General features: G+C 45.4%; 1 protein-coding gene and 1 non-coding gene across 3 annotated transcripts; both read left to right on the forward strand.

The window, feature by feature from the left end:
• Positions 1-24225: 24225 nt before the first annotated feature.
• Positions 24226-49073, forward strand: SMC2 (structural maintenance of chromosomes 2). 2 transcript variants are annotated; one of them, XM_077345299.1, is made up of 25 exons: positions 24226-24473; positions 26126-26340; positions 27796-27945; positions 28101-28223; positions 29518-29556; positions 29651-29761; positions 30051-30095; positions 30755-30988; positions 31406-31555; positions 33050-33283; positions 34113-34272; positions 34844-34961; positions 35821-35959; positions 36351-36470; positions 37568-37772; positions 38130-38265; positions 39097-39221; positions 40196-40389; positions 41772-41915; positions 43380-43574; positions 44300-44500; positions 45689-45805; positions 46098-46258; positions 46893-47040; positions 48163-49073. In XM_077345299.1, exons 2-25 carry the CDS (start codon positions 26173-26175, stop codon positions 48352-48354), a joined length of 3609 nt encoding a protein of 1202 aa, XP_077201414.1. In that variant the 5' UTR covers positions 24226-24473; positions 26126-26172; the 3' UTR covers positions 48355-49073. The 2 variants fall into 2 exon arrangements, with proteins under 2 accessions (XP_077201414.1, XP_077201415.1); XM_077345300.1 differs by lacking the exons at positions 26126-26340; positions 27796-27945; positions 28101-28223 and having other exon boundaries at positions 24227-24450.
• On the forward strand, positions 26966-27098 carry LOC143842526 (small nucleolar RNA SNORA5). Its single transcript, XR_013233164.1, has one exon. It is a non-coding gene; the product is annotated as a small nucleolar RNA SNORA5 (small nucleolar RNA).
• Positions 49074-51156: the final 2083 nt, after the last annotated feature.

Here is a 51156-nt window from a genome sequence, read left to right on the forward strand (position 1 = left end):
TCCTAGGAAATTAGCACTGCAACTAAGCCATTTACTTTCTGAAATCTCCTTTTTCAGATCCGACCCCCCTGCCATGTCCGGAGCTTTGAGCCTAAATAGCGGCCACAAGCCAGAGAATGATTTTAGGTAAAGGTAAAGGTATCCCCTGTGCAAGCACCGAGTCATGTCTGACCCTTGGGGTGACGCCCTCTAGCGTTTTCATGGCAGACTCAATACGGGGTGGTTTGCCAGTGCCTTCCCCAGTCATAACCGTTTACCCCCCAGCAAGCTGGGTACTCATTTTACCGACCTCGGAAGGATGGAAGGCTGAGTCAACCTTGAGCCGGCTGCTGGGATTGAACTCCCAGCCTTATGGGCAAAGCTTTCAGACGGCTGCCTTACCACTCTGCGCCACAAGAGGCTCTCTGCGCCACAAGAGGCTCAAGAGAATGATTTTACTGGCTCCAATATTCAAGGGATTGGGGACTTGAAAATAATTACCTAAAAATCATACTTTCCTGCTATTGTTTTCTCGTCAGAGATTGCTGGCGAGATACTTGGGAGATCGTGAGAAGTGACGAAATCTCTAGCCAACTCTCGGAAGACAAGATTCCACGTATAGAGTCAGGGACTCTTTGGACCTGTCACGTGAGCTTTGTAGAGTATCTGGATGCACCATAGAGTCTCATCATTTTATCCTTAATGGTTATCCTAACTGCTGACTAGAGCATCCAGGTTATAGAATTTCTTAAGCTTTCTCCCCCTTCTCTACAATTGTAACATTTTGATTAATGTCAGTTAGAATGGGACATTTTACAAAGTCACCAAAAGCGAAAAGTTTAACAGAATCTCTCATCTGAAGCAAAAAAAATGATATGGCCTAAGGAAAAAGAAATAAAAAGGATGGTGAAGAGGAAGAGGGAATAGACACCATGCAAATACTGCATAGTCTAGAAAAGCACAACTCGAGGGGTGGAGGGGAGCGAGAGAGGGAAGGAAGCGTCCTTCCCCCCATCTGAGGCCTGTCCTGGGTCGATCTTCCACCACTGGCTGGAATGGTGCAATAAAGAGCATACGAAAGGGTCTCTTTATTGAAGCGGCTGCTGGGGCAACCCCTTCTAAGGTGCGTCAGGTAGAGGAGGTTGCTGCCACTGCTGCGGGGCCTGCTCCTGTCACTCCCTTTGCTAGTGAGGCATGGGGGCATGAGGAGGACTTGCCTGATCTTTCCCTCGGTGCGAGCGTTGGGGACATGAGTGGCTTGTCCTTCATATCCCCAGGCGTCACCTCAGGGGTACAGATAGCCCTGGAGGAAATGGGTGAGGGACTCCTCCATGATCCAACAGGCTTGAGTTGGGGGGGGGGGAGAGAGGAGCAGACAGGAGAGGTGGTGCAAGAGGGATAGATGGAGGTGGCAACCCTTGCCCCGCAATCTCGACCTCTTCCCCCTCCCTCATCTCCTTCTGGCCCCACCTCAGGACACGGTGTGTCCAGCCCGAGCTCCTCACAGGAGACAGCTCAGGGGACTTCCCAGGCTGCAAGTCAGCCTGTAGGGTCCCGAGCCGCCAAAGTCTGGGTTCACTTCCAGATAGTGGAGGGCACACACTTAGCAGAATGCCCACTCTGCAAACAGAGGACTAGTCATGGAAGACAGGAGCGTCACTACATGACTAGCGACCTCATGAACCACCTGAAGAGGCACCACTAGGCTGTCCTGCTTCTGGGGGAAAGACAGGCTGGCACTGGGGTAGCAGCACAGGCACAACCAACCAGCACGAGGTTGGAGAGTCTCCCCAGGACCTCCATCTCCAGAGCTCTCCCAAAGAGTCCATCTCAGGGGGTGGGTGGAGTGAGAGAGAGGCAAGCAACCATGGTGGAAATGTTTGCCTGGGCTGGCAGTAGCATGCCAAAAGGGGGTGTTGAGGCAGGGTATAGGGCCACAAACCATGACCTAAGTGTGCTCGTGGCTGTGGGAGAGTATCCGTTTCTTCTGGCAGACGATTTTTACTTCCGCCAGATCTGCCGTCACATATGCACCTGGTACACGCCTCCTAGTCAAACCACGATTAGCAAGGAAATGTGGCCCTCTCTTGATAGGGCAGCCAGGCGCCGCGTGGAGGTAGTGATGTCCCAAGCTTCACGTCGGATATATGGATATCATGTCATGCGCAGGATGCATACATCTCACTGACTGCGCATTGGTGGGTCGTAGGCGGGGTGGAGCTTGTTAGGCAGGGTGAGGGCTTCCAGGCTGGCTATCGCTATGCCTTGCTACACATCGAGCCCTTCGATGTGCAGCACACAGCAGACAACATTCAGGGCACCATCCATAGAATGGTAGATGGATGGGTAGGTAGTGGGACAGGGCTCACCAAGGGCTTCTTGGTGACTGATGGTGTCCTAAACATGACCAAGACGGTTAGGGAAAATGGGCCTGAAGAACATCTCCTGTGCTGCCCATCTTCTCCACCTCGTGGTGAAGGATGCCCTTGTGATTGGTTCCAAGGGAACCAGTTCATCCGCCGAAGCCATTGACTTAAGGCATCTCATCGGGAAGTGATGAAAGATCGTGGCACATTTCTCCCACAGCTCGTACGATGTCTCAAGGCTGGGGAGAAAGCAGGTTCTGATGGCCGTGCTGCCTGATCAGATACGTCAGCACGAGCTGGAACTCCACCCGCGCCATGCTTGAGCGCTTGGTGTAGCAGAGAAGAGCCTTGTCCAGGAGACGAGGATGTTTATGCCTGGGGAGTGGCTCACCCACTGAGAGTGGGAGATTATTTCTCAGACCGTGGAAGTTCTTGGGCCCTTCAACACTTTCATGGAGATGCTCTCGTCCGACACGGCGAGTTTGGGTCTGGTCTTGCCCATGGTCCACAAGGCCCATGAGGTAATGGCCCCCCTTGTGGACCCAGCTCGAGGACGTGCAGACATCATTCCGGCCATGCGTGCGCTTGCCCAGGAGGCTCCAGAGACTGCTCAAGAGCCGCTTTGGGCCCCTGTGCCACACAGTGACATACAGGGTTGCAGCCCTGTGTGATCCGTATGTTTAGGGCAGCATAGCGGAGAGGGAGAGGGAGAGGCGCCGTTCTGAATGGCGCAAGTTGCTCATTCAAAGGCTAGTCTGGTGGAGTTCTATGGAGACTGAGATAGCAGGCCAGGCAGGGGAGGAAGGAGCCAGTGTGTCCACTGCTGCCCCCACCCCCCAGCCTCTGCTGCCAGATCGGCTACCGTGGGCCACCCCAGTGAGAAGGCTGAGCAGGACAACTTCTTGCTGGGGTTCTTTCAGCCTACTTCTTCACCTGAGGGCAGCGGGTGCCCAAGGGAGGGCAGTGCCTCTGTTATGGTGAGGGCTTATCTCACGGTGAGCCCCAGGAGTCCCAGAGCTGCTGTCCCTTAAGATACTGGGCCAGGATGGAGGCGGTCTGGCCAGCCCTCTCCCGCCTTGCCCGTGTCTACCTTTCTTGCCTGCCAACGAGCATCAGAGCGAGTGGGCATTTTCTCATGATAGCAGCACCGTCTGCGAGTATCGCTTCGGCCAGCAATTGGTTTTCCTGAAGGTCAACTTGCCGGCTCTTGACTATCCAGAAACATTATTCGAGGAGGACTGAGGTGAGCACTGAATCGCTGTGACTGCATCCCCTCTGAGTTCTGGGTGGTGGGGTTTGAAAAACGCTCTCTCAGGGCTCTATCAGGATGTGGCCTGAGTAGAGCGCTTGAAGTTGTGGTGAAGGCAGTGGACTGTGACAGCTAGGTTGTTTAATTCCCCACCAGTGTTCAATGTGCTGTGTGGACAACTGGGGGGGGGATTTGTCTGTTTCCTGTCAGGGCTGTTCTCCCAGAGCAGCTCTGTCAGGGCTCTCTCAGGATGTGGCCTGAGGAGAGTGCTTGAAGTTGTGGTTGAAGGCGGTGGCCTGAGCAGAGGAAGGAAAAAGTGACTAGAAGCTGCTTTGAGACTCCTTTGGGTTGTGAAACGTGAGTCTTCCTCTTGATAGTTCTGTATTTGTTAGGGGAGGGGAGGCTGGATGGGAGAGCCAGTTGTGACTACAGCATGGATGAAGCACCCAGATTACCCTGAGCTCCTCCATTTGCTCTCTGAGGCTTTCCCAGTGTCGGTGCCATGGACTTTCCCCACTTTTTTAGGTGATCTCCAGGTCTCCCCTGGAGGTTGGCATCCCTGCTCCACTAGTGGTGCAGGGAGATTCCTCCCCCACACACCTTTGCAGGGCCCCCTCTTCTCTCCAGGAGAACCCAGGTGAGTTCTGAGTGTACCTCAGTGGTTCTCCAGTTCTCACCTGGAGGCTGATGCCCAAGCATTGCATGGGCAGTCAGCCACAGATGACCCCTGCAGCTCTGACATGCAGTGTCTCTTTTCCCCAGGTGACGGGAATGGGGGAACTGCTCTCTGAGTGAAGGTAATGAGCAATTCCTGTTTATTTCCATCATCTCCTGCCTGGAGGATGGCATTTGCATGCTAGAGTGAAAGAGTTCCTCCCATTTCTGGGAATTTGGACTGTGGGGACAGGCGTTTAGGTTTCAAACTCCAAACTTTCTGGGTAGCTCTGGGAGGCTCTTCTGTGACTCCCCTCCAGTTTTCCATAACATTAGACCAAGAGGTCCAATTCTAGGGGCTCCCAAACAGAGTGCCCCCATCACTCCATTATATCCAAGGAGAGTCTCACCCATAAGATACAATGGAGAGGATGGGGACACCCTCTTTGGGAGTCTGTGCCGAGGGCTACGGAGTCCCCAAGGAAGTCAGCTGGGAGCCTAGCATTTCACTCACAGATAGAGAAGACTTCCCGTGCAACGTCCGTACAGCAATGTCCAAACCAGCACCTAAGCCAGCCAAACCAGGGCAAGTCAAAGTCTTTAGAACTCTGTTTACATTTGAGGCCAGAACACCAGATCAATTGTATTTTGAAGAAAGTGACATAATCTACATTAGTGATATATATATGAGTGATACAAACTGGTGGAAAGGAACTGTAAAGGCAGAACCAGACACAGTAACCATATGGCTGAACAAGCAGAATCTATTGACAACCCACTGCATGAAGCTGCAAAAACAGAAAACTTGAGCTGGCTGAGAGAATGTTTGAATAACAGAGTTGGTGTCAATGGATTAGACAAAGTTAGAAGCACAGCTTTGTACTTGTATGTAATGGAGAACATAGAGTGGAACCGCTACTGGCAGCCAGACAGAACTAAACCAAAAGAATACCCTAGGACCCATTATACACGGCCGCTGCTACGGAGGGCGAGGGTCGGATGGAAGATGCGGAGGAGGAAGGTGTGTGGGCAAGCCGTGTACAGAGGGCATGGCGGCAATGCCCGGAGTAGCCAGTAGCGATGGCCAAAGAGATGGCAATGCGAAGCAAACAGGATGGGAGCGCAGCGCGGGGCCTCCCAGACCCGGCCCGTCAATCAGGCAGCTGTGCCAGAAACGCCCGGCAGCCGGGCCGGCAAAGATGCACAGACGACACGTATGCCGGTTGTGCTTGGTGCATCCAGACCGCCAGCTACAGAAGGGGGGTGAGCCAGCAGACGCAGAGGGCAAGGGAGGACACAGTGGCCCCCAACACTAGAGGGACCGGAGGCCCCAGGATGGAGTGCAGGACAACCATGGTGGCAGCGGCACAGCTAGGCGCAGCCATCGGCGTACTCGTCAGCAGCGTCCTCATGGAGGCCAGTCTCACGGCAGTCCGGTACCTGCGGAGGCGAAAACAGCTTCGTAGGCGACACAGAGCCGTGGGTTGCTGGATGCCTGGTGTGCATCAGGGCGCCTTCTGTTGCGAGCCCGGCCTGGCCGCTGCGGGGGTGTGGTGGGAAGGGGCATGGACAGGACCTGCCTGTTCACTCACCAACATGCTGAGGTCCTGCAGGGAGCGGCGTGAGGGAACCTGTTGGCAGTGTTGGACGGTGGAGCTGTTTCTGATCCACTGCCTTGCCATAGGGTACTCCTGGCAGCTCATGACAAGCTGCCTACTTAACTGTTGGGACATTTACCAGGGGCATCCACATACTTTGAGGGTGCGGGGTAGTCCCGGATGCCCTGCCAGTGCCGCCTGAACTTCGGCCACCTCTGGGCAGACGAGCCATCGCCGCCGAGAGCCCCTGCCCACGCCGACCTCCTGGACTTCATGTGGGCAGAGGCCGGGGCTCTGACGGGGATGCTGCAGTGTACGGAGGGTGTGGGCTCGGTTAATGGCTGCCAGCTGAACAAGGAAGCACGCCGCCCTCTGTCTCGTTGGCTGTAAAAACCCCTCGTGCTTTGAGTTCTCCCATGGGCCATCCCGTTGGCTGAGTACCCTGATACTTTTGAAAGTTTGGGGGAGAAATGAATAAACGTATCTTTGCAAATATTGTTCTGCAAGATGCCTCTGCCCAGGAAGTTGCCTTTTGGCAGAGGGAAGAGGTGAAGGCCCTCCTTGAGCTGGTGAAGGCTTCCAAGAGCTTGCAGAAGCTCATGGCTAGCACCCACAGCCAGACCAAGGGTAAGCTGCCCATCCGTCCAGACTTCCGCGCGGAAACTCACGCATTTCAGGACACTGCCCCGCGTCCCGCCCGAGTCCTTAAAAGGTCCCACTTCCTCACCGCCGCCTGCCTCTGGCTGCATCCATGGCCCAGCCTCTGCCTGCTTCTGCCAGAGCCCCCTCCCTGCCCCCCGGCCAACAGGATGGCCAGCAGTGGCCCACCCTTGGCCCCCACCTGTCCTGCGCCTACTGCACAGGCAGGAAACCGAGAGGCTCATGACACGCTCGAGGCGACGGTGAGCCCAGTCAGAGGGAGGGAGGTAAGCCACCGCTGCGTCCTGCCTTACCTCCTTCAGTAGACTGCCCTCCTCCATTTCCATCTGGGCACATTCATGGTCCCAGCATAAAATGGCCTCCCCAAAGGATCGTGAGTGCCTCATGTCTTCCTCTGCCTGCTCCAGGAGTCTTTGGCCAACGTTGCTAGCAGGGAGACCCGACTCTGTCTCCTGAGTTCATGCGCCAGTCTCTCCTCCACTGACAGGACCCCTCTCTGGACCAGTTCCTCAGAGTCCCCCTGGGCCTCAGCTGCCCCCTCCCACAGAGTTTACTCCAGAGTAGCAAAAAGGAATAATCAGTTTTGAAACTAAATCTATAAAGAGCGTATTTCAGGGAAAACATTGCGCAGATCCCTTAACTCTTGAAGACCAAGTCCAAGGGCCATTTCGCACAGAGTTCAAAGTGGCTATTTGGTTGCCATTTGTGAAATCGCTACTTTAACTAGCGAAAATTGCCCGTAACGCACAGCTGCGGTTTTTGCGGAATTTGGCACTTTCACTTCTCGTCAGTTTCGTTACCCACAGGCTTCCGGTCTCCGTCTTATCGCCACAAAGGAGGTCCCTTTTTAGCGCTTCTGGCCTCCCGTGGCCGGCAATCAAACTGCAGGGACACCTTTGACCTCCACCTAGAAGCTGAAATAGGTGGGGTTCCCCCCTTTTTTAAAAAAAACCCCGAAAACCCCGTAGCAACGAATCATCGTTAAATCATTGACGCCGTTGGAACGGGTTTTCTATTGTTTTCTATGAACTAGAGGTTGATGCATTGATATGTTTGATTGGTGAATCCCCGCCCACAGTACACGCCCACAGATTACCTGCTTATATGCACCTAGGCAGACACGTGGTCGGCCTCACTCTTGTGTTTGCATAGCCTCCTGGCCGCCGCACAGGTTAACGTTGCAATGGAGAGGATTATTTTTAAATTGTTGGGTCAGATGCTTGCGGTAGTCCAGCGTATCCATACCACCGTGTCGCATAGGAGGTCTGTTATCGAGGACTACCGACAACGTATGGCCAGAAGGATGACCACCAGTAGAAGACGTTCTCTAAGGGCAACCATGGCGGCTAAGAAACGCTGGCAAGCTCTGGCAGAGGTCCGGTTCCCCAGACAGTTCTGGGTGGACGAAAGATCCGCTGACTGGTGGGAAAATTTTGTGTGGTCTCGCTGGGATGATGACCACTGGATTGCCAACTTCAGAATGTCGAGGGGAACATTTTTTGAAATCGTGGAGGCTCTCCGTGGCCGCATGGAAAGGCAAGTAACTGGCATGCGGCGCCCTGTTCCAGTGGAAAAAAGGGTGGCAGCCGCCTTGTGGTACTTGGCCACCCCGCAGTACTTCCGGACAGTAGCCCAGCAATTCGGATTAGGAGTCACAACGGTTGGCGAGATCCTGCTGGAGTTCTGCCTCGCCATGGAGGCTGAATTGTACAGCAAAGTGGTGTGCCTCAGAGACCGGCTTGGAGCGGTGAGTGTCATTCTATCCCCTTTGCCCTTTAATTTTTTTTTCTTGTTTGACAGGTGAGCAACGAATACGCGATGCACCCCACTCTAACATGCCATGGTTTCTATTCTTTTCTTTCCCTTATTTCAGAGTATGGACGGGTTTTCCAGGCTTGGATTTCCGCATTGTTTTGCAGCCGTCGATGGAAGCCACATCCCTATCCGTGCACCCGAGGGAAGCATAAAGGAGTACGGGAACAGGAAGGACTTTTTCAGGGAATCGAACCTCAGGAAAACCATGGACGAAGGGGTCTTTGTTCCTGGAAACCCCACCGCCACCATTGAGGGCGTGCGTGTACCGGCGTTGGTGCTCGGGGATGGAGCCTACCCATTACGCCGCTGGCTCATGACTCCCTATAAGCGGCCAAGGACAAACGTGCAGAGCTACTAGAACCTCAGTCACTCCCGGGCAAGGAATGTAGTGGAGCGTGCCTTTGGCCGTTTGAAGTCTTGATTCCGTTGCTTGATGTCACGACTCCATGTGCATATAGACAATGTGACTCCGTTGGTCATCGCATGTGTCATTTTGCACAACATCTGCGAGGACAAGGGACATAACATCCCCTTCCCTGTGGCTGAACCAGAACCTCTAGTCCTTGAGGATACAGCAGACATCCCTGAAGCCAGGAAAAAAAGGATCTATGCAGAGGGGTGCAAGGTTAGGGACGCTATAGCCAGTCACCTTTACAGAAATAGGAGACGTGTTTGATCGTGTTTTCTACTCCGGTGTTAAATAAAGTTTTATGTTCTTTGTTTAACCTTGTCTTGTGCGGTTTGTCTATTTAGTCAGCAAAAAAACGGGGATTCTCTGGTCCAAAAGCACTTTGACAGACCTAAATGCTAACTCCCCGCTGAAATTGACAAACACAATATGGAAGCGCTGAACAGGGAAAGTTTGGGGAGGCGGGTAGCCAGGAAGTATTGGCGACCCCTGTCAAACTGGAGGATCAAGCCACTTATGTTGCAAGGACTAATTTCATTGGTGGGCACCTTTGATACATTTGAAATTGGGGTGGCCGATCGGAGCAACGCAGATTCGTTGCCCAACCGTCATTCCAACGATGCCGAAGCCACGGAAGGGCTCCTTCTGGCAGCGCGCCGAGGCTGAGGCACTTTTGGAGCTTGTTCTCCAGTCCAAAAGCGTTGGCCGCCTTATGGCCAGCACCCACTGCCACACCAAGGGTGCTTACATGGTGTTGGCAGCGAGGATGAAGGAGAGGGGCTACGTCCGGACCTGGGAGCAGGTCCGGACAAAATTCTAACGTATAAAAAGCTCGACTTCCTGAACAGCATAGAGCAGTGGGGGGGGGGGTCCCGCAGCCCAGTGGAAGAATGGTCTTCCACGATCTGATGGTCCAGATCTGGGAGAAGGCTGGGAAGCCCCCCCTGGAGATGAGGCGACATATGGGTGAGTGCTGCCCTTGTTATGTTTCACCCTAAAGCATGCATTGAATGTCTACATGCCTCTTTCCCCGACTGTTTCCGTTATATTTGAGAAAGCATTAAGATGCTGTCAACTCCTGCTGACATAGCCAGCCAGTACTGTCAAACCACTTTTGCTATGCACTTTGGCTCTGATTGTGGTGTGGCCATCAGCTGTGTATTATGTTTTGTTTGCGTGCTTTTACTTATGAATTCTCTTTTACTTTGCCCAGCCACGCAATCTCCTGTCAAGCTCGCAGTGGCCAAAGCAGCTGAGCGTGAGGGAGAGGAGGAAGAGGGGCCTTCCACCTCAGCACAGGCTGCAGGTGAGAGTTATAATTCTTTAAGGGAGACCCATATGTGTGTACCCCCATGAAGCCATAAGGGAGCCTGCTGTGAAGCTTTTATTAGCAGTGTGATTGAATTCATTTTATTTGACTTCTATAGCAGAAACAATTGAGGCCAGGATGCAAAGCATGGAGGCCAGGCTGGCATCCTTGGAGGGGCTCGTAGAGCAACAACGGAGGGACTGTGAGTACTGCACCTCTGCTTGGGTGTGGGTTGTGTCACTTTAGCCTATATATATGGCTTACCATTTGTTTTTAACCCATTTGCAGGGCAGGCAGAAGTGGCTGAAGTTAGAGGCGAGCTGGAGAGGCAGAGGCAGCAGAGGGAGGAGGAAGAAGGTGGGTTATGTCCCCCACCGCCCAACTCTCCGCATACTGTGGCTAAGGGCACTAAAAAATGTATCCATGTAAACTCCAGATCGAAAAATATCTGTGGCACTAATGTGTACCTGTTTTTCCTCCCCACACAGTGAAGGAGGAGGAGGAAGACCTCTTCAAACGAAAAGTCAGGGGCACAGTGACCCGGTTGGGCAAGAGGCTGAGGGAGATGGCAGAGGGCGGAGGGAAAGGTGCTGGCGAGGGGAGCAGTGGGACTTGAGTTTTGTTTTGTGTGTGTGTGTGGGGGGGGCTCCAAGTTACATTCCCTACTGTTTTTCCCCTGTTAAATACATCTATTTTTAAAAACAAAATTGTATTTCTTGGGGTGGGGGGGGTGGTGGTGGGGCTCCAAGTTACATTCCCAGCTGTTTTTCCCCTGTTAAATATATGTTTTTAAAAACAAAATTGTATTTCTTGGGGTGGGGTGGTGGATCAAGCCACTTATGTTCCAAGGAATAATTTCATTGGTGGGCAGCTTTGATACATTTAAAATTTGGGGGGGCGATGGGAGCAACGCATATTCGTTGCCCAACCGTCATTCCAACGATGCCGAAGCCACGGAAGGGCTCCTTCTGGCAGCGCGCCGAGGCTGAGGCACTTTTGGAGCTGGTGCTCCAGTCAAAAAGCGTTGGCTGCCTTATGGCCAGCACCCACTGCCACACCAAGGGTGCTTACCAGGTGTTGGCATCTAGGATGGAGGAGAGGGGCTACGTCCGGACCTGGGAGCAGGTCCGGACAAAATTCAAGAGGATAAAACTAGACTTCCTCAATAGTATAGAACAGTGGGGGGGGGGGGGTTCCACAGCCCAGTGGAAGAACAGTCTTCCACGATCTCATGGTGAAGATCTGGGAGAAGGCTGGGAAGCCCCCCCTGGAGATGAGGCGACATATGGGTGAGTGCTGCCTTCGTTATGTTTAATCTTTTACCCTAAAGCATGCATTGAATGTCTAGATGCCTCTTTCCCCTACTGTCTCCATTATATTTGAGAAAGCATTAAGATGCTGTCAACTCCTGCTGACATCGCCAGCCAGTACTGTCAAACCACTTTGGCAATGCACTTTGGCTCTGATTGTGGTGTGGCCATCAGCTGTGTATTATCTTTGGTTTGCGTGCTTTGAGTTATGAATTGTTTTTTACTTCGCTCAGCCACACAATCTCCTGCAAAACTAGCAGAGGCCAAAGTCGTTGAGCGTGAGGAAGAGGAGGAAGAGGGGCCTTCCACCTCAGCACAGGCTGCAGGTGAGAGCTATAATTCTTTAAGGGAGACCCATGTGTGTGTACCCCCAGGAAGCCATAAGGGAGCCTGCTGTGATGCTTTTATTAGAAGTGTGATTGAATTCATTTTATTTGATTTCTATAGCAGACACAATGGAGGCCAGGATGCGGAGCATGGAGGCCAGGCTGGCATCCTTGGAGGGGCTCGTAGAGCAACAGCGGAGGGACTGTGAGTACTGCACCTGTGCTTGGGTGTGGGTTGTGTCACTTTAGCCTATATATATGGCTTACCATTTGGTTTTAACCCATTTGCAGGGCAGGCAGAAGTGGCTGACCTTAGAGGGGAGCTGGAGAGGCAGAGGCTGCAGAGGGAGAAGGAAGAACGTAGGTTATGTTCCCCACCGCCCAACTCTCCGCATACTGTGGCTAAGGTCACTAAAAACTGTATCCATGTAAACTCCAGATTTAAAAATATCTGTGGCACTAATGTGTACCTGTTTTTCCTCCCCACACAGTGAAGGAGGAGGAGGAAGACCTCTTCAGGAGGAAAGTCAGGGGCACAGTGACCCGATTGGGCAAAAGACTGAGGGAGATGACAGAGGGTGGAGGGAAAGGTGCTGGTGAGGGGAGCAGTTGATTTGGGTTTTGTTGGTGGGGGGGGGGGCTGTAAGCCGCTTTGAGACTCCTTTGGGTAGGGAAAAGCAGCATATAAGAACCAACTCTTCTTTCTCTTAAGGTAATATTAAACTTAAGGACGGTCAGAATTTTGTATTGGTAAATTTATATGCTCCCAATAATGCACAACATCTGGAAATATTTGGGAATGATGTAGTGATAATTGGGAGATTTTAACGCAGTACAAGATGTCTTCTGGGATAAATCATCAAAAAAAGCTGGTTCAGCATTCCCAACTACAGCTAGGGCCAATTTTCAGCAATTGGCTCTAGATGTTTGGATGGAGCACCACCCCAAGTTATGTCAATACACATACAGTTCACATAGGCACAATGCTTATTCAAGAAGATGAGTGCTGGTCCTCTAAACAAATCTTATCTAAACTGATAAATTCGGAGATTCTGCCAAATACCTTCGCAGACCATAACCCAATACAGATAGAGATGTCTATGAGAAGAACAGGTATGAGGAGGTGGAGAATGATTATGTCTTAGAAGACCCAAATGCACTGCAAACCTGTGAATCAAGTCTACAAGAATTCTTACATCTAAATATCACCCCAGATGTTCCTCTCGCAACTGTATGGGATGCCAGTAAAGCATATATGAGAGGCTGACCAAAATCAAAGGAATGTTAAAGCAAGTAGAACACAAACTTACTCCTTGAGAGTAGCCAGACTCATCTGCGCTCAGGGTGGGTAGGGGATGGCAGGCAGAGGGACGGCCTGCTGGCGACCAGACTATTTACACTCCTCAAGAATAGCCCAGCTGCCAGCAGGCACCTGCGATCATGGTAGGGTGGGGTGGGGGGAGGAACTCCCTGCTGCCGATCTGGCTAATTGCGCTCGAGAGTAATCCGGCCGCCGGTAGGCATCTGCGGTCAGGATGGGGTGGGGTGGAACTCCCTGCTGGCGATTCGGGTATTTGCGCTCCAAGGAGCTCCCTGCTGGTGATCCAGCTATTTACGCACCTCTAGAGCTCAGGGTAGGGTGGGGGTGGAGGAATTCTCTGCTGGCAATCCGGCTGCTTGCACTCCTTGAGAGTAACCCACTCGTGGCAGGCATCTGCACTCGGGAGTGGGGGCGACCGGGCTATTTGCACTCCTTGACAGTAGCCCAGCTGCCGGCAGGTATCTGTGCTCTGGGTGGGGTGGAGGAACTCCCTCCTGGCGATCCGGCTGTTTGCGCTCGATAGTAGCCGGGCTGCCGACAGGCATCTGCACTCAGGGTGGATAAATCGTGCTTCCCATATCCTCCTCCCCTTGCTTTCCACTCGATCTTTTGGTTCAGTGGATGCCACCCTCCAGGTGAGGCCTGGAGATCCCCTAGTTACAGCTCCTCTGCAGGCCACAGAAAGTAGTTCCACTGGAGAAAGCAGCTGCTTCGAGTGGAAAAGGGACTGTATGACATCGCCCCCCCCCCCACTGAATCCCCTCTCCTCCCCAGGCTCCAAGCCCCAGATCCCCAAGAGTTCCCCCAATTGAATTGGCCTCTCCCCGCCCGGTGCCTTGCCTCCCCCAAAATGGCAAGATTAACATTGTTAATGGAAAAACAGAAGTCACCTTCTGAGAACAATGGGGCCAATATCCGAGTTTCCTAGCAAAAAATTACAAAGGCTTATTATATGTTGGGGAGGGCTCACAATCAGGAGGAATGAAGTGGGAGAGCTGAGCTGGAGGCTGAGAGCTCTATTGTAAACAGCTGGGCTAGAGGAAATAGATGCACAGACACTGAGCACCTGTTCCCCTCAACACTGGGGAATCCTCCCCATATATAGATCTTCCTTTGCATATTTAGGAATATTGGATGATAGTTCTCTTAGAAGAGCATTTATTTATTCATGGCTAAATATCTTTCCCTCCAGTGTATCCAGAGGCCGCCTTTTTAACATTCCCTTTGCAGAACAGTTGTGTCTTTATTGCTGTGGTATACCTGACACTTTATATCACCTATTGATGGAATGCCCTAGATTTCTCCACTTGCAAAAATCACTAGTTAAATATTGGAGAAAACTGAAACCTACTAGTGTAAACGAGAAGGACATAATGCATAAAATCCTAGGTGAAAGTGATCCGGAGATTATCTGAGAAGTAGCCAAGGTATTGTTAACAATACAAAGGGTAAATTGCTTATATCTGAACCCTGTACCATCTAAGAGCGGACCTCTATGAGCCCACTGTGGACCGCGCATCGCAGTATGGCCATCTTATAATATTCGTGTGTTGTGCAGGTCACTTGGTCATGCTGTTTTGGCTGTACCATTTTATCATTTTAAAAATCATTGTTATGCCAATAAAGGTATTTTGTAATCTGTAATCTATGGAAGGATAGTGTTTAATTATTAGAACATTCACCCAAACATACCTCCGAAAGTGGGTAGTGCAAGATAAGAAGGGCCTGCCCAATAGTGAGGGATGCCTCCTCTGTGGTTGTGGAAGGGATGCAAATCTCAATGGGGATGGATTCCCACATGACAGGAGGAGGGGTGGGTCTCTCCATCCCATGATGAGCACCCCTTATTCACGCTTTCCTCTCATGGCATGAAGGCCCTTCCCTCTGCCTAGGAGAAGCCGTTGTGGGTTGGAATACCTCAACATTTCCCCGTGCAGGGGTCACATTGATGTGTACACATTTCAATACTCCTTTTCTGCCCTGATTTTTTAAAAAAACAAACTCTGGGTGATCTCCTTTGAGAAACGGTACATGACATCCCAACTCTTGGCCATCAGGAGCAGAAAAGGCTTCTTGCATGACCGGCACGCCACTGCCAATTGTCCATTATCAGTCACTAGAGCAGACAGCCTATTTGGCTGGCTCTGTGTCAAGTGCATGCAGTAGAGCTTCTCCTTTTCCACTGCCTGTCCTTTGCCCATTCTCATTTTCTTTTCTGATCCTGCCTCCTGTGTACCTGATGCAGCAAACCATTACCCTTCCCGCCACCCTCCCATCCCACCCAAGATGGTTCTTGACAGGCAGTTCATCGGAAGCCCTCCTCCCATTGCTTCCCTGATAACTGTGGTAATAAAGGCAGTTGTTTTAACTGGTGACCCAGGAGGAAAAGCGACATGACCCGGCATGGGAAGAACCTCAGCATACAGTGATCCAAGGAAACAAAAACATCGGTCCCTAAATACGAGCTCCTCGCAGTGCCTGAAGGCTATTGCTTAAGGGCTCGTTTGTGTGTGTGTGTGTGTGGGGGGGTATCAGCATTCCTAAGTGTTTCTTTTGACACCCCCCACAGTAACATGAGCTCCCTTAACTGCCACTATTGCTGTCACTTCACAGCTGGAAATTCATGGGGGTGGATGCTCCAAGCTCCCGTTGACACACCGCACATTATCACAAGCTTCCTAGAGTGCCAGAAAGTATATCACTGCATAGTTTGCACCCCTCCCAGCATAGCAGACGACACCAGAGGAAGCCCTCTGAAATTCACAGCGCGGTGCCGTTCCAAGGCAACACCTTTGAACAATTGTGCAATGCATTTCCCATGCAAATTCCAAGATCGATGGTGCCATGTTAACAATAACTCCCAGGTTGGCATTGAGATTTCCTATGCGACAGTTAAATATTGAACTCATTTCGGGGCCCCCAATGATGCCGAGGAGGCTGGGTGGCCCCCATTCTCATTGTGCATACAAGCAAACAATTGAACTCTTTAATGCTCATCATGCAGTTAAGACCTAGATAAAAAGGAGATGCAGAAATACCAAGGAGAAATATGAATTCCCATGGTTCCTGAAGAGCATTTTCCCCCATACACACCCCAATTAAATAGGTTAGCCATATTGGTAGGTAGTAGTCCCTCAGGAATTGAGTCAGCAGCACAGCTAAGACCAGCAACTAAGACTATTTTGAGGCACTGCAAGAATAAGTCTCTGTCTTAAAGTTTACAGGACACCACGTTTCTTTCCTGACACAAACCCAATTTTACTTGCATGTTGGTTCAATAGACTTCAAACAATATAAGTAGATTAAGCAGGAATGTTCAGGTTCAACCATGAAAACACGATTCTCTTGCACCCCTGAAGACAACAAAGAATTGTTCAAGTCATGACTTCTCGTGTGCATGTAGTTGTCCTCAGGTGAAAATGAAGAAGGATCGCAAGCATTCAGATTAAAGGCAGAACAGCTGGCCACTCAGAAAAACCCTTGCTGGCCTGAGAGGTGACATCGGATTCTAAAACCTGCAACAGCAAGATGCATTGGCGTGAATGTGCGCAAGAGATCAGGAGTAATTCCACACGATTCCAAAGACTGAATCAGTATTCTTTCCCACACATGCACACCCAACCAGACGTCCTCAAAAGTAAAAAAAATCTGTAATAGATGCCCCACACACACACTCATTGTTCATGCACACTCAATATTTCTGTATATGCTCCACATCAGTTATCATACTTGCTGTCATTGGGAACTGGCATGTCATTGCTGCTGCGCATCAGTCAGTCTGAAGTGGCTATACAAGCAAAACAAACCAAAAGGTAATCGCACCTATTGACGAATTTTACTGAAGGCAGAGCATAACCCTGTTCATTACCCACCACGTAATGGGGCAATCTCATGGTGCAGAATTATGTTGGTTCACATGCTGTAGAGAAAGGGTTCCCATCATGATCTAAAAGGTTAATAGAGCGGCATTGTAACACAAGATGTGTGTGGTAGCCTAAAACAACTAAGCAAGAATCTCAAACGGTTTGGTCAACGACAGAAATAAATCTCTACACTCTGTCAAAGACCACGCAAATGGCATGGCCAGTGGTAGTGCACTAACCTTAGCAATGTTGCCTCCAAGAGACTTTTTGGGGAACAACTCAACCTCCAGAGAACAGCTAACCTCCAGCAAGATTTCATCCACAGTAGGCTGTCCCACATCGAATTATTCGCTGACTGTCGTATAACTCGAAGTGTTCACAAGGAGCCATAGGGCAATGGCAAGTCTCTTGTCGTGGAATTTGTGGATGCATGGCTTTGGTTTCACTGTCAAAGCAATGACAAATCGCTGCCAGCATTTCAAAAAAGGTTTCCTTAAATATCAGAAAACTCTGGTACCACTGCTCAGTGATTCATTGTAGGAAGACGAGCTTGTCAACCCACTGAACAGACCTAGGCAAAACCCAACAAGGTTGAGGCACTAGAACATGGGCCATGGTGAACCATTCTCTGCATGCCACAAGGAGGAAAGAGGGCAATCAACCCACTTTTGAATGGGATTGTGTCAAATCGAAGAGGACAAAGAAAAAGCTAGGATTGGCTGTAAAATGAGAACCCACAAAGCACAAAATGGGCAAACCCAAATGAAAGTAATAGAAGCGGGGCAAGCAGTCTGTTGTGTTGTTGATGTTCCTTTGGCAATGTTTTGTTTGTTAAACACCCACAGATTGAAATATAGCACCACGGACATCAATTGTTGTTAAAGGTGGACGCTCTCTGCCGGAGTTTGCCTTGTAGTGCAGAAAGGGGCAACTGTAATTTCACTGGCCAAGGATGGACTAGGGATTGTCCACTCACTGACTGGCGCACAGAAGAAGCTGCGTGGAGTTGGAAACCATGCTAAGAGTTATGCATTACCAAAGGGGTGTTGTCAGCGCTGTAACCAAAGAAAAATCAATGAAAAGCAAGTGTCAGAAGCCTCGTCACTGAAGGTATGCTGGGCAGCGTTTGCAGTGCATAACAAAGCAAAGCAAAATGATGATGCATTTCACACGGTGAAACCAGTCACAGATGCAGAATGGATAAATAAGATGTCATTTTTGGCAGTCATTTTGTGACTTTTCCAGAGTGCAAAACACCCCAGGGTAGGTATGCTGGGAAGCAGATGGCCATGCTATACTTCAGGCACACTAGGAGAAAAATGGGCTTCATCTACTTCTAGAAAGATTGGGAAATACAACTTCAGTGTGTGTATGATCAGCAATGGATAAGCATTGTGGAAAAAACAGGAAAAACCCAAAAGGCTATCAACTTTGGAGGATTTCCAGCAAAGGCAAGATCCTAATCCAAGAAGTGTTAAACCTCGTCCAACCCCACCACTAATGTGAGAATGAGCAGCAAAAACTGTCTTTCAAAAACAACCCTAGGGAACCAAGGAGCCTATGGCTTTTTCAAGTTTTTTCAGCAAATTCAGCAGGCAACCCCTACTCCAAGAAACAGAAAACAAACCCTAAAAAGAAAGTCCTAACAGTGGGTATTTCTTCATACCCAACCAAGAAAAAAACAGACTGCAGCAAGGCTTCATAGAACCTCAGGAAAAAAATTCTGAAATCAAAAATGGAATTGTTGGAGAGAGGGGAGTTTTTCCTCCTTGGAAAATAAACCATACACCACCAGGCAAAGACCTCTACCTTTAAAGCTGGTAGTTCAGAAGGTGGTCATCCTCACTCTACCCTTCACGTAACCCTCTATCTGTCCAGCAAATCACTCTCCTTCATTTGTACTATGGCTTTCCTACACATTCTCTGCTCTGCGCTAGAACGAATGAAATGGAACTGTACAGGACTACTGGAAAAATATATAGCTTCTTGCTCCAGGAAGCAAGAATGGGAGAGATACTATTAGTTGCCGCAGATACCTACGCCGACACAACTAGTCTGAGAGAGGCGGTATTTAAATAGATATAACTGATACAATAAATGAACGTTTGAAGCTTCCATTGCCACAGTGGAACACCCCCAACTCCTCTTCCTGGAGTGTCAGCATTTCTGTACCGTGAGACATGTGCAGGAAAGCTAACCACCTCCCACAAAATGCCAAGCCCGCAAAAGGAAAAAGGACCCATATGAGCTTGCAGGGGGCGTAGCTGCTTCATCACAATCGCTGAACTAGTCGTTTTTCGTGCGATTTCCAAACTCATGGTGAGGTCTCTACTCTCAACGATGCAACTTTTGTCATTTCATGTTCTGGAATAACTTGGGAGGGGGGCATGGTCATCAATCAGCTTTCTTGTTAAAATTCTGAATTATGTCATTTATCTGCAAATTGTATCTCCAAAATAAGTGACTTCTAGTCTGACTGCTGAACTTGATACCCTTCGCAACTCATTTAACCTTTCCCAGCACCAAAACAAGAATATTCAACCTGAAACAAATCAACATTCATTTTTGAAATGTCTCAGATTTTCCTCTAAGATTAGACATTCCATACAGGAGAAAAACCACAGCAATGTTCACATGTACTCTTGAACTCCCTTTCAGATCTCTCTCTACATGCCTATTTCCTCCAGAATCAGATACTTCACACTGGAGATAAAGCACATCCATTTTAAGATGTGCTTCTGAATATCATTTCAGAGTTCTCTGCAGAAATCTAGGCTTTATTCAACAAATGAGACTCACCTCGGCTGCATATTGATGTATCAAAGAATGAGTGGAAGGATGATGCGAGCCAGTGGCCCAATGCATAGGCCAAAGTGGTATTCACTTTCAGCACATTTTTTGAATGGGTAGCAAAAGGACAAGGGTCAATTCCAGGAAGTCATGACCTAATTAGATGACTTCCTATTTATGGGACAAGGAAGATCCCCGGGATGTGTTCCAGGCCTTAGTGGCAGAGTTAGTGTTGCTGATGGTGGCAAAATAACCAGAAGACCCCGCCCTACAATTAATGCTTTATGGGATCCTACTGGATTCTGTACAGGGCTCTTCACGATTACCAGAAGATGAACTGGCAGTCTTGAAGGGCCTTCACTGAAGTAATGATAGGCAAAAAAAGTACACTTTGAGGGACATGACAGCACGGTTGGGGCACCTCAACTTTGCTTGCAGGGTCAGCTTTCTGCGCTCAGTTGGCAAAATCCACAGCCAGGACTGAGCTCCTGCACCATCACATCAGAGTACCAAAGCTATCAACATGGATTTCTCTTTTATACCATCGCTCCCAGCACTGCTGGCTCGCAGTGGTTCATTAACATGATATGAAATCATATAATCAATAACCTAAAAACATCATAATAATATCATAAAATTAACACCCCATAAAAAATACACTTAAAATGGTGGTAATAGAAAAACTCTTCCCCTAACACCAGAGCCATTAGTGTTGGTATGGTTTACGACTGGCAATGGAAAGCAGGGGATAGATCATCAAATGATTCTGAGTCTGGCCAAATGCCAGGTTCTGGAACGGGGGGGGGGGCATCCTCATAAATCCAGGGCCTCCAATATTTGAACAAATACTTTGTTTTTTCCCCTTCTTTTTCCCTTTTGCATACACATAAGAAGCAGTTATTCTCTCTCGGAGACTGAAGCACTACCAATGTTTATTAAAGATGAAACTTTGAAAACTTTGAGAAGGGGGGAAGTCTTAACTAGATTTTTGATATTATATAAAGTAACTATTCTGTATTCATATATGTACATAACTGAATTTATGGAAATTTATGTTGGTTTGTTTCTTGATTGATTCAAAGTAACATGCAATATTTTGAAATAAAGTAAATTTGAAATAAAAAAAAAAGTTCAGCCTAAAACAATGTGCTACCCATTTTCCGTCTCCATTTCCCTTTGGAATGTCTCAAATTTTCCTCTATGATTAGACATTCCATACAGGAGGAAAACCACAGCAATGTTCACACATACTCTTGAATACCCTTTTAGATCTCTCTCTATAGGCCTGTTCCTCCAGAATCAGGTATTTCATACAGGAGATAAACCACATCTAATTTAAATATGTGCTTCTGAATATCATTTCAGAACTTTTTGTCAACTTTTGACAGATTTCATCAACTCTCCAGAAAATATACAAAGGTTCATTTAGAGCGAAGTTTCTTAAACTGTAGGTTGAGATCCAATATGGGATCACAAATCCTGGTGACTTCCAGCCAGTACCTATTTCTTCATATAGTGCTAGGATCAAATCTGATACAAATCTGATATAGTACCAGGGAAATCTTTATTAAAATCAGTAACAGCAGACATGGCAACTCGGAAACCAATCCTGGCTCAGATACAGTTTAGAAGATCAAGATTCATACATTGCCTGGATGAAAAATGGACAATTGACGGAATACGCTGACAAATTGGAGGAAATTTTTTAAAAACTGTTCAGTTACTATCAGGTTAAAGTCTATATTTTATTTATTACATTTATATACTTTCCTTCCCCAAGCCCTGCAGAATTGTTTTAGTTCTGTTAGGGCCTTCCTGATCTCCTTTGGGAGTTTGTTCTGCCAGGTGGGGGTTAGGACAGAGAAGGCTCTTTATTTTATGAATGCTTCCACATTTATTCTATAGAACCACTTCAACCACATGGCTTGATTAGCAATTTGGTACTGTCATGCCTTTTCTGGATGTTTGATTTTAAGACTTTAGAAACTGAATGCATCTGGTGTATTACTGCCTGTATAAAGGATTTTATTGGAAGCTTGTCATTACTGACTTGGATCTTCATACAGATAGGAGCTGGTTGGCTATGGTATACTTTTACTAGGATTAAGAAAATGTATTTTGATATAAGGTTAATTTATAAGTATAATTGAATGTAGGCTTAGCTATATTATAATGGAATGTACATACTTATGTTTGGTAACTCATAGTTTATACTTGCAGGTTTTAAAATTTTGAAGCTGCTTGGCAATTTTTGCAAAAATTAATGAAAAATAGAGGTATGGAAGCTGTACTTTAATAGTCTTTGTACTAAATATACTGACTGAATTCTAATAGGTTACAATTTTGAAGTTAATTATTATTATTATTCATAATCCAGGATTTGCCACTGAATATTGGCAATTGAAAACAGGTGATATTTGGGAACAGTTCTGGCAGAGGTCCTGGTGAAACAAATAAAACCAAGGAAAGAAAAGACATTGTGTGAACATCTATTTATGTCATTAGTATAGGTTTTTTTGTTGTTGTTAACACTAGACTGTTCTGTTTTTGATTCTTCATCACTTTGAGGGATATAGGCAGGGAGGCAGTCCCTCAGGTATACTGGGCCCAGGCCACATATGGCCTTGAAGGTGATTATCAGAACCTTGATCCAGAATTCAACTGAGAACCAGTGCAATTGTTGAAGAATGGGCCAGATTTGGGACCTCCATGATGTTGCTATGAGGACCCTAGCCATTGCATTCTGGACCAGCAGTATATATGTGCTCTAATTAGGAAGGAAACCAGCTCGTGTGGGAGATTTTTGTCTATGAAGTTTGGTATACAGCAGTGGTCCCCAACCTTTTTATCACCGGGGACCGGTCAACGCTTGACAATTTTACTGAGGCCCGGGGGGGGGGTAGTCTTTTGCTGAGGGACGTCGCTGCCGCCTGAGCCCCTGCTCCGCTTGCTTTCCTGCCGGCGCCCCTGACTTCCTGCCTCCCACTGGGGGGCAGTGCCATGCCGAGGGGGAGCGCCAGCCATGGAGGACGCTGGAGAGCACCAAAAGTGAGCTGGCGGCAGAGTGGCAGGGCAGCCCCTGAGGCAGCAGCTGGGGAGGAGGAGGACAAGGAGCCGTGGCCCAGTACCGACTGATCCACGTACCGGTACCGGTCCCGGGGTTGGGGACCACTGGTATACAGTACCTATTATAAACTTATCTTGGTCTATTAGTTCCATGGGAAAGTTATATTGGTATTTTGTACTCAAGAGTTTTGCAATGTTATATCCTGTTTGATAAGTTGCAACTTGTTCCTTTTATGAAATAAATTTTACATTTTAATAAAAATGATCCATGTCCTGCTTGTAGCACTTGCTATGAGTCCTGTGGTTCCAGGGGCCCCGTACACTGCCTTTCCAACGAAGCCTCTGATTTGGGTGACAGGCAGCTTGCTAGAGAGCACATGCATTTCTAGCACTGAAAGGACCAGGATGCAGCAGCATGCTCTTCCCCACCAGCTTCGACTGAGATGAGGAGCCGTGTTGCCTGGTCAAACTGCACAGGCGGAGAGTGCCAAAGGAGGTGGCAGCAGCTGCACGGGGTATCCGGGAAAAGATGCGTGTGTGAATCAATGGTCATGGCTGCTTAGGTTTTGGCTTCAGATAAGGAAAGAATTTCCAACAAGTTCTAATATGGCCCAAAACATACTTCTGCCATTTTGTACTACATATTTATGCAAAGCAGTATTATCAGCACTGGCAATGATAAAATCAAAATATCCATCAACTCTGATAAACACTGAAGATGATCTACAACCTACGGTATCAAATATCCCAAGATTTAATTTTTTATGTAAAAATAAACAAGCACACCCTTCTAATTTGTATGCAAACTTGCTTTGGTATTTACTAAATGGTGAAATGATATATATATACCAAAAAATTGTTTTAAAATAATTTCCTTTATTTTTAGTAAATGTTTGATTTTCATACTTAAGATTATTTTATACCTATTTATATACTTGGGGCCACATAAAAATTTCTCAGGGTCCTGAGCAGAAAGTTTACACAACCCTGATTCAGAGCACAGATCTCTACACATTGTCCAGCTCTGAGTGCTTCAGCAAAGTGTACCTGCATGTTCTTTCCTTCCTATGCACTTTGCCATATACTCCTAACTTGTAAAATCACTGTAAAAAGTTTTGCCACTCCCACTGTAAAGCTAAAGATTTTTTTTTCTTTTTTCCTAAAGGAAGCTTCTGAAGGTATCTCAGACGGATTCAACATGAAGTTACTGCGTAGTCAACTATCACGGAAAACCAAATAAAATAGCCTATGAAAATGCTGTGTAACCAACCCTTAGCACTAAGATTCTTTTTCCCCACGCGCCAAAAATAATAAATTAATACACAAAATAAAAAGGGGAGGCGAACACTCCACTATTTGATAAAACCCTCCCTCTTAGTTCCCCGACCAAGAACAAAATGAGTGCCGCAGCCGCGTCCCCCTCTTTTATAGTTTCCTGGCCCCGCCCCACCTCATGTTCGCTGCCTATCTAGGTCAGGCGGAACAGAGCGAGACAAGCTGGAAGGGGTCTTCTTTTATTCGTTATCAAGAGTTCTCACCGTAGTGCCTGAATTGAAAACGCGGGGCAACAATCAGGCAAAGCGTTAGACAGACCTTGATGGGGCTTGGCGTCGGAGGCCGGTCTCCTTGATCCGCGCCAAAATTCAAGTGAAGGAAGGAGGAGGGAGAGAGCGAGCGGTTGGGAGGATCTCGGCTGCCGGCGTGATTCTGGGATAGAAGAGGGGATGCAAGCCTTGTAAGACAGCCTCCCTTTTAAAGGTTAGTTTTCTGCTGGGTAGAGACCTCTAATTGCAATCATGGCTTTTTATTCTTGCTTCGAGAGCTGGTAGGTAGAGAGCATTTTTGGAAAATCCCCCCCAAATAATGCTTTTTAAAGCAAAGTTTTGGGTCTTTAAGGCACCACTGGACTCTGCTGCTTCAGCCCAACCCGAGTAGCCACCTGGATCAATTAATAGTCAATAAGCTTAGTGTGATTATTTTGTCCATTGTTAATAGAAACTATCCAAGTGTGGGTGTTGTTCCCAAGAAAGGAAGCATGAGATGGCTGTTTTCTACATCGTTAGCATTATGTTCCATATGCTCACGTTTTATAATCTGCAGAAGTATTGCTTTCAATTTTGATTTGTTATGATGGGTATACAGTAGCCCCATTTCACAGGCTAAATCTTTTATCTTCCTGTTGCCATTTGTTCCTTGCCATGCCGTTGCCAATTACCCTACATTTCTTTCTTTCTTTAATTTCTATTTCTTCCATTGGTGCTTAAATGTTGAAAATAGATAACAATTATAATTCAGAATAGGCAAACTAATTACTGCAGGAAAACTACAGTATCCCTCAAAATCACTCTAAAAGTTCCAAAGTTATGAAATACCAGCTGGCTGGAAACTTTGGATTCTTGGAAACTTAGCTCCTGGCAGGTTTGGCAAGCAACTGTATTCTTACCTATCTTCAGAAAATAGAGGGACGAACAGAATTTCTGGTTTTGTTGTGAACCATCTTGATAAAACTAAGACTGGGATATAAGTGTTTGAAATAAATAAATACAAACTTTAACAAAATCACAAGTTGGCTCTTAGGATGGCTTTCATTCCAGAATATGTTTCAGCAAAACAAAAAACTTAAAATTCACTAAAGCAATAGCATATGATGTGTATTAGTTAATAGAAAATTGAAAAAATGATAATAAATAGTATTAATTCCACAACACTGGAAAGAGTAAAATACAAGAAAATGAGAGCTTAGTAATGCTAACTAAACTTCATGAAAAACAGAGGAAAACATAATAAAATCAGAGTCCAGTAGCACCTTTAAGACCAACAAAGATTTATTCAAGGCGTGAGCTTTCGAGTGCAAGCACCCTTCGTCAAACTATTATCTTCTTACATGACAGGGAATATATAGCAAAAATCAGTTCCCTGTCATGTAAGAAGATCATAGTCTGACGAAGGGTGCTTGCACTCGAAAGCTCAAGCCTTGAATAAATCTTTGTTGGTCTTAAAGGTGCTACCGGACTCTGATTTTATTGCGCTACTTCAGACCAACACGGCTACTCATTTGAATCTATCCTTATAGAGGAAAACATAGTGGGCTCTAGAGAGGTACAGAATATTTCTCTCCAGTGAATTTAGGATTGCAATGTAGTCCTAGGCATCTCTACTCGGAAGGGAATTCATAATGTTCAGTGGACATTTCCAGGTAAGTGCATAAGCTTGCATCTTTAGTCTCTTTCCATTTTCTCTAAGAAGAGGTTCAGGGCCCTGCTTTTCGTTGTTACTAAAAACTATTCAGGTTTGAGCTCGGTTCCCAAACAAGTAAGCATGAGATGGCTGTTTTTCATGTAACTAGCACTGTGCTCCGTACTTAATATTTTGTAATCTGCAGAATTATAAATTTGTACCTATTTTTTCAGCGTTCAGAAGAAACCTTGCCTGTATCCTTTTGGGATACTGAATAACAATGCATATCAAATCGATTGTCCTTGAGGGATTCAAGTCTTATGCTCAAAGAACAGAAGTTAATAACTTTGACCCACTGTTCAATGCCATTACTGGCTTAAATGGAAGCGGCAAATCCAATATTCTGGATTCCATCTGTTTTTTACTGGGCATTTCCAATTTATCACAGGTAAGCCTTTGCCTTGGACATCTACTGCCCTCAGCCCTTCTTTCCATTAATGACTCTGTGTTTTATGGTAAGCTTCAGCTTCTATGTAGAATATTCAGCTTCACTGAATATATGTAGCTTCACTTTTTTTCTGACAAAGAGAAGCACTGGTTACTATCATCAATTATTCAGAATCTGTGCATTTAAGCTGTGATATTAAATCATTGGACAGACAGTACTTGGACCAGGGAGAAAAAGTGAAATCCCAGTTTGGAATGCCTCTGGCGAGCTTAATTTTCAGGTTTCCAACAGTGATTTTTTAAAAAAGAACCTGTGTGATTGCCTTTCCCTCTCCCCTGTGAGGTAGGTGGAACTGAGAGAGTTCTTCAAGAATAGTTCTAAGAACTGTGACTAGCCCGCGGTCACCCAAGGTGTGGGGAATCAAACCCAGTTCTCAGTTTATAATCTGCCGCTCTTAACCACTATTCTGTACTGGCTCTCACAAATACTTCCTCACCTCTTGGTGCAATTTGAAATCTCCTGTAACTGAAATATGCACATCCTCCCTCTCCCTCCCTCTGCCTCTTTATATGCTTAGTGTCTAGCCTGGGGAAGGGTTCTGGGGAGCTTGGCTTGTTTCCCACTCTGCAACTGTCAAATTCATTGCTCACCTTTACCGTGGTGAGGATTGGCCCAAATAGTTGCCACAGTAAACATCTGTAGCTCATGGGCCTCAGAGCTCTTTGTGGGTTCTGGGGATAGTTTTGCTGCAAACAGGCTTCTACTCCCTCTTGCAGGCCTGCAATGGTACCCAGCAACCAATATAAACTGGTATCTCCAAAGGGAAAATGATTTGCTGGCAGAACAGGAACCAGCAGAATGGGTTGTGCGGGCCTTGAAAACTTAGTGAACAATACATATAACTGCCTGGGAGCTGATTGTTTCAGCGCTGTTTCAGGATTTCTGCAATCCAAAATTTAATTGCATTGTTTGGGTGCTCCATCCTCTAGATCAGGGGTAGCCGGCAGGGGCTCATGGGAATTGTAGTCCATGAACATCTGGAGGACCACAGGTTGACTTCCCCTGATTTAGATTGCATTGACATAACTTGTGAAATCTGCCTTTTGTCTTAGAAAGGCAGACTATAAATGGTGTAAATAAATAAAAATACTTGGTGATATTTTAATTGTGTCAATTAAAAGGGGCTATTAAATGCACCACATTTTTTAAATGCAAAGATTCTAGGAATTTGTATCATGAAACTGACTTTTTTAAAACCGTCTTTACTTTTATTATCTTCTTTCCCTTGGGCTGTATAATTTTTTTAAGCTGATAAGTTAATATTCAAGTAAGACTACCTGAGACCATCATACAAGTTGATATAAGCACAAGCCACCACTCTGACTTTTTAGGTGCAGCTCTGTAGCCTAAAGGTATCGCTCCTGGTGGAAGTAAAGTCTTTCTCAATATTTTCAGGTGCGAGCTTCCAACCTGCAAGATCTTGTTTACAAAAATGGCCAGGCTGGAATTACTAAGGCGACTGTGTCCATCAGCTTTGATAATTCTGACAAGAAGCAGAGTCCCTTAGGGTTTGAGAATCATGACGAGATTACAGTCACAAGGCAGGTAAGCAATTTTAGGCGTTAGTGGGTTCTATGTGTCTTGTATCCTGGACAGAAAAATGCTCGACAGATTGCAGAATTATCATCTGTTTGCAGGACTGGCCTTGTGTGCCACATATTTTATTTCCCTACATAATAAGCTCTTTCTTTCCCTTGCAGGTAGTGATTAGAGGCAGAAATAAATACCTAATCAACGGTGTAAATGCAAACAGCACCAGAGTGCAGGATCTGTTTTGCTCTGTTGGACTGAATGTCAATAATCCTCATTTTCTTATAATGCAGGTACAGTACATGGGTTTGTGAATCTGCTCACTGTTCTCTCTCAATTTCCTGTTGTCATGTGTCTAAGAATCAACCAGATGGGGCTTTACACCTGCTCTCCTTAGTTTTGTACAAAGAAAATGTGATCTGTGCATATGTGTTTTCTTGAATGCTTTGGGGAGGCCACCAGCAGTTTCAGTGCTGGTTTCTGAAGATGCTTTCCAATGGAGAGGTCAACAGCATCCCTGCTTCCCAACCACCATCTATTGAAGTGAACCCTGTTGAAATGACTGGGGCTTACAGGAAAATAGTTGTGCAATTGTACAAGGCGAATTTTCTAGCAAGGAGGGAATCAAATATTAGTTGGCAGATGTTTGAAAAGCATTTGTCCGACTAGTCTAACCGTGCCATTCTATTGACAATTCTTAACAAAAGTATGAAATGTCTTTTAAGTGGACCAACACATTTTAGTAACCTGGCATTTTAATATCATTTAAGTCTGCAATGAACCTGTTTTAACAACATTTATTTAGAAGCGGAGACCATCTTCTTAGACTTACTCTAGCTTTGGGGGCATCCATCCTGTTCCCTCTGCAGCTGAGCGTGTAAAAGACATAACTCATCGTTGGATGCTTATAGCTTGCCAGTTCACGCAAGGAGCTGTGGATAGACGGCCATAATCCCAGCATGCTTATCTGTGAGCCTCTTCTAGAATCACAGGCAGGAAAATAAGAGCAACATTTCCTCAGCATATTTTGAGGCACAGGGAGGGGGGGGTGCAGTGATTTCAACAGGTCTAACATATTGTCACCAGCAACATAAGGTCCACTTAGGTCTTGGCTATTAGATGCTGCTTTGGGATTCTATCCCTCTGTAACATTGTGCGCCCACCTACCCTGCAAGGGGTCCTGGCGTTCACTACAATTTGGTGTAGTTTGGTGTAGTGGTTAGGAGTGCGGACTTCTAATCTGGCATGCCAGGTTCGATTCTGCGCTCCCCTACATGTAGCCAGCTGGGTGACCTTGGGCTCACCACAGCACTGATAAAACTGTTCTGACTGAGCAGTGATATCAGGGCTCTCTCAGCCTCACCCACCCCACAGGGTGTCTGTTGTGGGGAGAGGAATGGGAAGGAAAATGTAAGCCTCTTTGAGCCTCCTTTGGGTAGAGAAAAGTGGCATATCAGAACCAACTCTTCTAAATTGTTGGCTTTCAGACATATCTTTCAGAGTACAAGTAATCTGTCACATATTGGTCTCACTATGTAAGAAAAAAGTTTTTAAGTGCCTGATATTATTTTGCCTCTCTGTTGGTAGGGACGGATAACCAAAGTTCTCAACATGAAACCTCCAGAGGTAATGTTCTTCAGTTGTATATATCTGTGTAACTTTTTAGAGGTTGCCCTTGATCTGGCCTCAGGTTGTAATATGATTTCCCTCCCCCCACTAGATTCTGTCTATGATTGAAGAAGCAGCCGGCACCAGGATGTATGAGTGCAAGAAAATAGCTGCTCAGAAAACCATTGAGAAGAAAGAAGCGAAACTCAAAGAAATTTGCACGGTATTCAGTGTTTGCCATAGTGGCCACTTGCATTTTGTTCTGAATATGCACAGGTGAAACGACTGCTAAAATTCCTTAAAATGGGGATTTATTTTAATGGTTCTTTTCTATGGTATTAGCTATTCAAGAATCTGCAGGATCCCTCTTAAAGAGGAAGAAAGGTTACTTTGCTTTGACTCTTTTCTCCTTTGAACCTAATGGCATCTTGAAAAAGAATGCTTTGTTTCTTGCTTTATTAAATTTTACTGCTGTGGATCCAAAACAACTATATTCTCCTCTTTTTTGACAGATTTTGGAGGAAGAAATCACACCCACTTTGCAGAAACTGAAAGAGGTATTTATTTTAAGTGAAATGGTTTGGTCTTCCCCTCCTCTGCAACCTGAATGTTGCAGAGAAAGTCTGTTTTGATAAGATAAAGCTTTGAAACTCATCATGTTCGCAGGAGGACCGACAAATCCCAGGCGTCAAAGCAAGATAGTTTTAATTTTTAGTTTTATGATGATATGTCTTAACTGTCCTACTGCTATGGTCTCAAAATCTTGTTTGTATAAACAAACTACTATTACAACAGTAATACTATTACAATAAACTTTGAAATCCCAGGTGTCATTTCATAGTTGAGTTTAGGGTCAAAAATACAAAAGGCTGAAAAATGGGCCTAGCTCCTAAATTTTTGATCTGGCTCGTAGACTCAAAAGAACTTATTTTTGTTAAACTTTATTAGTAATATCCATGGATTCATTCATTGCATCTTCACAAAAAGCATGGCGTGGAACTGCTCCAGAAGGGACAGAATTACATGCAGACACCAGTTTCTAGATGCCACAGTGTGAGATCAGGCAGGTCTTGTCCTTAAAATAGCCACACATTCAGGTGGTCTGCACGTGGAATCTGAACTTATGAAATACATCAATGTAGCTTGAGTATCATTGGCCCTTTGTATTCCTTTGTTGTCCTGTCAACAAACACCATGCATTGGTTGTTTTCTTCAGGAACGATCCGCCTATTTGGAATACCAAAAGATGATGCGAGAGACAGAGCACCTGAGCCGCTTGTACGTTGCATATCAGTTTGTATTAGCCGAAGAAACCAAGGTCCATTCTGCTGACGTGCTGAAGGAAATGGAAGGCACCACAACAAAATGTAAAGAGGAAATAGCTGAGAACGAGCAGGCAGTGAAGGAGCTCAGCAAAGAAATAGCTGAAATGGAAAAGAAAAGGGATCAAGTAAGAACGGTTAAAACCTTTTCTTAAATGTCAGTGAAAGTAATAATCATTTTTGCCTCTGAATTAGAGTAAATACGTGCCAGCAAAATGCACATTGACCAATGGGAATGTTTGAAATCGGAAAGCATTTTGCGAAATGGTTGTTTGGGGTTCTGAAACATGCAAATAGTGGAGAGTGTGAAGGAAAAAGGTTTTATTTGTTGCTGCTACCACATTGGCTCCGAACTGTGCATGAAGAGAACTTTTGCTTACTGCTTTCTCATGGGGCATTTAGGGGCTCTTTCCCAGAGGAAGGGAGGTCAGGTTCTTCATTTTCTGTCAGTAGTGCTTTTGCCTGTACTGGTGAAATACATTAGGAATAGGTGATAGACATACCTGTACAGGCATTGCAGGATTTTGTTGAAACATTTTTTGCAGGAATTCGGTGGTGTGCTTCGTTCACTGGAAGATGCTCTTACAGAAGTTCAGAGATTGGATATCAAGGTGCAAAGCACTCTGGATATCAAAAAACAAAACCTGCAAAATGAAGAAAAAAAGCATAAAGAGCTTGTTAAAAATATGGAAGAGGTAAGGATTATGGCGTAACTACTATTTCAGTTACAAACTGTACTTCATTTCATACACTTGACTAAGCAGGTCTGCAATGCATGGTTTATATGTGTTCGTAATATGCACCATAGTGAATGCTACGTCTCTAAAGTTATGTGATAACATTTTAAACACTGACAAAAAACCAAACAGGGCATATTAAAGAAATTGGGAGAGCGTGCATTGCAGATATTTTGTGGTTATCCACATGTTATTATCATTGTTCTTGTACTGTGATTCACTGTATACCCTCCACGGTTTCTGTAAACGGCCCTGAGCCTAATGGGAGGGCGGTACAGAAATATACTATACATAAATAAATATCTGCATGTCTAGGAGGAAGATAAATACTGATTGCTATGACCAGTGAAAGAATATAAGGTTACATCAGTGTGGGGGGGGAACAAGGTGGAAGGTTGAGCATTTTATTAGATCTTCTAGGTCCCTTCACATTTTAGTAAATGCTTTCAAGATGGGAGCCAGAAAAGCTTTTATACAAGATCCCCGATGAAGCATTTAGCAAAACACAAAAGGGATCTAGAAGATATAACAAACTCTGAGCCCTGCACCAAGTGAAACAAACCGGTATGCATGTGTCTGCTGAATTGCAGCTTGTGAAGTGACCTCTGTTTTGCACTGCAAAAGAAATTGCTCATGGTGGATAAGTAATATGCCATTGGATTCCAAGTGGTAGAGTCAAGATGTGTATGTACTAAAAGGCATGCCTGCTGCAGTCCTGCTCAGAAATGTATACTTTATTGTATCTCTTACTTACCTAACTAAACTGGGAATTTCAACTTGGCTTAAAATCCCATTCTGCACAAGCTGAAATTTTCACTCTCACAAGTGGAGCTTCCTAGAGAATAAGTTGCAATAACTGAAATTATTTTGTGAAAATCATTTACGCATGCATTAAAGACAGCCTGATATTTCTAGAGATATATTTATGGTTGGAATCCCACCTATCCATATTTGAGAAATAATTCCTCTCAGTCAATAAACCGCCCTGAGCCATATGGGCGGGTGGTATAAAAATCTAATAAATAAATAAATAAAATCTTAAAAGGGATGCTTCTGGTACACTTGAGCCATCCCCATTGGGATTTTGGATTTATTTTTCTTTGAACTGAAGATTTGCTGTGCCAAGCCAGTTTGAAGGCCCCTTCATATCAAAAGCGGCTTGGCTATGACGCATTGCAGCCTGCTGTTTGAGAAACATGCTGTCCTCTTCCTTGGCATCCCAACGGCGGTTAAAACTGGACAGTGCTTGTTGTCTTGCTGCTGGTGTTAGATTTGGCAAGACAAGCTGCTTGGCTTTGGCTTGACTTTTCTAATTGGGTGGTTGCCGTTTCTGATTCCCAAAAATTGTGGCTGTGGCTTCTTGTGTGCTTGAGCGCCTTTAGAATTATTTTCAATTCTGTTATCTTAAACAGATGGCTTAACATTTAAGCTTTTTGTGTGTGGTTGCTTTAGGATTCTAAAGCTTTGGTGGCAAAGGACAAAGAAATCCAGAAGGTCACAGATGCACTGAGTGCTCTTCAGGAGGCGAACGATGCCGACGTGGAGGCTTTGGCTGTGGCAGAGAAGCACTTCAAAGCTATGTCCACTGGCCTGTCCAGCAGTGAGGATGGGGAGGATGCCACTCTTGCCGGACAGATGATGGCTTGTAAAAACAATATCAGCAAAGCACAAACTGAAGCGAAACAGGTATAGACTTTCCCAACACACGTTAAAACAGGGGTCTTCAACCTTTTTAGAGCCTTTGGAATGGCAAGACATGGTGCTGCTCCCCCCCAAAAAAAAAGAGTAGATAGCTGCAGAAAGCTCACTTTAAAGCTTACTGTGTGGTGGTGATGGAGCCAAAGAAGCAACAGTTTTCCACCTCCATTGTGTCTGCATAGGATTGGTCAGTAGAGCCCTTCCTGGCTTCTTAAATCTGCCAGGAAAGGGGCAACTGAGAACAAGAGGCAGCATTCAAATAGGCTGTGGTGCATCCATTACTAAAGAAATCTTTAGTATGCCCAGGTGATGTGAAGAACCATCAACCTGTCTCAAATGTACCATTCTTAAGTAAGTTGATTGAATGGGTGGTGGACAGCTTCATGCTGTCCAGGATGAAGTGTACAATTTGGATCTTTTCCCATCTAGCTTAGGCCCTAGACATAGGACTTAAATGGTCCCATGGTTGTCCTGTTAGATGACTCATGCCTGGAGATGAATGGGGGAGTGTGACTGAGCTGATCCTAAGTAGTAAGAGTCCTGCTGGACCAGATGAATGATCCCTTTAGTCCAGCATCCTATCTCATACTTTGGCCAGTCACTTACTCTTGAGACCTTCCTTTCATGTTGTCTCCCGGCACTGGTATTCAGAGATTAATTGCCTCTGAATGTGAAGGTTCCTCTCCTCCATTAATCTGTCTAACCCCTTTGGTTATTCCGCTTGTAATACCAAATATGCTTCTTGATTCTGAATAGTCACAGTATGTTCATTAGGGAAGAAGCATATCTGTCAACTTGTCATGGCCTTCCTTTGCAGGCTCAGATGAAGTTGAGACACGCCCAGCAAGAGCTAAAGACCAAACAGGCTGAAGTGAAAAAAATGGACACTGGCTACAAGAAAGATCAAGATGCATTTGAAGCTGTCAAAAAGCAGAAAGAGAAACTAGAACATGACATGAAGAAGCTGAACTACGAAGGTTTGCTTTATCAACTGTCTATCCAGGAAGGGCGGAATACAAAAATACAGTTTTTTATATATTCACAATTGGAGGACTGAGAAGGGGAGGTACTAAAAATGAGCAAGGATTCTGAGAAACTCGGACTTTGTCATAGGTAGGAGGCTGCTGAAAAAGGAATCGCTACAAAAATATGTGGGGGCTTGTTACAGGCAGGGATTTCGATTTACCCAGAGCTGCGAATCTGAGAAAAAATAGAAAATAATGTAAATAGAAAATAACGATCATACGAGTGATTAGCAAAGATAACATTAGCCATGGATAGACTCACATTGCCCATAGTAATTGGAATATTGAAAGCTGTGTAGAATTCTTACACAGGCAAGTGCTCTTATCAGAGGTTCACATCACATTACATTTGAATCAGGTCCTTGTCTGGTTCCTGCCCTTTGATGCTTAAATAACAATTGCTCCTGGTTTATATACACTAGCCAATGTAGCCTTGAGCATTTCCTTCTAAAAAATCCCCCAAAATTCCTGGTCAGTCTTGTAAACAGATGTTGAGTGAATTGTCTTTGTTTGGCTGTTCCAGAAGAAAAAGAGGAAAGCCTTCTCCAAAAACAAAAAGAGCTTTCTCATGTGGTAAACCAGCTGAGAGAGTCCTACGAAGCATTAATGGCCAGATTCCCCAATTTACTTTTTGAATACAGGTAAGTTCACAACTGTTTGTCTTGTTTGTTTTTTAAACATTGAAGCTTGGGAGAAAAAAATTCAGCAGTCTGATATTTTGTGTATGATCTCCATTGAAGTTCTTTGGCAAGAGACTTTAAACAAAAGATGCCAGTTCATTGATAAGTCTAATCCGCCTTTTCTGAACCCCTCGCTCAACCATATATATGGGTTTCAGAGTGTCAATCTTGAAGCGATCTGTCTCAAGTTTTCAAGTATCTAGCGGAGTAGTCGGGTGATTAATATTTCTTTTCTCCCACCCAATAACGTACTGGTCTTTGGAACTAGTAGTTAAAAGAATGTTCTGGTGTATGAATAGTGATTGTTCCCCCACCTCACAGATATGAAGTGGTGGAACTACGGGGATGTCTAGAACAGGGATCTCCAACCTTTTGGAGCCGGGGGGCACATTTGGAATTATGGCATGGCATGGTTGGCGCAGCAACAAGGAGGCACAGCCAATCAGAAAAATGATTGCCACCATTCAACTTCAGTCACATAGTGCAGATCTTCTTGCTGTTGTGGCAACTGTTGCCAAAGCAAGATTTTAAAAGAATTTGTGCAGCCAGTCAGAAGCCAAGCTGTGAAAAAGCCTACCTGTCCCTGCCCACTCCCTAAATACACTTGGCAGGTGCCAGAAAAGATGTCACTGGGTCCCATTGTTCCATGGACACACCATATGGTGTGGGGTGATCTACGGGTTGTCCCTGTATGCTGATGCCTCAGGAAATAGCATTTTCACAGTTCTCGTGGCATTTACATGCTAAATTTGTTCCACAAGCTGCCTATGCCTCACAGCACCTTCCATGAGCAACTAATGAGTATTCATTTATTTTCAAGAGATCCAGAAAAAAACTGGGACCGTGGACACGTGAAAGGGCTTGTTGCGTCTCTGATTACTGTGAAAGAGGCTTCCACAGCAACGGCACTTGAAGTGGTTGCTGGCGGTCGACTCTACAATGTTGTGGTGGACACGGAGGTATGAGTCTCATGAATTTAATTCAATGAAAAAGTATCCAGTCCCCTTTCTGACTGTTGCCTAAGACTAAACCCAAGTTTGCCACCTCCTTGAAAGGGTGATGCGGCCAACCTGACTCATGATGAATGTACTTTTACAACCTTCTTGCGGGCTGTCCCAGTCACATGTTAGTTTGAGATGTCTACCTGAGAATGAAATGCATAAATCATCTTTTTTTTCATGACTGTAACCCTTATGACTTACAGTGCCTAGGTGAAACAAGCTCATAGCATACATACATAATTTTAACCTTTAAAAGAGTTTGGCTGGTTTTAAATGTTTAATCTATCAGAAGACATAAACTAAACATCTAGGCGCTTAAGTGTAGATATTTCTACCCTTCTTACTTTAGGTTACTGGCAAAAAGCTACTAGAGAAGGGTGAGCTGAAGCGTCGCTATACCATTATTCCATTGAACAAAATTTCAGCAAGGTGTGTTGGGAAAGAAGCAATCAAAACAGCCAAAAACTTGGTAAGGCCTCCTTCTTTGCCACAAAATTTCATAAGTAATTTCTGCACTCTCATTATATCAGCCTGTCTCATGCATGGGATGTTCAGCCACCTCATTTTCTTACCATATATTTTTGCATTTCTGTTGTCTGTAATCTACCTTTTCCTGTTTTCACTATAGTCTTTTGAAAGATAACCATCTTCAAATACTTGAAGTGCTGTCATAGAGGAGATGGAGCAGAGTTGTTTTCTGTTACCCCAGATGGGCAGACCAGAACCAATGGGTGGAAATTGATTCAAAATAAATTTTGGCTAAATATCTGGAAGAAGTTCCTGAGAGTTTGAGCATCTCCTCAGTGGAACAGGGTTCCTTGGGAGGTGGTGGGTTGTTCTTCTATGGAAGTTTTGAATCAGAGGCTAGATAGTCATCTGGCAGAAATACTGATGTTATGAACATAGGCAGATGGTGAGTGGATGGGCAGGAAGGGATGTGCCAGTCTTTGTCTTTTGTGGCCCTTCCTTGCATATCCAGGGAACTGCTGATCGTCACTGTGGGATGGTAGGTGAATTTCCTCCAGGCCGGGATGGATTCTGGAGATGTTGGGGGTTGAGAGGATCACTTGCGCACGAAATTGGGGTCACTGTCGGTAGGCAGGTAGTTGTGAATTCCTGCTTTGTGCAGGGCATTGGATTAGATCAGGGGTAGTCAACCTGTGGTCCTCCAGATGTCCGTGGACTACAATTCCCACGAGCCCCTGCCAGCATTTGCTGGCAGGGGCTCCTGGGAATTGTAGTCCATGAACATCTGGAGGACCACAGGTTGACTACCCCTGGATTAGATGACCCTGGAGGTCTCTTCCGTTATTCTAAATGCCTGTGTTACAATCCGTGTATTTGTTTTAAGCAAGTTATCCTGCACTAGGTGTAGATAGCTTTGCCCATCTTCTGGATTTCATGTTCCCCCCTCAGCAATGAGTTGGAGGGAGGCCATTGGACAGTTGCTCTGATGTGCTGTCATTTGTGCGCGCCAACATGCATCTTGCATCTTGATTTGAAGAACGGGAAGAGAGAGAGAGAGCTCTTGGGGCAGGTCTTAATGCTTTTCCTCTTGATTGCTAGGTTGGGGAGGACAACGTGTGTCTGGCTCTTTCTCTGGTGGGGTATGAATCTGAAGTGCAGAAGGCAATGGAGTATGTCTTTGGGGGCACACTGGTTTGTGATAACATGGACAACGCCAAGAAAGTCACCTTCGACAAAAAGATAATGACAAAAACCGTCACTCTCGGGGGAGACACCTTTGATCCTCAGGGCACACTGACTGGAGGTAGCTTATCATTTGCATTCCCTTTACTGTATTGAAGAAACAAGTGTTCCAGCTATGCAGCAAGCAGAACTAGATTGCAGCAGATTTGTGGCTGGCTCTTCTTTCAGGGAGGGCAAGTCAGATGAGGGGCCTAGTATAGGGTGGGGGTTAGTATTCCCTAACTTCTCTCTTCTCCTGCTACAAGTTAATCTTCTGGAGCTCTTTGCTCTATGTAAGCTACCATCCACCATTCTACCTAGTTTGGCCCTAAAGCAGGCTTCTCATCCTTTTCAGAATAACCCTGTTGGTCTCCTGTAGGTGAGCCGGCCCCTCCTTCATTCAAGCAAATATTTTGGTCTCTTTCTCATTCTGAGCCAGGTGCCCGATCTCAGTCTGCATCGGTTTTGAGCAAGCTTCAAGAGGTGAAAGAGGTGCAAGAGCGGCTTGAAGCACAGGAGGCTGAGCTGCAGTTGATAGGGAAGGAGTTGTCTGCTCTGAAGGAGACTGCTGACAAGTAAGTCCGGACCATGGTTCGTTCTCTTGGGACAGAGAAGTAATAAGGAAATAAAGTCAGCAACTGCTGGCCTACCTACCTACCTACCTGGAAACTCAAAACCATCCACCCAAAAAAGGAAAATCTCTTCAGCACAGTGACACCCTCCGGATATGGGATTGTTTGATTTGCTGTTCCCCACCCTGGGCCACACAGGAAAGGGCGGCTTATAAAGAACAGAATTATTAAGTATAAAGAGCTGCTCTTCTAAGTTGTTCTGGGGAGAAAAGTCATGTAACGTTTTCTCCCATATAGAGAGCGTGAGCTTGGTGTGGCTTCTGTAAGATCTGCCTTTGACGCTCCACTTTGCCATGGGAGCTTGCTGGGTAACCCTGGGCCTGTTACTTACTCTCAGTCTAACCTACCTCACAAGGCTGACTATGAGGGTTAAATGGAGAAGGGAAGAACCATACATTTCACCCCTAAGCCCTTGAGAGGAAGGGTGGGATAAAAACATAGTAAGTAAATAGCTCAGGTCTTCAGACAGAAAATCACACTGCACAGGCTCAAGTTTCCACATATTTTTGTTTTGGAGGCTATCTGCAGTCATGCTATTTCTGACCGGTTCAACGCAAGGGCACAGCATGCACCACCAACTGGGCTATTAAGAAAATACTTATCAAAATAACACCTCCCCCCCCCCCCCCACACACACACACACACACAATGTGTTCATCTTGATTAGAAATTGCTACTAACATCTGGTTAATTTTTTCAATGCTCCTGCAATAGAAAGTTGAACTGACCAGCCGAAATCTTTTTTTGTTGTTGTCAATGACTGTCTCCATTAAGGTATCGTCGTCTGCAGCAGCAATGGGAGATGAAATCTGAAGAAGCAGAGCTGCTGCAAACCAAGCTGCAGCAAAGCGCCTACCACAAACAGCAGGAAGAACTGGATGCTCTGAAGAGAACCATCGGTGAGACAGAGACGGTGGTCGGGCTTGTCCGTCAATGCTGTCATCATGTGTAGGGGTCAGCAAACCAGGGTTTATATTTTTTTCTCCCTTCATGCATTTAGGAAAATAACTTTGAATGACATGTTCAGGGCCTATTAATTTTTTTTTAAAGTTAATAGGCCCAATAGTCCAATCTGCAAAGTTACCAAAATTGCATCATTTCATTTAGTATATCTGCTTCTAGCTGAGCAGCAACCAAACAGGGGATAGGATTTCACTGTGTGGTCACCCAACTGCTGAGTGGCTAAGAACTTCCTGTGCAGGGTGATGGCAACACCCTTCCCCTCCCCACACACACCAACACCTGGTCCCTGCTGCCCCTTCAACAGGTGCCCACTTCTGTGGTGCAGCTGCCATCAAGTGACACCTCCCAGTGAGGGAGTAGGCGGCCCTCTTCCAGCTTGTCTGCTGCTCAGTTCTTTTAACTGTTCCCTCTGATTCCCTCTAGTTTGTGTAGCTGCTGGACTTGGCTAGCAAGGCTCTGATCTTCGGAAAGAGTTGGAAACATTAGCAGTCCTACCTGAAAAGAGCAAACTTGCTGTTTTTTGTTGTGATGCTTTGAAACACCACAGCTGAGCAAAGGATAGGAATTTTGCGAGTACTTTTAAGCCAATTGCTTAAGTTCAATAGCTTTCCAGTTACAGAAACCTGGAGGCTTGCAGCCTATGGCCTTTCTTGAGCCAGGATCACACCGGAATGTGGCTTATATATCCTTGGGAGTGACTGTCAATTCAAATTGTGTTTTGGTACTTTGTAAGCCACTTTACACCCACCCTGGAAAGAAAAATAGGGTATAAATACCTAAATAAACCAAATAGGGTTTATTATCTCCAGTTTTCAGGGATAAGAACTTTGAAATATGTTGTCTGGTAGGTTTTTGTCTCCCTCTCTCCCCTCCCTTGAAAGCCTGGGATCAACACTATGCTCTTCTTCAGAGGAAAGTGAGGAGACTTTGAAGACAACCAAGGAGGTCCAGAAAAAAGCAGAAGAGAAACTAAAAGTGCTTGAAGACAAAATGAAGAATGCAGAAGCAGAACGGGAGCGGGAGTTGAAGGATGCCCAACGGAAGCTGGATGCCGCCAAGAAAAAGGCTGATAGTTCCAGCAAAAAGATGAAGGGAAAGGAGCAGGTAGAACTCTTTGATACTAATGGAATGAATCCATTAAGCAGCGTTGAAAAGAGGCATGTTCATCATTTACTGTCTTCTCCCATCCTTCCTCAAAGGATCTGACCGTGGCATGCATGGCTATCTATGCAGTCCCATCCTGTCCCCCATTTCATCCTCACAATAGCCCTGTGAGGTAGGTTAGGCTAAGTGAGTGACAGGCCCAAGTTCACCAGGTAAACTCCATGGCTTAGGGATTTGAGATCAGGTCTTCTCATTCTAATCTAACCGTGGTTCCCTCTAGGTTTTCCTTGAAAGAGCTCAGAGTTTTGTGTCCCCTCACAGAGCTGTTGTGGGGCTACGCTAGGTGGAGAACAGTGTCTTAGCCAAAGCCGCCTAGTGGGTTTCAGCAGCCAAGCTCTGGATATGAGCTGTGTACATTCCAGTCCAGCTGTATCGCTGCAGCCTTGCACTGGCGGTGCTTCCCACCGCTTATACAGGAAACTCTACTTGTTATTGGCAGCAGAATTTTGGTTTTGCAATATCTTTTATGATGCCCAATGAGAGAAGCACCTTGGGGAGAGGGAGGGATTTCTCAGTCATACTAAAGCGGCCTGGGGTGTTGCCCACAGTGGTATTCTGGGATAGTTATAGACCAATGGACTTGAGAAATTCTCAAGCTTCTTTGGAAGCTTATTCCAGAATACAAAAAGGCTTGGGCAGTTGTGCAGACCTGTGGTTTCAATGGAGCGTGATACCAGGTTCTGGATGTGATTGGGCTACAGCCTCCTAAACTGTCTTCTGTTTGTCACAGGAATGTGAGTATCCTGTTTCCCAGGGAGATGTGATGGAGCTCTTTGTATTCTCCCCAGCTACCACTGAGTGAATTGTAGACATTTGTATTTAGGGGGATTGTCCAATCTGTTTACATAATCATTGTACCTACTTGGCTACATATTCTATATTTATTTATTATATTTATTTATTATATTTATATACCGCCCTCCCCGGGGGCTCAGGGTATTATTGTACACTCCTTGTGTGTAACTCTGCCATGCAATAAATAAATATTCCACAGTTCATAGCCGATGGGATAGCGGCAGGCATGCTTCCTGTGCATAGGAACGTTGTTTGTGTTTTAGGACACGTGCTCAGCTCATGTGGAGCTGCATTGAGGAACCTGCTGTGCGTTTGTATGTGCTAAAGCCTGGGAATCCTCTTGAACATCCATCACAAACACAGGTTTCTTAAAACATAGATGTAGAAGTGCTTCCTTGGAGGTAGAAAGCTCTGGACCGACTGTCTTAACCCCATTCCACGAGGGAGTCGTGGAACCAGTCTGCAGGGTCAGAACCTAATTAAGCACAATCCTTAATGCGTCTGTGTATGCAATGCTTTTCCTTTAGGAGGTTGAAGCACTGAGGTTAGAGCTTGAAGAGCTGAAACGAGAACAGGCCTCTTATGAACAACAGACTGATGCTGTGAACGAAGCTATTAAATCCTTCCAGGAGCAGATTGAGGCCATATCGGTGGACGTAGCAAAGAACAAGGTGAGTCCTCTCAAGGCGGATTAACTAGGGATGGGCGTATCCCGCAGGGCCTGTAAGACTGAGCGGGTCTGCCAGGCTTATGGTTGAGGCCAGGGAAATGACGTCTATAAAACTGGCCTCCCTACCTGAGAATCCATACGCCCTATCCAAACCATGAAACCCCTCAACATTGGGTAGCCCCCATCCCTGTTGGGAGGGTACACATTGAAATAGAGGAGGTAGTTTTATTTATTATTAAATTTCTACATCGCCACTCTCGGCCCAGCCGGTTCATGGCGGTTTACATAAAACTATATAGAAACCGGTAAAAACCAATACAGTCAATACAGTTGATGGCAGCAACAATCAATCCTCTGATCTCCCCAGCAGAGCCTCAACTCATCTAACTATAGGTGATCCCAGGTGATGTTGGCCTAGGGGGGTACAGACACTTTGGCTTGGGAAAGCCACTTTTGGGAGAGGGGGTACGTGATGGAAATGGGGTAAGCACAGGATCGAATTTCCCATTGGTGCTAAGTTGAGCAATGGCCTTTTTTTTGGGGGGGGGGGTCGATGAGCTTAAACAGGGAATCATTATGTTAATGGGTCTAGCTATTGGTTTGGGGAGAGGAATTTCCACTAGCAGATGGACCTAGGAATGAAGACAACAGGTCACTTAATCAGCAGTACAACTGGGGTGGGGGGGAGAGAATGAGGAAAGCAATAGGTATTTCGGGCTGCAGCTGTCATGTCGAATCTGTGGCTGAGAAAATGATGGAGTCTGGCCCAGCAGGCTCTTGGCAAACTTGAACAGTGTCTGGCTTTGGCACAAACCTAGAGTATTGAGGAGTGCCACTGGTTGTTGGGGACAGTATGCCATACTGTAGGGCAGGGTCCTGCCATGCATAACAGAGGAGCGGAGGGTGACGAGGCCAGGGCTCATCCCCAAAGTGGCTTGCTTGCAAGTATCACTGCTGAGGCTGTGACTCCTCCCATCCTCCTGATCAGACTAAATATCCAGAAACCCATTTCCCCTCATTGCTTTCAAGCATGCACTTTCAATGCACTTTGCAACAAGATTTGGTAGACTGTAAGATCTGCTTACAAATTATTGCTGGGGTGCGCTGAGAGTGCATTATTTACTATGTGTGGAAGGGCCCTAGTGGCCTCACAGGTAGGGGGAATAGAGCTTGATGGTGGCACCCCTCTTTTGCTGTTCTCTCCCCAGCCACTGGTACTCTGTGGCCCGCTGGTTTTGAGCAGAGAAATTCCCTTTAAGCCATCCTAACTACTAATAACCTAAGTCAGAGGCCCTTCCCCACGTCTTCGGGTGTCTTCTAGGCTTAGGGTTTTGCCCAAGGGTCTGCCATTTGCTGAGGCCTGTTCTGTAGCTTCTTTGCACACACCGGGTACTTTATGCCCCCACCCTACCCTCCCTTGTGCTGCAGTGATCAAAAGGAGATTATTATCTGGTTCCCTGTCCAGGAGTCTGTGAAGAAGGCTCAAAAGGAGCTGGCTGAGCAAAAGGCAGTGGTGATGGCCCAGGATAAAGCAATCAAAGCCAAATCTGCAGAAGCTGTGAAGTACAAAGAGCAAAACAACGAACTGCAGCTTAAGATCAAAGAGCTGGAACATAACATCAGCAAGCACAAGCGGGAGGCTTCCGATGCTTCTGCAAAGGTACGTTGGATTCCGTGATGATTGAGATTTCTACACCTGATATTTTATCTGAGTAAATGCACACGCACAGTCTATACATAACTGGCCCCATGAGCTGCTACATTAGTTTGTATCTCCGTGTTTTGGGTTTTTAAAAAAATGTATATAGTTGTATGCTGCTTTTCCCGACAAACTGAAAGCAGAAGACATCATTGCACCAGAGGTACCCTGCTTGCAGCTGGCCTTGTTGCCAAATGCAACTTGCAAAACAGCTGTAAAATCACAACCAACGAACCTGTTTTTTGTTTGCTGAGACTGTTCTAGTGTGTGCTTCTGTTGTTTTGGGAATTTGCAAAGCAGAAGGGCAGGGCAGGTGGGGGCAGGCACAGGCATGGCTGGGCAAAGATTCTGTAGTACCTGCACTCTGTTGACCATGGTCCAACACATCAGATCTGCTTAAGCCTTTTGATTTCAAGGCACTTAAGCTTGATTCAAGTTGTCTTGGAAGGTGTGTACTTTCTGCACGGTCTGTTAATTCGTTGACAGAGGTACTGAAAGAGTTCAGGCATTTCATGACTGTGCCAACAAGTTACAATTGGAAATAAATGCACATGGGCGGGGTCACTTTGTAAATATAAGAATGCTTGGGTAGCGGCCCTGTTAAATGTTTAGAGGATGCTTTCATCAGCATACAGAGATGTTTTGGTGCCCAGTCTCCACTGGTTTCTTTGTGTGTGTCTTAACAGGTGGCCAAGATGCTTAAGGACTACGAATGGATAGCTGCGGAGAAGCACCTTTTTGGCCAGCCGAACACGGCTTATGACTTCAAAACAAACAATCCAAAAGAAGTTGGTCAGAGGCTGCAGAAGCTGCAGGAAAAGAAAGAGAAACTGGGCAGGAACGTGAACATACGAGCAATGAACATGCTTTCCGAGGCGGAGGAACGAGTACGTGGCACATAAGCTAGCCTTCTCCAGCTATGGTGTATTCTGACACGTATATTACATTGTCTTGCTCTGACATGGGCACAGCAGATTTTGTGTGTTAACATCTAAATCAGGGGTAGTCAAACTGCGGCCCTCCAGATGTCCATTGACTACAATTCCCAGGAGCCCCCTGCCAGCGAACGCTGGCAGGGGGCTCCTGGGAATTATAGTCCATGGACATCTGGAGGACCGCAGTTTGACTACCCCTGATCTAAATCATACATTGTAGGTGTTCAGTCTGCGGGTGTGCTTTAGATGCATCTGTGAGGAGCAAGTGCTTGTATTTTTCCAGCAAAGAGCTGTGAAATCTACTTGACTGTTAACCATGAGAATATGAGGGAGTTCCTGCTGGTCCAGCAACCTGTTTCACACAGTGATCAACCAGTTGCCTAAACAGCACAGAGGCTACAGCCTCCCTATAATGCTTCCTCATACTGCTTTGGTGGTTTATTGCATCTTAGATAGATAAAGGTTCCCTTAAATTAGGTTGGCTAGTAGTCACAGAAAGACCTACTGTTAATGAATCTGTCTAATGGCCTTCTAAAGCTGTCTGTGCTTTTGGTCATTGCTACATCTCCTAGCCATGGACTTGCTTGTTGAGTAAAGAAATTCTGTTTGTCCTGATATGATCAGGGGCTCATTTCAGATTTCATGGAGAAGGCCATTAAGGAGATTTCATGGCCATTAAGGAGAAGATGCTACTGTGCATTCTTCCAAGGGGTTTGAAGGAATCAATCTCCAGTGACACCTTGCATGGTACAGGAATGCCTGCTCAAATGATGAATTCATAGTGTTATGAGCTACATGTATGACAGTAAGGTAAAGACTGTGATGGGCTTTGTGTTGTATCAGAGTTGGTCAGCTAATAGTTAGAAGAAAGGTATATTGCCCCGACATGAAGAGTTTTTGATAAAAGAACTCTAAGGTTCCAAAGAATCAGTCTTGCATTAAAAACATCTACAATGTGGGTTCATACTCCGTCAAATGTATTTGAAAAACTGGGTACAACTCACTCTGTAAGAACATTGCTATGGAGAACTTAACTCTGGCAATAATTTCTTTTTAAAAAGCATAACCCCCACTCTAAGAGTGAAGTTTAATTTGTCCTCTCAAATCACATGAAAATGTTTCCCAATCTTCTTGTTCTAGTACAATGACTTAATGAAGAAGAAAAGAATTGTCGAGAACGACAAGTCTAAAATCCTAGCAACTATTGTAGAGCTTGACCAAAAGAAAAATGAAACTTTAAACATTGCCTGGCAAAAGGTAGGTCCCCTTACCTCCAGTATGTGCCTTTTGGTACTTGGGCATTGACAGAAGAATGCATTTAATTGTATCAGCTGATAATGATTCATTAACCAAGGATATACTATTATATCTGAATCCTACCCAGTATGGACAAACGCAGTATTAGAAACCAGAAGGGATGCAAACTAACAATACATGTTTGTACATGGTCTTGCAATGAATGTTCTGAATCATGACCTCCACTTCATGCTAAATCTACTGTGTTCAAGCCCTGTTAATACATGATGGGTTTGTGTTCTGCTTTTTCCAGGTAAACAAAGACTTTGGCTCCATTTTCTCAACACTTCTGCCAGGGGCCAATGCTACGTTGTCCCCTCCTGAAGGGCAAAGTGTCCTAGATGGTCTGGAGTTCAGAGTTGCCTTGGGAAACACCTGGAAGGAGAACTTAACTGAACTAAGTGGGGGGCAAAGGTTAGTGGATTTCTAGCAGGGGTCATTGCTATGCAGCGTGGGTTAGATGTTTCCATGTCCTTACATGACTCTTACATTATTTTTCCCTTCTATCCTAAAGTGCTCAGGAAGCTTCTCTTTTTAGCAAGTGTTCTGCATAGCAATTTAGAAGATGCTGACCTATTATTATTAGTTTATTATTTCTAGGCCACTCTAGCAACAGTCTCAGGGCAGCTCACAGTAGTTAAAAAATTAATACAATAAGTTTATTGTTCATACATAAATTTAAATAAAGAGCTGATCCCAAGTAGCATCTGGAGTAACTGGGTTAGAATAAACTGTGTTGGGGTCTTTTGGGAACTTTCAAAATGCACTTTTGGTGAGGGGCTTTTTGAGTTTTTGATACTGATGGCATAATCCAGACAGCCGCTTTACATAAAGTAATAAAATTGGTATTGGAAGGAATCCATATTCAGATTTTAAGACCAATGAAGTCCAATTCATCTATTTAAACAGTTTTATGATATTGGTGAGTGTTTTTTTAAAACCAACGATGATCTGTGGAAATAGGGATTTTTTTTTTCTGTCTAGAAATCAAAAAGCTTCAACCAGTATAGCTCACCTAGCCACAGCTAAGATCTTCTTTCTGTTCCAGGTCTCTGGTGGCTTTGTCTCTGATCTTGGCCATGCTTCTCTTCAAACCCGCTCCAATTTACATTTTAGATGAAGTGGACGCTGCTCTCGATCTTTCCCACACCCAGAATATTGGGCAAATGCTTCGTACCCACTTCAGACATTCCCAGGTAAGAGACGGCTGATAGCAGTAGTTACTATCCATGAAGAACATCTCCAGCTACAACTACTTCTAAATTGCAGCAGTCATAGATTCCTTGGGCCCTCCCGAGCGTGTGCACTGCGCCTCAATTGCTCAATTTATAAAGTATTGTAAGTGAGAACCTCAAAGATAAAGGGTGAAAGCTAGACGGATCTGTTTAAGTACTGAAATGCCTGGTTGTTTGGAAGCCCTTTTGACCATCATCTCCAAACAATGTAACATAAGCCTGCGTGCCAGGTCAAATCTTAAGGCCTACCCCTTTCTTTGGGCTGTGTGCTTGGCTGGAGCATGGGCCTGTGGTTTTTCAGTGGTGGCCACAGCTCTCTGGGATTCCCTCCCTCAGCCGGCTCATAAGGCATAATGCTGACATTTCCCCATTAAAATAAAAAGTCTGTTCTCAGATGGGCATTTGTTAGCTAATATTTTTGGTACGATTGTCTTGAGTAAAATTTGGTCTTTTTGCCTTACTATTGGTTTAATTGTTGCCTGCAGATCAGGTTCTTGAAAGTTGCCTTGAGCTACTATAGACAGTGGGGGGCAGTAGGATATAAACGTTAACAGATGGGAGAAATGGAATTGAGACCTACTGAGCCCCCTGTGTACTGTTTAGTTTTGTCTGGGTAGCAAGAAGAAAAGAACACAAAAAATAAATAGCTGAGCCATTAAGCAAAGGGACTGGTCATTCTCTTCAAAACAATAGACCTTTCCTTCAGATACCTGAAACCTCTGTTACATAGCCAAGTTGATGATTTCAGAGTGGTTTGGAGCCATGGAAAAGAAACATGAGAAAAATCAGTTGTCTTTCTTGGTTAAATTGATATAACACTTCTTCCTGGCCATGACCAAAAGGAAACATTTTTATCTAGTTGGTATTCTAAATTTCCAAGTAGCATATTGCTTCATTGCTTTGCTATTATTATTTTTTTTAAATCTGCCTCTGACAACTAGTTAACCTTTTATTGAACAGATAATAGATCTGTGACTCGCAAATTCGTACATTTCACCTGCTACCTTCACTTTAGGAAGTGAAGGGCAGCCGGGAACACAAGTTTTGCGCCTCTCGTACTTAATCCTGCTTTTCTATTCCTAGTTCATTGTGGTATCGCTGAAGGATGGCATGTTCAACAATGCTAACGTGCTTTACAAAACCAAATTTGTGGACGGAGTTTCTACGGTGACACGGTTTGCTCAGGTGCAGAACGGAAACGGCGGGCTGCCTGGTGGAGAAGGCCAGAAGGCAAAAATGAAGGGAAAGCACCAGGGGGCCCAGGGGGCCGTCTGAAGAGTAGCCTCTGCTAAACCATCGCTGCCTGGGTGACCTTTTTCTTAGCCAGTTGTAAAATATACAGCCTTGTTTCTACTTCATCTTGATCATATCGCAAAACACCGCAATACACTTCTTTTTCCATTAGACACTTGTTCACTTTTATTTGTATAATAATAACTTTACTTTTTTTTTTCTCTTGGTTCTCAGTGAGTTCAAGTAAAATTCCTGCTATCTTCCACAAACTATTGGCACTGGTTCCCCCTGTTTTCTACTAGAAAAATGTGTACATAATAATTATTCTTAGTCTTCATTAAAACAGATACAACTTTTCAGCAGCGATCTACTAGCTTGTTTTCCATTGTAAGCCACACTGAATGCATGGTATAAACTGAAACGGAGATTGTCGGTTTCTCTTCGGTTAAACTATTTAATGGTGTTTGGATGTTTTGTTTGTGTGCTACAGTTTTCAAGCATATATGAAATGCATTTAGTGTTTGTGACACAAATAAGCCTGGAAGGATACTGCTGATGACAAGGAGGTATAAACCCAATCCTGAAATGCTCTTAACCCCCAAAGAGGCCTTTTGAGGCAGGGAAGAGGAGGGCTGGGGCAGGAGCACACAGTAATGGTGACACCGGACAAACAACTCTGTCTTCTTTGGCTTTTTAAGGAAACTTGATTTTTCAAGTGTAACTTGTAAAATGTACCTCTTTCTATTAATAAATTAATTGGCATATAATTTTGCTTTTGATTTTTTGCTTTGATGCTCTATTCTGCAGCCCAGCAACCCATAAGGGACCTTATGGATCTCTCTGGGACAAGAGTAACTAGAATTAGGACTGGCTTCTGTGAAGCTCGTCAAAGGATTAGTTTCTGAATAAAATCTCCACCTAAAATCACCAGAATTGGGGGATGCTGCTGTAATCCCATATAAAAGGGTAAGAAGGAAATATCCACTAGCTGGGAAGAAGAATCTGGTCTACTACCCAGAAGTCATGGCAGAAGGCTGAAGACTGAGGATCTCACACAAAGGAATGCATGAGACTTTAAATACTAGAATATCTTACTACAGGACAAGATTTGTTATCTGGCTGGCAGTAGCCAGAGTCATCAGTAGGGATGTGCAAAAATAATTTGACTGTTCTGGATTCAGCCCAAAACTGAAGCACCTTTCCCTGGCTTAGATTTAGCCAAAACCTATAATGCCATTAAAGTTAAAGGGAAATTTTCCCTTCCCATCTATTCCGTGGTCTGGGAAGGCAATGGCTTGAAATTGAACCAGGAGGTCCAATGCTATCGGCACCCGAAAAGTGCCCTCATCTGACCTCCATTGTTTCCAATGGAGGAAAAAAATTTCTCTGTCCTTTTATCCCTCACCATTGGAATCTGGATTGGCGGGATTGCACCAAACAAATTGAGTAGAAACAGGTGATGCAAGAGCAATTTGGACAGTCCAAAAATTACCTGAATCAGTGTTGATTCTGACACTTGGGACAAATCTGGTCTGAATTTGGGGGAAAGAGTGACAGAGACACCAAATTTGCAGTGTGGCTGCGGGAGCCTTTCCTCAAAAGAACCACCAAGTTTCAGAAAGATTGAATCGGGGGGGTCCAATTCTATGGGCACCCAAAGAGGTGCCCCTTCCATTTCAGCCATTACAGCGTCTACTTTTTCTTAAAATTCTATAGGTATCTTGTGACAAAATTAGGTTGTGAACCCCTTTGTTGTGGGAGAAGGAAATTGTTTTCCCAATTTTATGTGGTTAAGCTGTTTCACAGTAGAAGTAAGTATAGCAGTTATCCTGGAAGCATTTTTGAAGAAAACATTTAAGGCAGTTCTTTACTACTCCAGTTTTCTTTGGTACTGTAGAACTGAGAAGTACCCAAATCTTTCTGACTTGCACCCCTGTTCCAGAAACACAGTGTGTTGCAGTTACCAGTTTCTAATAGGCTGGAACTACACGTGTAGTCCCCCTTCAAGGATCGCTGCCTTGTTGTGGCAAGGGGGCTTGCGTAGTTCAGTGAAGCTATGAGCTATGCCGTGCAGGGCCACCCAAGACGGACAGGTCATAGCTGAGAGCTCTGACAAAAGGTGATCCACTGGAGAAGGAAATGGCAAACCACTCCAGTATCTTTGCCATGAAAACTCTATGGACAGTTCCAATAGGCATAACGATATGACGCTGGAAGATGAGCCCCTCAGGTCGGAAGGTGTCCAATATGCTACTGGGGATGAGCAGACGGCTAGTACGAGTAGCACCAGAATGAATGAAGCGACTGGGCCAAAGCCGAAAGGACGCTCAGTTGTGGAAGTAACTGGTGGCGAAAAGACAGTCCGATGTTGTAAAGATTTTTATTCCATAGGAACCTGGAACGTCAGATCCATGAATCAAGGCAAGCTGGACGTGGTTAAACAAGAAATGAGAAGACTGAACATCGACATTTTAGGAATCAGTGAACTAAAATGGACAGGAATGGGTGAATTTAATTCAGATGACCATCAGGTATACTACTGTGGACAAGAATCTCGCAGAAGAAATGGAGTAGCCTTCATAATCAATAAGAGAGTAGGAAAAGCAGTCTTGGGATACAATCCCCAAAATGACAGAATGATCTCAGTTCGAATCCAAGGCAAACCATTCAACATCACAGTGATCCAGGTCTACGCCCCAACCACTGCTGCTGAAGAGGATGAAGTTGATCAGTTCTATGAAGCCCTACAACACCTTCTAGAAGCAACGCCCAAAAATGATGTGCTTATCATCATGGGGGATTGGAATGCTAAAGTAGGAAGCCAAAAGATAACCGGGATAACAG

Source organism: Paroedura picta, chromosome 7 (assembly GCF_049243985.1).
Source record: "Paroedura picta isolate Pp20150507F chromosome 7, Ppicta_v3.0, whole genome shotgun sequence".
Classification (NCBI taxonomy): Eukaryota; Metazoa; Chordata; class Lepidosauria; order Squamata; family Gekkonidae; genus Paroedura; species Paroedura picta.

Coding starts and splice junctions, on each gene's coding strand:
- SMC2 (XM_077345299.1), top strand. CDS start 26,173: ATGCATATCAAATCGATTGTCCTTGAGGGATTCAAGTCTTATGCTCAA. Junction 30,989..31,405: donor TGGAAAAGAAAAGGGATCAA/GTAAGAACGGTT, acceptor CATTTTTTGCAG/GAATTCGGTGGTGTGCTTCG. Junction 41,916..43,379: donor TGGACGTAGCAAAGAACAAG/GTGAGTCCTCTC, acceptor TTCCCTGTCCAG/GAGTCTGTGAAGAAGGCTCA.